This window comes from Coturnix japonica, chromosome Z (assembly GCF_001577835.2).
Source record: "Coturnix japonica isolate 7356 chromosome Z, Coturnix japonica 2.1, whole genome shotgun sequence".
Lineage (NCBI taxonomy): Eukaryota > Metazoa > Chordata > Aves > Galliformes > Phasianidae > Coturnix > Coturnix japonica.
In genome coordinates, this window is record NC_029547.1 from 65,124,791 (window position 1) to 65,196,879 (window position 72,089).

Genomic DNA, 72,089 nt, shown 5'->3' on the forward strand with positions numbered 1-72,089 from the left:
CTCTGCTCCATGAAGCATTAGATTCTCTCTGCCATCTCCATGGTAAAGGTGCTGGAGGGGAAAGCATGTAAAAATTTTGTCTGTATGCTTAAAAGAGAATTCCTTTTGTCAGCTGTTAACTTACTGAGCAACCAGCGTTCTATTAACTGAGTAGTTTAAGTAGCAAAGTTTCTCACCATCATTGTTTATTTCCCCACAGTCTAGCTAATCTTGATGCAGTAAGTTGCAGAGCCCTTGTAATACAGCTCTCTTCAAGCTAATGCTCTGATAGACAGAGGAATGATGACAGGCCCCTTCCTCATAGTGTCTTATGTGTCCATTGAGTGGATGCAAATCATGGTACGTTCTGTCTTTTCCTTCAGGATCTGGTCATGCTCTTATTGAGCAGTGGAATCCTGTTGGGTTAGTGGGAATCATCACAGCCTTTAACTTCCCTGTGGCAGTGTATGGGTGGAACAGTGCAATTGCAATGATCTGTGGAAACGCTTGTCTCTGGTAAGGCACAACTTCCCAGCATGCTATAACACTGTTATAAAATGGCAGAACTATTTTCTCAGGCATGCAATTGCTATCATATTTCACGTGTTTCCATATGTGTGGTTCTAATTCTTGTAGGATTAAATTCAGTTTATTTGTAAGGTATATGTACTCAAAAAGTGCAATTTTTTTTTCTGTAACCTTGTTAGTGTTTTTGAGTTATTGAAATCCAGACCCATTCAGGATTTAGTCAAATGGCCAATTAGTGGAAACGTAAATTGAGGTTTAGCAATGCTGATAGTCACAAAATATCAATGTTTTCAGAACTGTTAGGGATAAAATTAAGGATCTTAATAGAATTTGCTTTCTGCCCCTCTGCTCCTGCTTCTCTTCCATCTCTCTGCCTCACTGTGATATCTAGCACATCTCCAGTTCACACTGAGCTCATCGGATATAAATACTCATCACTGGACAGAACCACATGTGAGTTCTTGTCTTAACATGCACCTGAAAACCAGCTTACGCATACCACCGTGACATTCCGTAATAAATGCGTAATTCAACTATTTCTCATTAGAAGAATTGAAAACAGTAATAATAATTTATTTTTTTTCTTTTCCAGGAAAGGTGCTCCCACAACGTCTCTCACAAGTGTAGCTGTTACAAAGTAAGTTCTGGTTCCTTTGCTTTCTGTTTTCCTTTTAAAGCAAATTGTCTTCTGGGTGAGATAGTGCTTAGTGGTGTGAAGAACTGCTTTTCCCTTATAACAGATAAGGTGTCAGTATACAGTATATATTGCTTGTTACCTGTACTGTTGCCCCCCCCACTTTTTTTTTTCCTTTCTGGGACCAGTGCTGCGCTTCTGCTGAGGAACATCCAGATGTGGTGTTTGCCTTTCTATAGATGAAAAGCTCATAAAATTCCACTACCCTTAGTCATTCATATTCCTGAATCATCAGTTTATTTTGCAGTCAAAACCCAACATCAGCACTTGGTTATGGGTATTTTTTTTCATTTTTTGACGGTGGCAAATTCTTCTGGTTGGCTCTATAGACCTAACTCCTGAAGATATGTTCACACAGTCCTTATTATCTAGAACTAGTAACGTCATAGTGTGTCTTTTCAGGCTTCAGAACTCATCCCTGATAGGAGAATTCTGACAAATAAATGTCATAGTGACACTTGCTCTATATTTATTACTACTTTCCTTACTATGCTGGCATTTTAAGTGTGTATCTACTGCATAATGCAAAGAAGATTTATGCACAGTATAAACTGAGTCCTTTAAAATGATGTATTTCTTAGTATTGTAACTTTAATATGGACCTGAGAACATGGCTCTGGGCTACTTGCAAGTATTATATCTTGATGCTCTGTGGAGAAGGACCTATGTATTCTAGTGGACAGCAGAATGAGCCAGTAGCACACCTTTGTGGCTAAGAAGGTCAGTGGTATCCTGAGAAGGTAAAAAGGAGGGTGGGCAGCAGGTCTGGTGAGCTAATCCTTCTCTGCTCTGCCTTTGGTGAGGCCACATCTGGAGTACTGTGTCCAGTTACAGGCTTCTCAGCTCAAGAAAGATGGGGAACTACCAGAGCAATTGTGGTGGATAACCACAAAGTTGATTAGGGGCCAGGAACTTCTTCCCTGTGCAATAAGTCTGAGATGCCTGGGTCTGTTTAACTTGGAGAAAACCGAGAGAGGATCTTATCAGTACTTATGAATATGTTAAAGGTAGGAGCCAAGTGAATGGGAGCAGGCTTTTTTTGATGGTGCACGTTGACAGGATGAGGAGCAATGGGCTTAAACTGGAACAGAGGAAGTTACATCTGAAGCTGAGAAAAAATAGATCTTTACCATGGGGATGACAGAGCTCTGGAGAGATTGTGGAGCTTCATCCTCTCATGACATTCAAGACCCACCTGGACTCTTTCCTATGCAGCCTACTTTGGGGATCTTGGGCGTGGACTAGATAATCTCCAGAGGCTCCTTCCAGCTCCTGTGCTTCTATGATTTTTAAGTAACTTCTTAAAGTTATGTAAACATCTCTTTCTAATGGTGAAAGTTTGTAAGGATGAGTTTTTTATACACTGCTGCAATGCTTCTCTGTGCCAGTTATGTGGATGCAAAGGGAATGTATTGTCAAGTGTTTTTGTCCCTGAGCAGAGATTGTAATATAATAAGCTCATTGTTTATTATATGCACCTATTGGATAACTGAATTTTTTATGTGTTTGATTCTAGGATAATTGCCAAAGTCCTGGAAGATAACAAAATACCTGGAGCTGTCTGTTCTTTGGTCTGTGGTGGAGCAGACATTGGGTAGGTAACATCTCTTGTGTTTTGTGAGTATGTATCTACTTTAAACATATTATGAATTTTTATGTGCTGTTGTGAGATTAGCTACTAACAAGTAATTTACCAGACATTCCAGTGAAATGAAGAAATGATGAGGATCAGTTTTCATTCTACTGCATGTAGTTACACACAAAGGATATGGCCAACATAAAAATTTCACTCATCATACTCTTTTTTTTTTTTTTTTTTAAAGTCCATCAGTCTATTTGTAGAGAACTATGGCTCCCCATGTTCCATGCTTACACTAGGCTGTGCACCTGTGCGTAGATGTGTAACGTGGCTTGGAAGCTCTAAAATGTGTAAATTCCTACTACAGATTCATAGCTCAGTAATTCAAGAGGAGTGATGTCAAAGTAGATGAAAAGTATTAAAGTTGCAGGGGTGCTTATCTTAGGAAACAGAACAGTTGAAATTGATGTTGTTGTGTTCTTTGGCATGTATTTAATTGTACAGGTGATGCACTTCTTATTTTGCATGAAGCAGGGCAGGGAAGCAGTCTTGTCTCTCTTCTCTGAGTGATAAGAAGCTTTCCTGATGGCTTTTCAGTCATTTACCCGACGTTTGGTTTACGTGGGAGGTGTGAGCAGCTTTACCAGCTGTTTGCTCTTCCTGTAAATGTAGTGGCATGTCCTGTTGTGCAGGACAGCAATGGCGAGAGATGGGAGAATGGACCTGCTGTCTTTCACTGGCAGCACGGAGGTGGGCAAGCAGGTAGCGCTCATGGTTCAGGAGAGATTCGGTGAGTGGGAGTCTTTTATTTTTCTTTTTGTGGTTGGGAAAGGTAGGGTAACCTCATAGGATTTTAAAATACAACTTGTTTCACCTATCTCCTGTTTTAACATTTTTCATCTTGATGAAGGTAAGATGGGGAAACTGCTCAGATCTGGCTACTACTTTTTCTTCTATTTCAGTCACAATTCAGTTGTTGGTGGGTTTTGTTGTTGGTGTTTTTTTTTCCCCACAATGTCCACATATCCATTTTACTGCAATTAATTTTGAGTGAGTTCCTGTGACTGGCAAATGACAGTTTTTGGAAGATACATTAATGAAAAAAAAAAATATCCCTTCACCTCTGCTCCTTATAAATACAGGAGAAAATGCAGTGCCTTTGAGATATGTCTTCAAATATTTACAATAAAAATTGTATTGGTGTGAACCCATGCACAGTTGCAGGGTTCTAAGTTTTTAGTTTTGAAAGGAATATATTGTGGACAAGATCCTAAGTGCCAAAAAAATTCAGGATAGGTTGCAAAGCTTAATTCCTAAGTAGATGGTGATTCTTTCTTTTAGATTTCAGATAAAGCAGCTGTTAGGGAAATAATTAAGACTGCTGAAGTATTAACGTATTCATTTTTATATGCATAGCACCTCCTAATCTTCATCTGCCTTGTATTATTTATTCTGCAGCTCATTTTGTTTTCTTCTTTTCTTCTCTAGTGCTATTTTATTTCATTTTTTTAAAGCTTTTTTCTTCTCCAGCTGTTCTCCAGGTGTCATTCTTTGCACTGTGCTATAGGTTTGTTATTCAGTATAATTTACTGTGTTGGCTAGTGCAGTTTGTTGACAATGATGCCTTAAAATTTCTGTCTGGAAAGGAAAGTGGACTGATCTGATTACTTACTACCTTGCTGAAGTGCATACTGAATGTATATACAACTGATGTAATTCTTGTATGTCTTCATTAGGCCGAAGTCTGTTGGAACTGGGAGGAAACAATGCCATCATTGGTAATATGCAGTGTAGAAATTTAGACCCATAGACGTTATTGGAACCTTAGTATACATGTGTTTGTAACAAATTGTTCTTTTTATCTTCTTTCATTGGGGCTTAAAAAGTGCTTAGTATAATGTTTTTGTGTGTTTTTATAATCTTTTCCTGTCTTTTATGTTGCTGAGGGGCAGTGATTTAGGATAAAAATTAGAGTTCACCCTCATGTAGATAGTTTTGAATTGAATGGCATGGGGTTGTGAACAGTGCTGCTAATGAAATTTGACTTTAGGATCCAATCACTTGAACACAATTTTTAGCATTGCAGAATAAAAGTACATCTACATATACATAGACAGTCATATAAATGCCATCTATGACAATATTTGACCACTTAAGGTATTTGGAGGAAAAGCACATAGATATTCAGTTCACTAGCCTGTTTCACAGGTTTAAGTGACTCAGGTCACGTTCTGATTAACAGGTAAACTAAAATAAACACTGAGAAAAAGAACATTAGAAGGAGAAAAAATAGAAAGCAACTGAATACCAAATTTGCTGCCATATTATATTAAAGCCTTTTCCTTCACCTTTCTTGTGATATGAACTAAGGTAATTGCCTGTCTAGAATATTAAGCACTTTAATAAATCCAAATGGAGCAGTCTTTTTTTTTTTTCTTGCATAGAATGGCATGAACTTGCTATATAGTTAGAGAAGAATGTTCATTTTTTCACACATGAAAGTCCAGCTTTTTCTGAAATAGACTTTGGATGAATGCTTAAACTTTATTTGCTTAGACTGTGTCTCAGATTTGTTTCCCCCAAATTCTTTGGGTCTGGTCAAGCTGAGTGATATTTTGGGAATCTGCTGGGTCTTATGTTTACTTGTTCTACTTAAAATATTTCTATGTCTTCTAGCCACACAAATTTCTTCAGCTTATTTGCATTTTACGTTTACATCGGTTAGCTGTGTGTTTTAGCTGCTATTTTTCTGTGTGCCACCTGGGTGCTTTCCTCTTTATGCTACCAGACTTCTCATAGAGGGAAGATGCAGAAGGGCAAGAAATTGCTTGCGCCTCGTTGAATTAGAAAGAAGCTGAGGTTTTTGCAACCTTTGTTGTAAAAGGCTCTTTACAGTAGTTCAGAGATCTGTTTACATCCAATTGCACTTGTTTAATTCAGGTGTATAGGTATGGGAATTCTGAGGTGTTTTTGAACATAAAAGTCACTTTGAAAGCAATGCCTCTTATTTATGTCCATGGAGACTGTAACAAAATGCTCAGTAACACCATTTGATAGAGCACATTCTTAGGTATGAAGCACTCTTTTTCAACATAGTCATCACCATTACCTATGTGCTTTTGCCCGCAATGAACAAGAGCCTGCATACTGTGCTCATACAAATGTGCACCAGTGGAGGTGAGGCTCTGACAGCATCGTTGCTAGAAAATTATTGCTCATGCAGTTTCTTTCATCTGCCTAAATAAATGGAAGACAGAAGACATCAAATCCAGACTCTACAGTGAGAACATCTCACTGAGGGCTGCGTCTTGAATTTTGATGGGGAATTCATGTTTCACTATTTCATGGACTTCCATTTTGACTCTGGTTTGTAGTGATGACACCACATCTCATCTCTGGTAATGATGTAGTCCAGGAAGCTGTTACCGTCAGCTTTGCATTGGTTCAGTAGATCCTGACAAACTTGTATACTTTGTTCCTCCTTTTCCTGTCTTATTTGTGGGACTTACCTGGTGCAAACTTTGTGGTATTCCAACATTGCCACCATCATTTCCAACACACTGAAGCCATTTCTTCCAGCTGCCCCTCTACTGCCATGGCAATAAAATGTAGTGGCATAACAGTGCGCACATTCAAGCTCTGCTGCCATAGCACTGCTAACATGGGTCAACATGATGAAATAAGAGGCATTGCTTTCTGAGCAGCCTTTGTACTCTGCTATTATTCTTTGTGCTTCTTGAGCACCTTGCTAGAATTTATTGCATGCTGTTTGGTGTCTTAAATCTGGTAAATTTAGAGAGCCTTCATCTCTTAAACACCATTTTGCACCTTTTCTCTTTGCTTTATTGACATACTGTTCTTTAACTTCTGTTAAGTGTTTGAAGATGCAGACCTGAACCTAGTCATCCCATCTACACTCTTTGCTGCTGTGGGAACAGCGGGTCAGCGATGCACAACTGCCAGAAGACTGGTGTGTAAATCTAACTGAACTGGTTTGGATAGCTCTGACTTCAAAAATTAATTCCAAATTAGCTCAGAAAATTCGTATCATCATGGAAAATAAGAAATATTTGTTAGGCGTATTTTATTCCCTTTGATATCAATGTGATGTTAGGAAGAAGTGTAGAAGTATTATTATGTCAGCGTGCATCTCCTCAGTTTTTTCAGAACTGTTGATTAGATACGTTTTTGTCAAAAAAGATGTAGAGTTTTTGTTCCTTTAGTTCTTTTAAATCTTCACGATTTGCCTTCTTGGTGGTACTCCTGCTTTCAAACTTCCTACTGTATTCATTTACGCTCAGTATTAGCTAAATATGAGCAACACTACCTCTGCACTTCCTTTGGCGCTCTTCAGAGTGCAGTAGTACTTCAGGAGGAATGACATAGGCTTTGCTGGCTTACAGTCTTCTTACTATGTTTTGTTTAGTTCCTCCATGAAAGCATCCATGATGAGGTGGTGGAAAAGCTTGCGAAGGCCTATGCCCAGGTCCGCGTTGGTGATCCATGGGACCGTAAGTAGCAGTTCCAACTCATGGGTTTAGGATGTATTTCAGTTTGCATCTTTCTATTAAAATTCTGAAGTGATTGTAGGTCGAACATACCTAATTTTACCATGTACCTAAGTTTACCATGGAATGGTTTCATTCAGAACACAAGCCCTGAATGGGTGATAAAGAATCCTGTTATCACTGTTCATCTTGGGCAGATTAAATAGTTACTCATCAAATTTTGCAAGAATGTTACTGTAAGTTTACACTGTTCCTGAAATAATGTCTTTGGATTTTTCTTTAGCTGACACTCTGTATGGTCCCCTTCACACTAAAGAAGCAGTGAAAATGTTTCTTGATGCAGTACAACAAGCAAAACAACAAGGTGGCTCTGTGGTCTATGGTGGAAAGGTGACTTACTTTTATTCTCCCTTCTACAGTTAATTTCCTTTGGCAAAAAGTATGGTAGCATTGTGGCTTAAGCCAAGATTGTATTTCAGTTTATGTCACCAATTACAGAATGTCAGTCAGTCTCAAAATATCCAAATTGGAGTCCTGTGCTTACAGTAAAGATAGGTTTGTATAGAATGCCAAGAAATGGCTATGAACTTTCAGCAATTCCCTGCACTACTCTTCACTCTCAGAGGATGGTGAAGATATGGACAGCAATGTGAATGTGGGCTGTTGTGCACATAGCAAAGAAAAACTGCTGTTCTGTTCCTGGGTTCACTCTATCAAACTTTGAGAAATGCTGACAATTCAAAGAAGCTGCTAGCAGAAGAGCCTGCATGCAGCACCTGTAGAGGGAGGCATTACTTTCAGTGCAGCCTTCATGTGTGACGTTAATTTCTCCAGGACTTAACTGATGGTCTGAGAATCCTTGTTTTTATAGATACCTTCATTATTCCTACTGCCTCTAGATTTTTAGTTGGCTTACTGATCAGCTTTCAAGTGGGATAAAGTAACTGTTTATTTATTTTTTTTTTCAGCTGGTAGACTTGAGATTTAATTTCTTATTTAGCAAACAAAGTTATACTTCTATATATTAAACATGTAAATAAGTAAATTCCAGATTATCTACTCAGATGATCCGAACTTCAATTTCTGATTGGTACAACTACAGTAATAAAACTATGAAGGATTCCCTTCCTTCACTGGTACTAAGCAGGGTGCTAGTTTGTCTGAACTTACTCAGTTCTTTTCTTTTGTACTTTGAAGGTTATAAACCGCCCTGGAAACTATGTTGAACCAACCATTGTGACTGGCCTTGCCCATAATGCACCCATTGTTCACACAGAGACATTTGCTCCTATACTGTATGTGCTGAAATTTAAGGTAATATAGCAGAGTGAATTGTGCCTGGTGTCTGGGATGTCAGGAGAGCATATTCTGATGTATATATGCAGTTTTCCTGACAGTCTAAGATGCACTGTTCTGCACTGTAATGGCTTATTTCCTCACATAGCTACATTTGTGCATGTTCTATGAAGATACTGAGCTAAGTCTGTGCAGAAACAGATTTTTTTCATTTATGTCAGCCTGCTCTATAGTAAATTTTGTCTTTCTCTGCAGTGGTGGGGATATCCCATCCTTTATTTGTTACATATGTATTTGCAAAGTGGTATTCTGTTTATTTGCATTATGTCTGTAGTATACTGGAATTTTTCTTAACAGTGCTTCTTTTGAATTATTTTGAATGAATGTGGTTCAACTATTGACCTTCTTTCTTTCTAGGAGGAAGAAGAGGTTTTTGCCTGGAATAATGAAGTAAAACAAGGTCTTTCCAGCAGTATCTTTACCAGGGATTTGGGAAGGATTTTTCGCTGGCTTGGGTATAATTCAGAATATTTTTTTACATTCTTAAAAGTTAAGTTTACTGTATTTTGTTTTGTTTTTATACATACATGTGCTGCTAGAAGTATGTTGTTTAGCTCTTATATAACAGAAGTAGTCTTTACTGATCCTGATCAGTGGTTGTCTTACCTTTGTCCATAGGCCAAAGGGATCTGACTGTGGCATTGTGAATGTCAACATCCCAACAAGTGGGGCAGAGATTGGCGGTGCTTTTGGTATGTTACTTACAGCATATGCTTCTTATTTCTTTAAACAGTGAAATCTCTAGTGCTGGGTCTGGTGACTTGATATTGCTCCTGAGGTTTCATTTTTTTTAATGACCCTTCATTTATCCAATGATATTATTAGCTTTCCATGGAAAAAAAAAGGATGGAGACCAAACTAGAGCATTGAAATATTAGCTTAACTTGGATCTCCTCGTCTTATTTTTTCAAGGCTTTAATCAGTCTATCTAAATAATGAATCTGAGGAAAGGAATGAATTTAATATGAACTGAGAGAATTAGCTGTGAGTTGTATATACTGGTGACTTGGCAATTGGTTTCAGGCTTAGAACGAAGGATAGGGATGTTTATTCTGTGAGTTTTTATAGTTGATGAACCTCTTGGAGCTAAGCCAGGTTTCCATGCTCCAAAAAAAATTCCATGTTTCCATTTACAACCCTTTTCCTGCAGGTGGTGAAAAGCATACTGGTGGGGGAAGAGAATCTGGAAGTGATTCATGGAAGCTTTATATGAGACGGTCAACGTGGTAAGATACATTTTTCTTTTCAAACAAATGTAAAATTATGTAAAGGCTTGGTAAAGCCCAAAATAAACCCCTGACTATGGGAAGTTATCTTCACTAAATGTGAGATAATCATGTAAAAGTGCAGTTTGTCTTTCTCATCATTTAGGAAATTATGTTTGTGTTCCCAATAGAGAATGATTTCATTAAAGACGTTTCTTTATCCACTATTCCTTAAGATGAACATGTCCTTTTACAGAGCAGGATGGTTTCTAGGACCTGGAAACATAATTAATTCTTTTAATGTTGTTTTTGCTTTATAATTTTTTTTTCACCTCTTTCTTGATGTTAAAGTAAGCAAAAAATGAGATTAGTGAAACCTCAGGAAATAGCTGAATAGGAACCACAGAGAGAGGGGCCAGTTTTGCCTGTGTGTGGGTGATTAATTGAAGTGTTGGCTGTCTCCCCATGAAAGTTCTGAAGGGTATCTTCTAGCAGTCAGTCTTTGCTATTCCCTCTTGCTATCCCCTGCACTTTCCTGTGCTGACTTGCTTACTATGCAACTGGTCAGAAGATGTGTACATAGGAAGGAGGCTGCATAATCTGTCTAAATAATTGTTTCTCTTCCAGTACGATCAACTACAGCAAGGATTTACCTTTGGCGCAAGGAATCAAGTTTCAGTAGCAACCTTATGGATGGCTGTGCCAGGAACTCTCCTAGCATTTCAAAACGCTGTACCTTCTAAAACTCGTGGTGAGGAAACTGGTCTGAAATTCAGCTACTGCAATGCTGATTCTGTCAGAAAATCAGATACTCTAAAAAATTGTTTGACTTCTAATGTATGAAATCACTGCTTTAGTCTTCAGATATGAAATTCTGAAGACTGAATTCCTTGGGAAGAAGGGAAAGTGACTGGAGTTAATAAACTTGGATTGAGGTGGCCTAGATAATCTTCTGTTGCCTTATCACTGTCCTTCACTGTCTCTGTTTCTTGCCTCCCTACTATTTCCTGTTATTTTTCCATTTGGTAGGTCTGTGCTTCACACTACACATTGAGTTTCATACAGATGCCTGGTGCTGTGGGGATAGACAGTACAGACCTATTTTTCAATGCATAAATAAACTTACATTTTGTGAAATCTCTTGGGCTTCTAAGTTTATTTTTTTTGCTCATTGTTTTGGAGCAGGAGCGTTCAGCAGGCTGGCCATTTTCACACTGAGCTGACAGCTAGGAGAAATGTCATTGGGCTAAATGGACCACTTCAGTTTTCCTGTCTCTCCTTCAGAAAGGAAACTTCAACTCCGTATGTTGGGAGGTAACAGATAAGATCAAGAGGTGCTGCAGGCTTTTGTAAACATCTCTACAGCTAGGAGAATTCAGTGTTGGTTGTCAGGGTCCTTGCAACACCCTGGGGTCAAACAAGCTTAAGAACTGGTTATGCAATGAGGAGGGAGAACTCTTTGAGCAAGGATTCCCCAGGGAAATGTTTATATCCCACTTCAAATAAGTGGAATTTTCTCATGGAGGCTGAAGGCTGTAGCCATGGGGAATGCAGCTCAGAATGCAAGACGAAGAGAGGCATGGCACTACTAGGCTGCTTCTTTCCACTGAGTAACTTCAGAGATTGCTGTGACAGAGTATCTGTAAACAACAAAAAACATTTATTTTTGTCTCAGATTCTAGGATTTCTTTCTAATTTGGCTATAGTTATACCTTGATCCTAAGATCTGACAACAGCAACACCCAAAAAAGAAAAAGAAGTAGAACCTGTAGGTTGAGATAAAACTACTTACTAAGATAGAAAAAAGGAAAAGGATAGCAGCTAGGACTATATATGTGTGTGTATATGCCTACAGATGTAGATGTAGAAGTGATGCACAAGCAATTGACCACCACTCCCCAACTAGCTAGTGCTTGAGTAGCAGAAGTGAAGAACTCCCACCTCCTTCAGGACTCCTTCCACATGATGCTATGTGGTATGAAACATCCCTTTTTTGAAGGAATAGGGATTGTTCAGCCTGGAAATGCAAAGGCTGTAGGGAAACCTCATTGCAGCCTTCCAGTATTTAAAGGAGGTTTATAAGCATGAGAGAAATTCTTATTAGAACCACTTTTTGAGTAGCTCTGCAGAGGACTCCCAGCGTCTAATACTTTTCTAAGTACTCCTGCATATGATAAATAACCCCACTTTATGCAGACAGATAACAGATTCTCTCTGTGAGTAGGTTGTGATTTCAGACCGAGTTGTGCTGAGTGTACAAATCATGTTTCAATAGGCCATGATATCTGTATTGACATTTGATTTCTTCTACAGCATTGCTGCCGATAATGGTAACATTTATTCTGCTTTCCAAGCAATTCATGTCTTGGAGCCACTGGTGTATGCAACATAATGGAACTTGCAGTTATAATACAGATTCTCCCAGCGTCTTCCACGGTTGCAAAAATGTAATTACTTTTTAGTGTGTAACAGCCGTGAATAACAAGTGTTAAATGACACACGATCAATAATTCATTTATTAGCACAGTATTGCTTACCATGCAATGATATTGACAGGAACACTTGCAAGGAACATTTTTTTGGCTATATCACTTTTAACCCAGGAGGGCAGGGACTACTTTTACAATGCCTTGTATTCTGAAATATATTTCCTCCCACCTGAGGAAAGCATGCTGTAAATTGCTGTATATCTCATGTTTGTAAACAACTGGATTGACTGCAATCCTTCATAAACTTCCTTGACCACCAAAGTGCTTTTTTATGTGAAAGAATGCAATCCTGTTCTTCCACAGGTCTCTTATATTTCAGCACAACTGTAACCATTAATTCTTGGTCGGGAATTAAATCCACTTTATTCTGTAAATGGCTCAGGTGGTTGATGCAGTTCTTATACAACTCTTTAACTCTGAGAGACAAAAATAATACTGTTCCAGCCAAATACTGACCTCCAGGGGATAACAAATTATCCAAGGAATACATTGGTGGCTCTGAAAGTATTGCCTTCTATTTATTTCCATAGGAACTACAACAGATACAAAGAGTTTAGTAGTTTAATAGTCAGAGACGTGGAAGAAAGTCATTCAAAAAGCCCAGCCTCTCCTGTGGTTAAGGGCATGACTCACGTTACTGGCAGTAAAATCCTACGTTAGCAACTCCTGTCTTATTAGTGACCTCGTGAAAGAAACTGGCTGGTTGCATAAAACTCAGGGGAACCTGGAAATCCACCGATGCTGCAACAGAGGTATGAGTAGACACTTTTTGCTCATATTCATTCTATTACATGTGCCCTTACTAAGCCAACCAGACACGGTTAGTAAAATCTTTGCCTTTTTTTCCCCACCAATCAGCAGTATTGATAGGAGCATGCTGGCAGCAGGTTGCATAGTGCTGCTTCTCTGGTGTTGCAATTTGCTCTGCTGCCAAAAGCCAGAAGCCACAGTTGGCTCAGACCTCTGCTCCAATTCGTGCTTTAATTGCTCTGCTGTGTGTTATGTAATCATATGTGAAGCAAAGGGTGTGATCTCAGAGTCCAACCAAAGACTGTCACAATGGTCATCCTGACCATTCCTTGACTATAAAGAGATGAGACAGTCCAGACTGCTATTTACTTATTGCTGAGGTAGGTTTTCAATCTATTTCCTTGATAAGGATGCCAATTCTTTTTATTTCGAGACTGATGGCTATTTCAAGGCTATTTCAAATAATAAAAGATTGCTCAAATAGCATTCAAAACTTTTGCAGCACAGTTCACCTTTAGTCCTGGCAAGGTTTGTAGGAATACTGCAGTTCTCCATCATTAAGCATCAAGTATACGAGCTCATTTACCTAGGCAACTGATGAGCCTGGTTCAGTTTAAGGACAGGTCTCCTCTTTGAGGTTTCCTACCGATGGGACCAGTGTGGGATGAGCACTAATGAGTACCTTTGCTCACCTGTCATTTAATAGATGAAAGCACACTCTTGCTTAATCAGCACCTTGATTCTGTTCCAAGCCTTAATTCAGAAGGACTGGGATCCAGATAATGAATTGGAAGACTCTTTGGCTTGCTTATCTAATGTCAAAGCTGCTATTTAAAAAAAAATAATTTAAAAAAAGAGATTATGTAAATAAGTTGCCTTGAGTGATTATCAATTCTGTGAATGCTTTATATTAATTATATATAAGGTGATGAAAATGTTAGCAGTGATAAATTAAATATCCTGTAGAACACCAGGTACTTGTCTGTGTGGTTGTCATGTAAAACCACAGCCAGCTCTGAACACTCTGGTTTCTTTACTTCTAACCCAAATACAACAGCCTTGGTTTCATTAGTTAGACTTCAAACCACAAGTTGGTTTCATGGATGGAGCTACTGCAGTGGCCAAAGAAAGTACAGAAGCAGAAATGTGCCAAGGGACTTGGATGAGAAGCCTGGAAGATGTGTTTTCCACAATGAGGAATCTGGAGTTTTTCAGATGAGCAAATTGCAATTATCATTGACCAGAAAGAGCGTCTGTCCATCTCCAAGTCAGCCAACATCAATTCCTGCACATTAGTTGTATCACTTACTTAGAATCGTTTTATGGGAAAGCAAATAAAGGACCTATTATCTTCATTTGTGTATCATAAACCACTGTCATAAAACAATCATTATTCATGTGATTAATCTGTGCAAGAGGGTTCATGGTTCACTAGGTATGTTGTAGAAATAGCACAGGCTGACTTTTTTCTCACGTTGCTTCTGTGCCAGCATGCAGCCACGTACGCACATTGCCACACTAGGAAGCTGAAAGCCTGAGGAAGATTCAGAGCTACGTATTGCCCTGAGTGACAGGTCCAGCATGTAGGGTGATAACTAAGTTAATCATTACCTTTTCTTCTTCGAAGGACTTCTTCTTTGTTTATGTGTAGATAGGGCGAAGAGCTGGCTTTTGATCTTTTATTTGAGAGCACATATGTGTGATTTTCCTTTAATCTCTTGCTCAGTGCTGCTAAAATGTGGAAAATTACCTTCACAGTATCATTAAGTAAGAACAGCTGTTAATAGAGGCCTTTCTTGTATGGTGCCAAAGACTAACGAATCCTTGTTACTGAGCTCAGTATGGAACATCTCACTTTCAGAACAGGATGCTCTTCGTATATCATCACACATGAACTTGCTGTTTGTTAAATAATCATGGAAAAACGTACTTTTTCAACCATAAGAGCACAACACACTTCTAGGCACTGATGAAATTAAGTCAGTACAGAAACTGTTAAAGTGATTTTTGCAAAGCATGTGTCGCTTTAACAGTGGAGATCTGAAATATTACTCTAGTCTTTGTATCAGACAATCTAGTTCAGGGAAGGCTTTGCTAACATACAGCTGCCTTGAATTCCTTCCATAAGGCCAAGTGCCAGGAGCTGCAGTTGAATCACAGTAACACCAGGCAGTAGCAGAAGATTGGGGATGAATGGTTGGAAAACTGCTTTGTAGAAAGGGACCTGGGAATGCTGGCTGACAGCAGAGCACCCAAGGGCAGCCAGGACTGTGTCAGAAAAAACATGGCCGGGAGGATCAAGGAAAGAAATGTCACCTGGGACATGGAACTGGGTTGTCTGCATCCTTAAGGTGCACCAGGGGAGTTTTAGATCATGTATGAGGATGAATTTCTTCATGGAGAGGGTGGTCAGGCATTGGAAAGGGCTGCACTGGGAAATGGTGCAGCCCTCACCCCTGCTATCTACCCCTGTAGATATGGCACTTTGGGATATGGCTCATCGGTGAGTTTGAAATGTGCTTTATTGATGGGATTTGGTAGTGTTGGGTGATGGTCAGGCTTGATGATCTCAAGAGTCATTCCAACCTAAACAACTGTGTGATTCCATGCTTCTCATTGGAAACCTGAGGGTCAATAAAAGAAGGTCAAAATAGAAAAAAAGTATGTATTTATCCCTGAAAGGTCTGTATTTTGGGTGGGAATATTTATGATGATAGGCATATTAGCATTAATTTTTAGTGCATAAATAGCCAGCTTTTTCATCACATTCATTGCACGTCACACCTGCTCTGTCAAGGCAAAACCTCACGTATCCTTTGCCATAGCAGCCCACAGGCAGCTGCAGGTGAACCAGCTGAGACACCACCTTCAAAGGCCTGGAAAGCACCAGCCCAGAGGTTTATTTAGTGTTGATCAGCTGACTGTTAGCTTGTAAGTCTGGAAGCGAAAGTGCAGGTGTAAAAGGAAACTGGGAGCATCACTTCGTAACTGCATGCACAGTCAGCTGAAAGCAGTGACGGTACTGAAATCAATCACACACACATGAAACCATTTGTATTCTTTGCAAACGCTAATCAAGCTGCTGCCCTTTGTGTTCTGCTGTGAAGGGCCTCTAACATTGGCTTTCCTTGCAGAGCAAACTTCACATGTAGGAAAATAAGGAGTGAGGTTACAAACTGAAGAACTAAGGAAAGGCTGCCACATACAAAGACCTGGTGAGCTGAGATGACCAGACTCAAAAGCTCTAACTGCTGCTTCTTCCACTGGACTGCAGTTTGCTTCTTCCCCCTATGAGACACTGCTTGCACACCTTTGTCCAGACTCACCTCCCCTGGCATGCAGCCATACAGGCTGAAGGGCAGCCCCTACCTTGGATTACTCTTTCACCTCTACAATCATTCTGTTTGCTTACGGCTGGTGATAAGCCTGCCTACAGGCTTAGCCTGTCTGCTTTATGTAATACTCTCTCATTTTTTTATAGAGCAAAGCACGAGCAATAAGCTAATTCAGACCAGCTGATGGGTGTAATTAAATTACCTAAGCACTCCTTTGACAGAAGTGACTTGTGACCTCAATTTTCAGTGCACCATAAATAGAACCACAGCCTCTATGTTGAAACAGACAGAAGAGATCTTACAGATTTATAACCAGAGTTCTACACATACTTTGCACTGTGAAGAGTAAATCTACTCAGATCATGAGGATCATGTTAGACTAAAACTGATGGATGGAAGTAGCATGATACAAATCACAGAATCATGGAATGGCCTGGGTTGAAAAGGACTACAGTGCTCATCCAGTTCCAACCCCCTGCTATGTGCAGGGTCACCAACCACCAGCCCAGGCTGCCCAGAGCCACATCCAGCCTGGCCTTGAATGCCTGCAGGGATGGGGCATCCACAGCCTCCTTGGGCAACCTGTTCCAGTGCGTCACCACCTTGTGTGAAAAACTTCCTCCTAAGTCACAGCACTGAGTTGCTTGTTTCAAAAAAGTTTATTTAAACAAAGTAAGGTACATTTCACAGAAATGGTTATAAAATGCAGAGCATATATAAACAGTTATATTGCATATACAAGTGGTCGTTAACCTAAATATTGCTTTTTCAGATGAACCACCCTGCTCTGTGAATCAGAAAGCTAAAAAAAAATCCAAAAGAGTTATCCCATTAGGTAAGGTGAAAAAATACTGTGATATAACAAAGCAGACGTCCACCTTTTCTTTCAGTTTAACAACATGGCAATAAAAATAATTTCAGTAATTTCTATTATGTGGAAATATCTGTTCCATATCAGGACTAGACTTATATAAACCGGAATATGAAATATACTTTCTTAGCCAACCAAGACTCCATGCAGGTCTAAGGAAAGCTAGCTGAGATCTCCACACTGATAAATTAACTTAAAGGACAGAGACTTAATGAGCTGGCAGGAAAAACAGCTGGTTTTCCGGACAGACATGTCATGCCCATAATGTTATTCACAAGCAACTTAATGCTGAGTTGGCAAGTTCACACATATTTCAAGCTTGACTTTGATGTACGATGAATCCCCAGTAGAAATGGACTTTATGCTCAGCAGAGATACAGTGCCACAGAGCATGGAATTGAGCCTTTTTGCAGCACCTGAGAGCCCGAGCAGACATCAAACATTCAGCACTCCACAGAATCAAACCCAGAGGTGTTTGGTTTTAATCTTTGGGATGATAGGATAGAATGAAAAAAGCACAGCCCTGATCCATAGCCACGGTTGTGAGACACACCAGGTCATTCACACAACACGCCAGCATACGAATTGTGCCTGAATTTCTTATTTACAAGTACATGAAAAGAGGCAGAAAAGAAAGGCTGAGGTAAAAGGAGTTGCATCAGGTTTGCACTGGTGCAAGGAAAATCAAACAAACTGTAAAATCCATTAATTACTTCACACAGAACAAAGAAGGGAAACAAAACAAAACAAAAAAAAACCCCTTATTTTGAAAACATGCACACAAATGTAGCTGTTGAACAATAAAATGACTTTCTGTGTTGTGACATGAGCATCAGCAGTTTAACCTTGGCTTGGACTGAAAATAAAGAAGCTTGAACTCTGTCCAGCAGAGCTCCTTTGGATCTGTTTGTCAAGCGGGATGAATGAAGTCTGAAGCAGTCCAAGAGCACAAACATTTCATTCACCATCTTCAAGCAGTTTTTGTAAGTTATTCTGTATCTTAGAAAAAGAGACAAAAATGATTGGGAAACAGAAAGCGTTATCCTACATTCTTAAGAAAATCAAGACATTCTTCAGTATATTCTCTGTGTGCTTGTTAGTTCTGTCACAGCTATTTTTACCAGTGCTTTTTGTATTGAGAGTATTCATATTAAATGACAGGAGTCAAAGGAAGCATCTAGATATGATCAGTCAGCAGAATGCTTAGCTGAGCAACTGAAACCAAGCTGATATCGCTTACAGGTATCTCCTGCAACCTCCCATGGGTTCTCTTCTTCATCAGATAGGAGATAGGAGAACAAAACTAGAGCTAGAAAGAAATTTTCAATACATTCAAAATTTTGAACTCAATCAAAACACAGTACGAGGCTTTGGACATAGAAGTCACAGCTTCTAAGTTTCAGTCATTTGAATAGTTTTAGATCAGCTTCAGCTGCAGAGGCTTATGTATGCAGCAGAATAAGGTCTTCCAGTCACAAGCCCCTATGCCCATGCACTATTGATTATATTCCCTCAGATACACTGAAGGCAATTTAAAGCAGTCACATCTTCAGCATGATTGGCACAGCCCTGCTTTAAACAGCTGCTTTATCTGTTCTCCATCTTCTTAACAGTAGAGAGAGAGGAATGCAGCGGGACACATCCCCAGGCACGTGTGATCACAGTATCTTAGTAACTAGCAGGTTAGCAGCCACAGAAGCTTTAGCCACAGTGGAAAATTACCTTCCAAGACAGCTTTAGCATACTTTAGCACTGAACATTTACAAACTGGAAGTGTGATTTTTCATTTTTAACCTAGGTAGTTTCTGTGAAGTAGTTTATAATGCTGCAGCCCCACAAGAAGGGGGGAAGAGATGACTATTTGCACTGAAACTTTTGCATTAGTTTTGCTATTGAAGCCAGCTGAAGTCAATCACCAGCACTTCTCACCGAGCACAAAGCAGTTCAACAACTGCAGTAACTTGAGCATATGATTTAGTAGATTTCAGCCAGTTTTGCAGTAGAGCCAAACAATGTTCCAACTACCGGCTGCATCAGCTACATGCAGTACTCATTTAACTTGACTGAGAAGCAGTTGGCAGTCTGGACTGTTTTGCAGTGACAAGGGTTCAGTTCTGTAGACACTAAATGAAATAAGTGCATGACTTAAGACTCTAATTCAGGACCAAGAGTCACTTATCTGCGAACAGCTGAATGCTCCAGAATCCGGCTGCCTTTTGCTGTGTTTCCAGGTGGAGAATATGAATACACTAGCTAGCTTACAGCCCCCCAAAAAGTGCACCCTCCAGTAAAACATGCAAGACATTCAGGCAGAACCCAATGAGTGTTACCAGATTTTGCATCACATCCTACAAAGTTACCTTTTCCAATTTCATAAGATTAGCAGTTAACTCGTCACAGAAGGCATCAGCATTAATTTGCAGGTGAGACTCCAAACGTTGGTGCACTGGATGTCTGTCAAACAGAATGAAGAATTTCGTGAGGTGGAAATGAGAAAATGGAAAGCAGAGCTGAAAGACACATTCAGATACGAACAGTTTGAATGGTAACACTGTGAACTGTACTTGTTTACAGAAACAAAGCCCTGAGTCACTTCTGTACTTCTGGCTACATTCCTTACGTTGTTTCACTCCCCAGAAGCTTAGAGGAAATAGCTGTCAAGTTTTCCAGTTTGAAATAAGCTGAAGAGCTGCATAAGTTCTGTGTCTTGTGACTTAGAGAAAACCAAAAAGCGCAGCCCTTTGACACAATACAAGTGCACATCAGGTCATCCTGTATCCCTGCTTTAGGATCAGAACAACAGAAAACAGGATCTTTCTGTGCAAGAGTGCTTCAGATGATCCTGTTAATTGAAATAAGTAAAAAGTGGGGAAAATGGCTTTTAATATTGCCTACTATTAAGTAAGTTTACCCTTCTCCCCATTGTATTGGTAAAATACAGCTGCAAGCCTGTTTAAGATAAATCACCATTTCCTTTTCTTTCCTCTTAAGAGCCTGGCTTAGTCACGCATGCAACTCATGCTGCTTCCAGCTGTGTCCTGTGGAGCCTATGCAGCACAGTCATTGTTCAGGACAACAATACGACCAAGTCTGAAACACTCTGCAGAGAGCTCCATTCCACCTGGGTACAGCTGTCCCCTTTTTCAGGCAGTGCATCACTAACTGTGCTGTGTCACAGCAGAATTTGCAGAGAGGTTTCAAAATGATTATGTCATGTTTTCCAGGGGAGCTCAGAGAAATCAAGTCATAAGAGCGAGAGAAGAGTTAATCCAAATTTAATACTAAATAAACTCTTTGTACTTTCAGCATCCAGCTGAACTCCCTTCTGTCCTAAGTTCTCTGAGGACACCCATATGACCCGCTCAAAGAAGCTCAAAGCTCCATAAAACACCCTAAAAGTAAGTCAGAAGCAGATTGCAAAATACCACCTGTCATTGTAGGTTAATGAAGTGACACTAAGACCAAAGTCATAGCTTTCTCACAGAATCATTATCTGGAAAGAAGCTCATTTCAGCAGTTTACATTACTGCTATTATCAGAGTTATCTGAAATATCCGGAAAGCAATATTACACCATGCAACATGCTTGCATTAAAAGTCTTGAAAGGAAACCTGTGAGATGAGGCTTGTGCAGACAAAAAGAACTACATTAAGTTTCATGAGGGCACAGCAGTAACATAGAAGTTTCTGAAAAGACTGGATTATTATGAGATACTGGAGAAGTAATTTCTTTTTTTCTTAATTGAAAGGGTTATAGAGTCCATCTTACTCCTTAACATGTGAATCAAAAGATGCAATGGAGATAAGACGTTCTTCCAGGACATTGATTTTATATCTCATGTAGAAGGTAGAAAATATTAAAACACAGACACTGTAAGAGGAAGAAAAAAAAAAAAGATATATCAGCTATGTTTATATGGATGTGGGAATATCAGACATACCTCACAAATGCAACACTAAAAGACATTTAAATCATCATGCTGCACAGGTACTGGTGGCATTCAGATAGTTCTGAAAGTCTGAACCTTGAGTGTGGCTCTGCTAAGTGCAAGCAGTTAAACTCTTCAACAACTCCTGAACCAAAAAACCCTTTGCTTTTAGAAGTAAAAGGCCTGTTAAATAGGTCTGTCCTGGCATTTCTAGTTCTGAAAAGATATAAAGGCCAAAATTCTAATCAATTTCCACTTTTTCAAGCAAAGCTGAGATAATATTAATCTACATTTAAAAAGTCTGAGAATCTCAAGAATCTTGATATCAATTGGTTACTTACAGAACTGCATAAAATATAAGTATGTGGTTCAGAGATAAGAGCTTCTGGAACTTAACTTTGTGGAAGAATCCGAAAGGTTCAGAATGACCTGCTAGGGAAAGAACACGTGTTATTTTGATCAGGAAACACCAGACACAATGGCATTTTGAAGCATGCAACAGATAATATAAACTGAGAGACAGACAAGAAAGAAATCTTCCATATTATGTCAACTGACATAACTACATGAATTTGTCCCAACTAACTTCAGCTGAGGATCTGCCCTTAATTTCCTACCATTTCGAATGCAGTTTCTGGCTTTCCCTTCAGGCACCCATTTACTGCGTGCATCAGAGCGGACAGACTTTGTTTCAGTCTTTGAAACTTTCAAGTGAGTCTGTGTCTCAACAACATGATAATCTGTCAAAAGAAAGATTTTTAATAAAGCTGAAATATGGGGTCAAAGGAAAACATTTGTAGCTTGAGTTAGTCTAACAATTAAAAACATACACACACAGTAAATATCAAATTAAACAACCCCAAACCATACCACTAAACAAAAGAGACATATGAGAAATGAAGAGTTAACTAAAACTAGGCTTACTGAAAATTGTTATATATATTTTGTATCTGTAATCTTTCATTTCAAAGTAAAGGTTTCTCATTGTTCAAGGTCAGTGTTCAGACAGAACCAGAAAAATAACAGAACAGCAACATATGAATACGTTAATATATAGTAACTGCATAGCAGACTAACACCCTAGAATACTTTAAATAACCTACATAGATACCCTTCATAAAATGAGTCTCGCCATATTTATCAACTTATGTGCACTGTGTTTCCACACAGTGTTCCTGCTAACAAGGTGAAAAACTTGAAGAGTATGATACTACAAATAGTAGAGTTAAGAATGAACAGATGACCAGAAAGAATAGAATTAAGGTTTATAAACCAGAAACACAAAGTCATGTTAAGAAATAGTCTTGATTACTAAAATCCAGCACAGTACAAACATTTACTTGCGCCGATTAGAAGACATTTCTTTATAACTTGAGCTATTTTACAATAGTTTATTTATTTATTTATTTATTTATAATTAAAAATGAAAAAGAAGGGGGAAGGAGAAGGATCAGGGAAGGGGAAAGAAGAAGAGGAAGGAAACATGAACATTTGCTCAGCTATATCTTTGACAGCACAATTGATAAGTACATGAAATAGATGGTGAATGCAGTTGGAGTCAGTAGAGATAAATCAAGCCTGATGCTGAAAAGGCATTGTTTAATTCTGGACTGCAAAGCAATATAACAAGGGAAATTCAGCTTTGGCAACTTGGAGGAAGACCAAACGTAACCAGCCTGCAGGATTGTGGAGAACACAGATCTACCTCTACAGCAGAAGGAATTACAGAAGCAAAACTGAGAGCTAATCTGTTCGCATCCTCTTGGAGCTCCACGACCCCACTCACCTTGGAAGCGTTCTAGCTCCGGGGTCTGTGAGCCTGTGCTGCTGGACTCCTCCATCTCTTGTCTCTGCTCCTGTACTATTCCATCCAGATCAGAATAGTCTTCGTTGAAATCCTGATGGGGAAACAGTCACAGCAAGTCTAATTAACCTTATTTCCTCTGAATTCCCTGTAGAAACTGAACTAATAATTACATGTTTAAAACTGGGACCAGAAATAACCTTTGATATCAAGATGTTGAGACTGGGTTAGCAAAATAAGCAAACCACTTGCAACCACCTGAATTTAAGACTCATTCCCTGCCTTAGTTTAAGTGAAGACATTAACTATGCCTGTAAAAGGAAGACTGCTAAACAAACAGTCCTGAAAAGTCATTTCTAGAGTTAGAATCTGGTCATCACATGTGGAGAAACAGCTCTTTCGGCTGCTTGAATTGGCTCACAGTGCAAGGATTGTAACAAGAAACACTGAAAATAGTTAATGTCAGAGGAAGCAACCAACTGCTAAGTACAGAGAACTGTGAAATCTCACAGCAAAAGAAATATGTAGGGCATACATACCTTGTAATGTATATAAGACATACATTGTATATATCTACTTAGATCAAACTATACCTATGCTAACCATACTCACTGCTTCTTAATGTTAAGAAGTTCATGGAATTTTTCCTAACAGATATCATGATTTTCTTTGGTCTCCTTCCTTCAGACATTATAGGTAGGATTGGCAATGCACAGAGCAGCGCAACAAAAGAGCAAATATTGAAGCTGTTTACCAGGGACAGAGTTGTAGGACGATCAGACCTGAAGCTGTTTTCAACAGAAGATGGATTGGGACTGTTGCCCATACTTGTATCCTGAAAAAATAATGCAGTACCTTTAACAAGAAACACTCCTAGCAATTGCCCAGCACTTAGAAGTGGGAAAACAGTAACGATGAACATAAAGCTGCATTTCTTCATTCCCATTCGTACTTACCTCAAGATGTCTACATATAGATTTTAGTAGCTTGTAGGTTGTATCTCTGGAGAGTAAGGAGACGAACATATACTGAAAAACAAAAGTTCCAAAATCATCTGAGAAAAGACACACAGTACAAGCTTCCTTTCACCTCACTAAAACTGACAGTGATCTGATCAGCAAAACCTCCTACTTTCCAGAACCTTCATGTAGCAAGGAAAACCTCCCCTCCTTCTGAGGCTGAGACCTGAGGTTAATCACAGGGAACACAGAACAGGCACATAAAATTACAACATGGTCCAGATCTATTATGTTTATTTGTTGGTTTGTTTGTCTTAAAAACTCTCCATGGTAAAATAATAAATTAGTTGCCCAAATCCAAAAAACATTTCTGCAGAGAAAAGGGGTTTCTTCTAAAGCTGCTCTTGGCATAATCACATTTTCTAATGATTGATGCAATTACTACTGAGACTGTAGGGCGAAACTGCATTTTGCTGCATCTACGGTATTGCTGATAAGAGACCCAAGAAAAGGTCAGAACATTGTAAAGAGCTGCCAGCAAGGCAGATAACCCTCCCTGCATGCACTTCCAGACCCATTTGTTTCTGATCCATAAGTGCCACTACACAGAAGTCTTGAAGAATGAGGAATGATAGTTTACAGGCAACACCTAGTAACAAGAGGTTCCATTTCTTATTTTCTCATCAAGTTCTACATAGCCCTTGTTTGACACCTGAGGAGGCAGAAGTAGCTCAAATTATCTGGTAAGAAACCAGACCCACTGGGATCCCAAATCTAAACGACTACATGTGACCAATTCCTCTACCTACTTAAATAACCACCTTCAAGAATCTCTCATGATATGAGTGCCAGTAAGTAGAGAGGACAAAAGATGTTGAAAAATGAAAAAGAAAGCAGGCAGGGTACAACAGCATTGTGCTCTGTGTACTTACTCTGTCTGTGACTGTTGCTATGATCAGAGCATTTGGCACAAGAAGGGCAGTCTTGGTTTTCTTCAGAAGTGTCACTGAGAGCACAGGTATGCTGATCTACAACAAGACCATTGCAGTATTAGTCCCAGTACATGCATACAAATCTGCATGCTGTTTCATAATCAGCCAGCCTACCAACTGTAATAAGCCATACTTTCAGTGCTCTCCACGTGAGGATTTCTCCTCTATGTCCCTGCTTGCTAACAATTCATATTGAACAGGTACTTTTTCAGATTAATACTATTTCTTAATTATTTTTAGTTCTGTTTTCATCAGATGTACTTAAAAGACCAGAAGCTTTGTTCACTGTAGATCTGCAGAAGAAAGTATTCTTCAAGCTAGGCATTTTGCTTAGGAACAAAAATCAGACAACAGCGTACTGAAGAATAAACATATAGCTCTTTTCGCCACCTATAGATCCTTTCATTTGCATGGAACAGCCGAGTAAAACAGCTTGTCGACCAGTATCACTGAAAGATCCAATACCCACATGCTTTCTGACTCACTTATACTGATTCCTGTGTCTGCCATCTAAACTACCTACATTTACATTGAAAAGTTCCCAAATTTCCATCCTGCTTTGTGCTTTTATCCAACTCCATTGGTAATATGTGCGGTGCTATGCCATATTCAGAGTATTTCAGTTATAATATTCTGCATGGGATCTTTCTGTAAATCTTGTATTACAAAGGACTGAATGGCTGGTTTGACTTGCAGTTGAAAAGCTTACAAAGTTAGGCAAATAAAATTATACAAGATACACATGGATAGGCTACAGCTTCTGCTGCGGATACCTTTGTCTCGATAGCCTGAGAAATTCAGAACTAAAAGTGACCATAGATTGAGTGCTGAGTGATCAGAGCACGGAACTAAAAACACATTAATGCAGGAGAGTAAAGACTCCCTGTGCAAGTTCATAAAACTTTATTAATGTTTGTTCAGAATAATAAATGCAAAGCAATACCAAGCCATTAAATGAAAATATATATATATATATGTTTTTTGGCTTCATCTGAAATGTGTTTCATCTGGATGCAAGATAATCAGCCACTGTTTAAGCATGGCGAGCCATTCCTCTGTCATCCGCAGGCCAGAAAAAAGAGAAAAAAGCCAACCACAACAAAAGCCAACACCTGTAACATTATATTATTCATAGGCCTAAGCCTGTGTCTAAGAATCTGCAAATCTGGACTCATTTTTTTCTGCTGATTATTCTATTTTCTATTGATTATTTATTCTGTTTGCTCAGCTTTAGAGGTCAAGTCTTTTGAAAATAGGTTAATTAAGTAGATCCTCTACTGTACTTTTCCTGAACTGAATGTTTTCTTGATCCAGAAAGATTTTATAACACTTCTGTTCAAAAAAGGCTGCTTCTTGAGTGGAAAGAAGGGAGGAGATATGATGCTTGTTTGACAGGAAGACAAAACCAAACAAAACAAAGCAGAACTGTCATGTAGTCAGAATACAATTTGCATTGCTGAGAGAAACCAACAACAACCGTAACAACCATTGCCACCACCAAAATAAATGACAGCACCAAAATAAATGAAACCTACCACTCCCAAAGATTTTTCAGCAGAAATCCTGCAAATTGCAAATGTGGCTTAGAGGTTTTCTAATTGGTTCAGCCCACCTCAAAGAACTTCAAGTAAGAGATGTTAATGGCATTCTGCTGCATGCAATTTTGATGGATAACATTACTGTAATCAAGACTAAAGAATACTTAAGTGGGATTAAGTACTTGCTTGCTGCACTCTTACCTAAGCATTAGATTAAAATGGGAAAATCACTGCAAGTGTTCTATTTCTATCTATCTGGAGTAATAATTATTTCAGGAAACAAGTTCATATGCAGGCATCTTGAAAAGCAACTAGGATGATGAAGAAAAGACTGCAGGTCAACACATATAACCAAAATAGAACAACCTGGAAGGACTGCAAAGTCTTTCAAAGCCTGCTAAGTCCTGCAGAAGGATTCTTTTATTTCTGAACACACAGAGTGTTTACATTGCATATTCAAATCTCCTTCCATGACTATTTCACCCACCAAAGGCCTCAATAGAAAAAAATCTGTGTGTAGAAGAACTTGGCATGATAAACTTAATAGAATATGTAGACCTGCTACTTCTCTCAGCAGTTGGGTTATGACTAAATTTGAATTGTTTCAAAGCCTGTGTCAGGCCTGATTTTCTCCTCCACTATTACATGAGTCTTCATTATATGCCCAGTTTCTCTGTTGTTTCATTGATGATATGTCTAAAAATCTATGTCTGCTATATGTGACTGAATCAAGCATTAAATATTTGAAAGCTGTCCCACAGTTTGGAGTAGGCCCATGCACATTCATTTGTGCTGCACAGGACACAGACAGTAACTTCAATTTTATTGAGACTACCTGATGGGACAGATGCTATGAACTTAAATGATGGTATCCAATCCTTCATTAATTTTTATTTATTTGGCTTTCACTGACATGCACACCAACACCATATGTATTAACATACTACCAATACTTTATTAATATAATCCATCATCTAGGAAACAATAGTCCAGTTCCTTGGCCTAATATGTAGCAAGTTACAGAGCCAGTCTTAGTAATGTGTGGCTAATAATATTAATCATTTTTTTTTTAAACATACTCTACATTCTTAAGGTCCCTGTCGAAGATACATTGTGCTCCATCACAACAGCTGTCAGCAAAGAAATAAGATAATGTGAACTCTCTAAAGCGGTTTCAGCATCTGATTCACTGAGAAGGGGTCTTAATCTAACAAGCAATTAACTCAATGAAATACTACAGAAAGAAGCCAAACAAATCCTTACCACATATCATGCTTTTTCACAGTAACAGGTCAAAGACAGAGAAGAGTTTATTTTGACAAAGACCCCAAAACTTCCAAATCAACAAAAATAGATCATGCATATTTTTGGGCCCAGTGTAATTTTATCTACATGCAAATTATTCATCAGCAGGGGATACAACCTTATGCAGGTCATGTCTGTACTAAGAAAAGAGTAATTAGGACCGCCCCAGCTGTTCATGTCCCATTTCTGTTCTTTACACTAGGTTCACAAGTGTAAACCTAGCAGAGTTTCTCTGTTCATGTAGAACAGAAGGAAGAGATAGAAGAATCCCCTCAGGCATGCAGCTCCACTCTGAAGAAAGTTGGAGGTTTTTTATTTAACTGACTGTTAATGAGTGTGCTCGATCCTTCCCACCCTTTCCCCAACTAGTCCTTATACTTTTCATCCTGCCACCTTCCCCTCTTTTCCAAAGGTAACCCAAGAGAGCCACTTTTGTACAGTTACTGCTGTGTGGGTTTGGCAGCCTTTGTAATTCCATGTCAAGTTCTTAAATATTTTTTTTTCTTCAGACAGGAAATCATTAAAGCAAAGACTGGGCCTTTAACAGAAATAGCACTTCTGTTCTAGAGAGACTTTTGGACATAGTCATTCTATTCAGTAACACTTGAAGGTATTAGAAGTTTTCTAGCCTTGCATAATAAAGCAAATTTCAAGTGATGACTAGATTTCTAAGGAACGGCACTACTATTAAGTAGAAATGATTGCACTAACCTTAGTGTCTTTACCAAAAACCTTGGAATGGAAGCAAATCCAGTTTTCAGAAAGGAAGAGCTTTCCTTGGTAAAGAATTTCTTTCTGGAGAGCACAGGTAAAACCTGGGATAAAGTGATATTCTGTAATTTTACACACAACACACATTCACATTTCTTTTGCTTTTTGGGTTTTTTTTTCTTTTCTTTTCTTTTCTTTTTTCTTTTTTTTTTTTTTTTTTTTTTCCCATTACCTGTTTGGATAGATACCATTTGATAAACACTGTCAAATCATCCCTGATCATTGCAGGGCATTTGAACTAGGTGACCTTTAATGGTCCCTCCCAACTCACATGATCCTGTGACTCTACACCTTGATATCCTGAAAAAGTTTTACAAGTACAGAGAAGATTTCACAAGCTTTACTTTAAATCAAAATATATGAAGAATAAAGACTGAAAAGTGTAATATGCAGCAGAGTCCCAGAAGCCAAAACTCTTTGGACAGAGTACCACCTAGATTCCTGCGAAGTTTTAGACAAGCTACAGAAACACTGAACTAGGTTGCTTTGTTAAGAAATACAAAGTGAGCTATAATACCAAAAGATGCTAAATGCATGAAGAATAAAGAAATGTAAGTTTTACAAGACTGTAGCAGAAACACCCCTGCATGCAAACAAAGGCCTTGCAGCTCCAGGCAGCTGGAGTTAAAGCTTTATAAAATTTGGGTACTGCTTTATATATGCTGCCAGAGTTGGCAGATGTTAACAGTATTTTGACCCACAGTCAGCAACAACAAGAGTCTTTATACTTACTTTGTTTTAGTGGTTCATCAATGGAAACATCCAGAAACAGCTTATGAAAGTGTGCATTTGCCTTCAGCTAAAAAACAAAAAGGCCCACCGCCAAAGACACATGCCTTGTTAGATATTCTTACAATACTCATACCACTTCCTGCACTCCCGTTTTCTTCTCCTTTTACCCATTTGTCTTACAGTAAATTGTCATTTTTGTTATATGCCTGTTAAGTTGTTGTCTTGATCTAAGATGAATAAAGGAACCTACATCCTTATCCAACCAGGAATTAGAATACTAGTAAACAAGGGTGTTCTTCCAGTTCTGTATTTGCTCTTATCACTCATCAACAAAAAAAAGTCCATCTTCTCCATACCTGATTTGAGATATGTTTTTTCCTTTCAATCTTGGAATCATTCTTGCTTTCCACTGTCAGAAGTGGACCTTCTGTACTGCTCTTTGTCCTGAAAATAATAAAAAAACAGCACAACAAAACAAAACATGCCACGTAAGATGCTTAACCTCTGTTATCAACAGGACATATTTTTCTGTGAAACACATTAATCTTTCAATAATAACTATCTGATTTTTCAAATACTAAATAGCAATGCATAGGAGTCTGTCTCAGTCTTGAATTAGGCCAGTCCTCCATAATGGCCTATTTTTAACTTATGAGGAATACTTTAAACCACTAGTTGTAAGGGAAATAAAGTTCTAAGCATTTTTATCGGTTTAAGGGATTATCATAGTGCCTAGCTCCATGTTTGTTTGTTTCCAGGCAATGTAAGAAACACTACGCACTTTACTTGTGGCTGCAAACACTGTAGTGCATGGAAATCAATGAGGCAGACAGCAATTCTGGAAGTGAAGTTTTCAATAAATGAAAAAGAACGATAAGTGCCTGTTTTAAAGGAAGTTGTTGTACCTGTTACACCCTTAGCAATTTAAGCTGAAAGAAAAGAACAACAACAACAAAAAAAAACCAAACAACCAAATGCATAAGAAAAACCAAACAATTCTGAATTAGAAAGAGTACAGAGGAAAATCCCTGAGGATGACTAGGAAAATAAATTCTATGACTAGGAAATGAAATTCTGAAGTGTCAAAATGTAAGTTTTACATAACAAGTTATTACGTATTTCTTCAAAGACGTCTCAAAAAAATTAAGTGCTGCTTTGCAATTACCTGCCCTGTGACCAAAACCACATTGCCAGGTTGACTTTTGCACTGTCTGCCCAGTTGAAAGTGAAAGGAATGCATAATTTGTCCTTCACGTGTTTTGTTTTCTTTTTTAATTACTACTTCAGTTTCTATAACAAATTGAACCTGACAGTGCAGGCTCTGGATGTAGGCTCTGCTCTCCTCTTACTTGCTTAGGGTGCAAGTTAACCCACAACTGAGTCATCCAATAAATCTCATTTCTCAATGATTTCTCAATTTCTTGAGTGGATTGTTAACCATTCTGAATTTTTTTTCATTAGCAGAAACCTATCAATGTTCCTGACCATTACCTTGCAAAATCAACTTTCTTCCCATCATCAAAATGCTCCACTTCATTGTTAGCGGTCTGCAGCAAACCAGCAGGTGATTTTCCTGGCTTTCTTCTTTCACTTGTTCCATTTTCTCCGTCAGAACTGCAGGGGGGAAAAAAGAAAGAAAGCAATGTGTACTGCAGGATCCATAACAACGCCAAATGCCACTTAACATATTGTCACTATTGAACAAAATGGAAAAAAAAAAAGTTATGACATCTTAAACACTGAGGTCCTGAAAAGTCTGTATCTATCGACTTGGCGGTGTTATGCCAGGACTTTATATTCATTAGAAAGATGTTGAAGTGTTTATAGGAAGAAAAGTTTTACTCAGAGGGTGGTTAGGCCCTGGAATAGGCTGCCCAGAGAAGTTGTGGACACCCCATCCCTGGAAGCATTCAAAGCCAGGTTGGAGGGGTGCTCTATTGTATGACAACACCGCTCAAGACAACTGGGTTGGCAACAGGTGGTTTTATGGTCCCTTCCAACTGAAGCCATTCTATGGTTTTATGATTATACAATTTCAACAGTTAACAGCACTGGAATTTCAGTCACGAGGAGAGGCAGACTGAAATCTTGCCATGGATATTACAGTGCTCATGACATTTGCAGCTCTGGTTTCCTTTTCAAAAGCAAAGCCTCATTTAGGAAAAATGCACTTCATTTTTAGAACTTGGATCTGATGACTAATGGAAATTACTTTAATTGGCAGGTTGGGAGATAAACATCCTGCATGACAACACCTAACTCTTAACAGAGCATTTTGTGCTTCAGCATTCAAAGAGGACGCTGGATTGTATTTTGCCTCACTTATCTCTTCCACGAGACTTGATCTGCACAAAATTAACAAATGAAGGGCCCACTCAATGTGTGGGCTATTTTTTTCTGACAAAATCTGAACTCTCACAGTGCACTGTCCTTTCATAGCACATAGCACTGTTCCAGGAATGCATACTAAGAAAACAGAGTCAGCAATAAGTGATATAGTAAAGCCCTTCCCTCATCATTTTCTTATCTTAGAAAACATAGAGGAAAAAGCTATCACTAATAGCAAGGTCTGAAGAATGGCAGTACACTAAAATAAGACATGACATATAGATTCACACATCTACACACACCCTCTTAGGGAAGACTAAAGCTCCGTCATGAAAGAAAAGTAAACTATGCTGCCTGTAATCTAAATGCCTGAAGACAAATGAGTGCATTTGCACACACTTTTCATCACAATGTTTATATACACAATACATATATTATATAAATATTTGCATATATATATATATATATATATATATATATACAACTCTATGATGACAACACAGACACTGCCATCAAGCAACACTGCTGTATCAATAGGGATTTTATATTTCCTACTAAGATAACACTTCTGCTGACAAAGATTCCCAGACCAATTCCATTTGCTTTTAGTTAGAGCATAAGATTTTCAGCTTCAACTACGCTTTGGTAAAGAAGATCAGAAGATGTACCTCACAATGTCTTACAGGAGATGTAATGAATTCAGTAGTATCCTACTTCACTGCTAAATTAGGGTTAAAGCCATGGAGTTTTGCCTTGCTGATTCTGAGATTTGTTCTCAAAGAGCCTTATGCTTCCATACAGCAATTATCCCCCATTCTAATCCTTCCCACCACTTAACACCCCACACCACAGGGGCACTAAGTTGACACTTGCTAAGTCAGTTCACATTTATCAAAGGGTCACAGCATTAAAAAAGTTTATGAGGAAAAAATAAATTGTTTCCACGTTGTTTTATTCTTGGATTGGCCCTGCCTGACCACAAGACATCAGAGCTTTTAATTTCAGCCAACATACATTAGAATTAAATAGTCTGATTTAGCTGGAGTTCAATCTTTGAATGAAAAACCCGAATGAGCAACTTTATGTTGTTTAACATCCTATGAGGATAAAACTGTCAAACTAAGGTGCTCTCCACAGTCATAAGACAGCCTGTATCCTCATAGCTCGCAAATCCTGCAAGTATGAGGCCTGGAAAGCCTGCTTATTCTGACAAGGCAATACTCCTGGCAGATCAAAGCGGTGACTGTGTCACCAACCACACTACAAAAAGCTTGTTTTGAGAAAGAACATATGCCCTGGGGTTTGGTGTTCACTTACACCCATCAACATAGTAAGATGTTTTGTTACTCCCAAATACATTATCACTTACCATTCATAATCTCTTAACCCACCCCCCCTTCTCCCAGACAGGTAATAATTGGCTCCAAAACAACTCAATAGAGAGGAGATGCCCTCATAAGTGCATTCTGCTGAAAGCAGTAATAGGGTATGCTCCTCCCAGCCATCAGTCTTGCTATACTTATCCTTCACCCTCTTCACATTGACCTTTCACATAATGAAACAGTACATGAGAATTTGTCCTTGTATTTCTGGTATTTGTAGCTCTATATAGTGGCTAATTTCCTAATAATTATGTTTGAGACTTCAAAAGGAATCTTATTTTAGTTGACTTTCTGAAGAAGGAAAGAACACTGCATGACCTAAAAACATCTTTTGCCAAGTCCCAAGATCCAACCTGGCCTTGAATGTCTCCATTGACAGGGCATCCACAGCTTCTACAGGCAACCTGTGCCTCACCACCCTCTGAGTAAAGAATTTCTTCTTAACATCTAACCTAAATCTCCCCTCTTTTAAAGTCATTCCCCCTTGTCCTATCACTATCAGACCATGTAAAAACTCACTTCCTCTCCTATTGAAGTACTGGAATGCTGCAGTGATGTTTCCTTGGAATCTCTCTTCTCCAGGCTGAACAAGCCCAGCTCCCTCAAACAGTAACTTCTTTACTGTCCACAAGTTGGCTTGGTATAACATATATGGAAATATTTATCACAGATGTAATGACATCTTGTATCTTTCAGCTCATTTAAGTAGTTATTGCATTTACTGGGCAGCTGCAAGCTGATCAAAGGGATTTGTCAAAGAAATTGAACCATAAGGCCAAAACATTAACAGATAGTGTTACCTAAGCTATTCTTACTTGCAGACATGAGTAAATTCGGATTAACTGTTTATTCTTTCAGAAGCTAAAAATGAAATGGAGAGGCTCAAAACATAGCAGAGACAGTCTTGAGGCAAAGATGACTGTAAGGCTGTATGATGAAATACGCTAATGTTTGAAAGGACATTCTGCAAAGTGTGCTGAAGTCATAGGCCACCTCCTCAGCACAGATATCCCTGGGTTTACCATTCCCCTATGGTGAGTTCTCAGCATTCCTTTCACTTAGCCTAAAATTGCCTGAGTTGTAAATCTTCTTTCAGAAGCTATGTCCTGTCATTACATTAAAACTCTTTTCTACCCCAAGCCAGCCTGAACAAACCTTTTTTGGTCATGTAATTGGAGTCTGAAGTGTTTCATCTCATAGCTTTGCATTCATACCTTATATAGTTGAATTATTTCACCCCAGGACTGAAGAAGAATATATATATATTGTAAACTGTCCTGCTCTCCTCTTCATAGCGTATTAGAGTGGTACTGGATAAACCATCAACAGTGCTCAAGGATTTTAGAGCTGTATGTTTGGTCACTTGGGGGCAAAATGCCCACACAGACTCCAGTATCTGCGCAGCCACAGTACAGCACTATGTGGTAAAAACACTGTTTACGGGGGAAAGCACATCTCCTGAAGTAATATGCCACTGAATGCTGTTATGTTCTTACCTTTTCCTAAGACCAAGTATCACTTCTACTGTGCAACTAGAAAGACAAGCATTGATTGTGTTTGAAACTCCTAAACTATCAAAACAGGCAGAAAAAGAATTATAGTTCCCCTAATCACAAAGCAGCAGTGACCTGATTAACAGCTGCTATAATAGATGTTAAGAACAGAAATCATGTATCCCAGCAGAATACTGGGATATATAGATACATCTGATATTTCTGTATTTTGACATACTTAGTACACACCCTATACTTAAAGCTGAAAAGTAAATGGGTAAAACCATGGGTGTCCAGACTCTTGGCTTGCCCAGGACGTGTTGGGTCAGTAGAGATCATCTTGGGTTGCATATACGTGGGTAGTTCCAAAAGAAATATTTAAGTAACAAAGCTTATTTTAATGTCTAATGCTTTTCATTAAAACCAAACAAAACAAGGAAGGCAACCAGCTCATAAAACTAATGGGATATATGACCTTTCTTCTGTGAAACTGCCTCAGTGGTTGTGGCCACAGTTCTTAGAGAGTTCTCAGAGTGTTCATCAGATATTTATGACAAAACTTTACTCTTCCTGTACTTCATCCTTGAAAACAGTTGTGCATGAATGTGCACACTACCAAAAAGCAACAACATGAATAAGGTGTGATTGTGAAGTGAGGGATATTTTTCTTCTCTAAGAGAGGTCTTATAAAGGCATGGTAAAGACACATGATCAATTTTTTTTGGGGGGGGGGGGGGTTAAATACCTGGTTGCAACTCTGTACATTCCATATCCGCGGGTAATTTATTTATGTTAACTGAAGATGGAGTTGCAAATTGTCAAAAAAGATCTTTTGTTTTTTATATCTTGAAACCAGTTCTCAAGTTCCTCTATCAGAAAATAAAGCAAGGATGCATATTTTTTCCCTATTCACAGGACTGTGTTTAGGCAATGCAGGCCATGGGATGGACATGCCTGGTGTAAACCCAGCTGAGTTTCAACTACTTCAAGTTGTTCAAGGAGCAGGCTAATTTTCTTCTTAACAAACCACAGTCAAATATGAAATACTGGAGACATTATATAGTGGTATGCAAACTGAATATCATACAGACATCGATGGGTGCATAACAACATATGCCATGTGTTACTCTAGGCATATCTTTGATGAATACATCTATAGGCATAAGTGGGAACCTGATATCAGTTAAAACTGATTATTAGTAGCCAAACACATTTTTATAGTGTTATTTTATATGTCAAGGTAATTCATTTCAGATTTATTTAATGTGCTGCATTGCACAGCTATCTCTAGGAACACAAATACACATGAGTGCTTCATGTGTCTTTATCCCAACGTATTTATTAAAAGGATGAATGAAATTCATGACTTAGTATTGAAAAGAAACCCCTCCAACTTTGTTAAGAGCAGAAGTCAGGGTTTTTTTCTTTTTTCTCAGCTGAATAGACATTCCACATAATAACCAGATCAACTTTCACACTTGGACATCAGAAAGATCACTGTGACACCACAGACGTCATCAGCAAGTATGTAAATTCTCTGCTCCAAATACCATCTATTATTAACTGGCAGTATTCTCTGTCTAATCAAAACCAGACTGCTATCAAGTTCCACAGGGAGGAAAAAAGAAGAAGAAAAAGAAACAACACAGAAGAATTCCCTGTGCTCTGAAACGTGAAACACTATAACAAGATATTTTATTAGGTTAACATTAGAACAGGAACATAAGCCATTTAGCTTTCTGGTCTTGTCAAAGAGTTTCCATTTCAGGTATGCACTTTGAAAAGAAAAAGCCCTCTTGTACGTGTATTTGCTCAGCTCCACAATATTTCTGAGATGCAGTTTTCAAAGAAGTCACAGCAGGGTGCACAACAACTATTCATCTGGATAAAGACATGGCCAAGACCAACACATGACACAGATCTTCCTGATAGGCGTATTTATGAGTTAAAAAATAAAGGAAAAAAAAAAGAAAAAAGAAAAAAGAAAAAGCCCTTAAAGCAGACATGTACAACGTGTGGACCAGCACTGAAGATATAATGCATCCAAACCAAACAAAAAACAGGTTTGAATCATCATCAGTTCCAGGAGTTTCTTAAGTATGTTCCAGAACTTGAAGATTGAAAATGGATCACAGATTTAGCATTTTTGGTGGATTTGGCTGCTCCTTAAAGTGAATCAAATGTGAATCTTCAAAGTGAAAATCAGCTTAGCTATACCACATTTCAAACCACGGCAGTGTTTGAAGTTAAATTACAGCAAGCTTAAGTTACAGCAAATAATTTTATGCGTTTTGATGTGCTGGCTAGACAAAGCCCTGTGCGTTTAGTGAGAAACATGCACCCATGCTTTCCATTCTGATAAAGGAATACGAGGATAGCTTTGAAGATGGCCAAAAAAAAAATAATCGATTTTTAGGTACACTTGTGACTCCATTTTCAGTTGACATAAATATTTGACTAGCAAATTCCCAAATGGAATGTAAAGAGTTGCAATTAGACATACATGTGAGGGGAAAGTTTGATCATATCTCTTTACTGGACTTTCATAAGACCTATATTATGAGAAAAGAATAAAAATTCCTTGTTTCACAGCAACATTTTATTCATGTAACTTCTTTTTGGCCGTATGTATGTTTGTGAGCAACTGTTTTCAAGGATGAAGCACATATTATATATAATTATATATTTTATATGCAGCCCAAGACAATTCCTCTTCACTCAGTGCAGCCCAGGAAAGCAGAAAGTTTGGACACTCATGCCTTAGGGGAAGATGTTCCTTCATATTTGGATTGGAGCATGCATTCTTTTAATTCCCCCCCCGGCTGGCAGCCTTTATGCGGAAAGTTTTGAGAAGATCTGAGACTTGGCTGCCAGCATTAACTGCGTTTTTGAGAAAAGAAAATGCATGTAGTTATGCTGGACTGCATCAGGATTTAAATAAACAAATAATCAAGGAAACAAAAACCCAGCCACAAGCAATTATATTAGTGACTGCTATTAAGAAAGCAAAAGTGTTACAGATTGTAGAAGTTTGGAAGCAAACCTTCATACACCTTATTTCCTTCCACTGTTCTCATAGTGATAAACTAAATCTGCCAGGAATCACTTGATCCATTCCTTTTCTCTTTTTTCATAATAACTCTATAAGCTGCACGCAAACTGTTTTAATAGATGACAAAATGCATGGCAAAAAATATAAATAAATAAACAGCAAAAGAAAAAAGGTTCTTTTCAATTCAATTTTTTTTTCAATCAGGATATTCCTGAATAGGAGTATGATGAGGTTTTATCATGTAGCAGTTTCTTTGATTCCAGGTGTTGACAACAGTTAATCTACAAGTGTTAATGAGGTTTCTCTGCACAAAAGGCAACAATTTGTGCACAAAAAAACCACCTTAAAGGAGTTAGTTAAAAGAGTGCCCAACAACATTTGGTTTTGTAGGTTTTCCAACAAGAAAAGTACACAACGAAGCCTAAAGCCCCATTGAAATGAAAATAATTATCTAATTGCGCCCATCTACCCTGTTTCATCACACTTCACATTAAGGATGAAAACCAACTGAAGTGAAGTAACTACTAGAGGCTCCCTGCTGTCCAAAGGTCTAAAAATTCAAATTTTCCCGTAATTCTCTCTGTAATCTATAATTTATGTATTTACAGACCTGCTTATGTATTCATAGAAAAGAACAATATAAATTTCCCTTATACAAAAGTTATTGTTTCACAGTAAAAAATGCTGTTACACTCAACAATGGTTCTAACCAGCATTAATCACAGCAGTGCCTCTGACTGTAACACAGCATATAAAGAATCATTTTTCTTCCATAGTCTTGAAAAATATATTATTAGAATCAGATGTAACAAATGGTGACCAGATCTCTTGTGCTCAGGCTGTCATTCTATTTCCTGCATCACAGGACACTGAGTCTGAATGCTCTGTAAATCTCCGTTTTACTGAGTATTTCCATGGTCTACATGCCATTTTGCATAGCAACAATCATTCCTTCCTATGCTGGCCTTAGCAATTATACACATACTATAAGATTTCCAAAGATCTAATGGGCAAATATACAATTATTTTACACATTAGACTTCTGTACTACAGCATTGCTTCTTGTCCAGAAGAGGGCCAAACAAAACTTTGGCAAGAGCAAGTGGTAATTACAAAACTGTCCTCAAGAATATAGGTGATTTGTGTTTAGATAGGCTAAACTCCAGAAAAATAACAAGAAGTAAGGAGAAGGAGTGCATTAGTAAGCTAGCAAGGAAGAGGGAAGCAAGCTAGGCCTCTAATCAAGCCTAGTGAGGCACACATTAATGGCTTGCACTATTGCTTCACAGTGAAATATCCAAAAGTTTTCTACCAGAGAGGAGGAGCACTTCATTCTGTTTCTACATCCAGTGTCCTGCTGAGTTTCTCTGCTGCCTGCAACTTGCACATTATTTCCTGCTAGCTTTTCACTAACCTTCCTCACCTTAGTGTGCTATTTTTCAGGGATGGAGCCTGAAGACTGTCTGTGCCAGGTATACTTTTTATTTGAGGGCTAAAGGTTATGTCGCCTGCTTCAAGACACAGTGAAAACACAGACTAGCTCTAACACTGCAAGTTAATTTCTTTTGTCCCAGTCTAGCTGAGATGATGTGGGTATAAGCTTTCCAGTTAACCCGTGTAGTATATGGACGTGGCAACAACCATGTACAGAACATGGAGCTACTGGTCACAGTAGTGGTATCAGTAAGCATGGTATCACCTGTCAAACACCAGCAATCAATCCCAGGGCCTAACGCTTATCTGCAAAGAGTATTACGTGGCCAAGAAGCAGTTCTCATAGACCACAAATGAAGAGTAAAGGCAGCACAACTGGGAGTGTTTCAGGCTAATCAGTGATGCGCTTTAGTACAAAGAAAAGACCAGTTCAGATTCATGAGATACATATGCTTTTACATATGACACAAGTTTGCTGGTTTTCTTTTAAAGAAATGTTGCCTCGTTACTTAAGCATGTATATACATGAACAAAATAAGAATAATAGGAAGAAAAATAAAAAGGAGGAATTCAAAACCAATTATAATGAACAAATAAAAGTTGTCCAGGCCAGAAAACTCTATTATGTCACACCTCAAAGTGAAATGTTTCACTTTACAATCATAATCTTAGTTTCAGGTCACACGGTACAAACAACACTATAAAGAATAAGGAAGAACTAACAGGCAAGAATTAAAAAACACAATGCATTGTGCTTTCTAGTATGAATGCTCTCTAGTATGTAGGCACACACCTACGTTGCCCTGCAATACTTGAAAAACAAACAACCAATAACAGAAATAATAATAACAATAATAAAAGGCCTTACATAACACGCAGTAGGAGTTTAGCTGCTGGAAAGGATCTGGATCAGAGCTTAAAATTTCTAATGAGTAGTAAATAATCACCACTTATCTCTGTCATTTTTTATACTTCTCTCAAGTAAAGTAATTAAAGACAAAAGATAATAAGTTGTATTTATGCACAGGTCAGACAATTAATAATCTCCTCACTTATCAACTGGCAAACAGTTTTGAGGTAACATCTGTTACTGCAGCACAACACAGAGTAAAGCACCATAAAAATCACATTCTCTCTTTTCTCATTAGTACATACTTAGAGTGCAAGCATTTCCTGCTGCTTTCAGCAGTACAGCTTCCCCAGGACCTACACACTATTCTGTTCAAAGGGAAAAAAAAAAAAGGAAAAGTTTCCAAATCTTTCAGTGTTGTAAGTCTCAGCTCCTCATTTGTTTAAGTTAAACTCGGTAGCTGGATGCTACCTTGAGCCTGCAACGTCGCTCCATTTACTGTTAGCAACACCTTACTATTCAGTAATTCAACACACTGCCCTAAACTCGGACAGATTTAATGGTCTCAGGACAAACATTACTTGTGGAAACCAGAAATTTCTGTCCTGACACAACATAATCAAACACGTGTGGAAAGAGAAAGATGCTGACACTGAATACGTACTGCATGTTACTACATCTCTGCCATTTCTCCTTAATGCACAGCACTGTTTCCTGTGATACAACTTCTGTTTCAGCAGCAGTCCTTACAGTGAGGCTTCCAACTTCTTAAAGCAACATCACAAGCGTCCCAAAAACACACCCAAACTGCAAGTCAGAGAAATCAACGTCTGCTCTGTACAATGCAACAGTTAATTTCTTTCTGGTGCTGTACCACACACCAGCTATCCATGCTAGGATACAGCAGTCACTGATGATCATTTGGAAGTGTTTTATGCCCAGGAACTTCCAGTGTTCCACTTAATCTCCACTTAGCAGTGAAGTTTTGGCACAACACTCCTTTGTGTGTGCATAATAACAACATGCATCTTCTGCCCAGTGAAACCACTGTGGTGTTTTGTTCTGTAAATGTCATGCAAGCTTTGTAGAGGTCATGTGCCTATTACTGAATACGCCAGAGAATCCAATTTCCTAAATCAGTAGGAACATGTTTAAATTTTCCAGTGCAAAGATTCCTGAATCACGGAGCAGATAAATATAATCTCAGATCAAATCTTTAAATCAATCAACTAAAACAAACGCTTCTGCAGCTTCAACCTATCAGAAACACCTACCCCCCTGTGAAACCACTATGGCTGCAGATGCATTTTGAGCTACAAAGTCCATCTCTATATAGAATAGTATTTTAAGCATACGAGGGTATGTACAGCATGTGAGGAAGCATACAAGGAAGTACAGATAACCACACACATATATATCTCCCCCTTATGCTTTGAAAAATGTTAAGATTCCATAGACCTCTGCAACTCTGGTGGTATTTTTTCTACTAGAAGCCAGCACAAGCCCTGTTGGTAGCACACTGTTCCCTGGCAGCACATGAAATGAAAGAACACCCCCTCCATCCCAACATGCACATGCTTATTTATGACTTTTTCAGCTCTGAAAGAATCAAAACCAAGATGCTGCCTTTGTTCTTCAGCTGAAAGCCTCCTTGCAGTTGCACTTCAGTCAAACCAATGTTACTTTCCCTTAGACATTAACTCTGGGCCAACTTAACACAGCACTTCTTTGGGGATCCACTTATCAGTTAAAATTGGCAAATACATTCCAACTTCATTTCCAGCTATTACATACTAACACAATTTCCTCATCTAACATTTCAACATTTTCTACTACCCCAATACTTTCATTCTCCTGTTGCTCAGACCAGCACTACTGAGTACTCTGTAGCCTGCAGAACAAAAAACCAAGAAGCTGTCCCAAATGATATCCACATTCTAGGTGTAGGTACAAAAACTGATGGCTGGGAACCACAAAATTGCAGGGGTTGGAAGGGAGCTCAATAGACCATTGAATCCAACCCCCTGCTAAAGCAGGTTCCCTACAACAGCTTGCACTGTTGGGTGTTCAGAGAGCTCTTAAATATCTCCATAGAAGGAGACTTCACAACCTCTCTGGGTGGCCCGTCCCAGTGCTGCATCACACTTAGTGTAAAAAAGCTCTTCTGCATGTTAGTATGGAAAACCCTATGTTCAAGTTTTAGGCCACTGTTCCTTGTCCTGTTGGTAAGGCCTCATCCTTTTGTCTCCCACCTCCCTTCAGATATTTATAAACATTTATCGGATGCCCTCAAGTCTTCTTTTCCCCAGGCTGAGCATGCCCAGGTTACTCAACCTTTCCTCACATTGGAGATGCTAAAAAGGAGTTTCCAACATTTACCATGCTGGTTAAGACTTCTAAAACCACACTAGATTCACCTCTCAAACATGGGACAAAACAAAGCATCATCTAGTAACTCCAACATTACATTTATTTCTACGCTGTCTGGTGCTCCTGGCCCTAAGTGCAGAATCAGACACAAGTTCTGAACACCTGAATAACCTCATATTATTCATGAATAACGAGGTTGCCATATTTCCATGTAGAGATGAGGACACAAGGCTGGAAGTCAAAATGTTCTAGAGGTCACAGAGCTATGTCTCCCTTGTTATGTCAAGTTGCTGACATGGCTGTACCACGCAGGACATTGGACACTTAGAATAAGCTCTGACTATTGCTGCTCTCTAACAGGCGCGTTATTTCTGGCAACTGTGATATAAACTTTGGGAATACACCTTCTTGAAGACTGGGGATGACTATTGACAAACAAACAAACAAACAAAAAAAACCCAACAAAAACACAGAACTCTGCAGACTTTCCCTCTAGGAAGGGAACTGGTTGCTGGCAACTTGTTCTCCTTTTCCTTTTTTTTCCTTTCTTTTCTCCCAGAGATTACATCTGTTTGAAGAAAAATACTTGGAGGAGAAGAATTATCCCACATTAGGAGCAAGTAATGATTTCTTCTCTCTCTCTTTCTTCCTCTTCTATGAAACAGCATTTCCAGTATCACCTTTCCCAGGTGCTCCGTCCAAGCAGAGCCGCTGGGACAGCTCGCTCCCTGCTGAACCGGCAGCCGGGGAAGGAAGTTGCCATCTACTCGGTCTGAGCACGGTCATCGCCTGGCGGTCACTCCCTGTCCGAAGAACCGTCCGAGCCACCCAAGGCTTCCTCGGAAGGAGAAGATCCACCCGGGAGCCGCTCGGTCTCGGTGCCCTTTGACAACCATCCAGTTCTCCTTCCCCACGGTGCATTTTCGCTGCGTTCCAGCCCAGCCCCGCTCTCCACGAGCACTTTTTGGCTGAGTTTCGGGCTTCCGGAGGAGCGGAGCACAACTCTGCAATCAGCCGGAAACCGCCGGGGATGGCGGATAAGCTTCGGCGTGACGCTCCTCGACACTTTATCCCTAACTTCTTCGCACAGCCAATGCGCACCGACCCCCATAACCACGGAACCCAACAGCCCCGCTCCGCGTTCCTCGCCCTACTCACAGATGCAGGGCGTTCCTGTGCTCCCTCCGGCCGCCCTGCCGCCCAGCTTTACACTCCTCCGCATCGCAGCGCTGCTCCGTCATCAGCACCATCAGCCCCGCACTGCGCGACCCTCCGCCGTCGCGGCGGGACGGGACGGACCGAGCCGCTGTTGCTCCCTCCCCGGGGCGGGACCCGCCGCCGTGGAGCCGGGGGCGGAGCGCTCAGGAAGCCTTGCTTGAAACGGTTCCCCCTTCGCCCGAGTGCTGAGGCTGGTGGTGGAGTAGTTGAGCTCTTTGTTGTACCCACCCTGCCACGCCAGCCATCCCTATCCCACGGGGGCTTTGCTGGCCGTCCATCCTCCTCCATCCACTTTGGAGGATGCTCTTTCTCTTCAGCACCACCCCAGGCGGGTTGGTCAGCAGTGGGAAACTGGGCAAAAGTAGAAGAAATAGAAAAGAAAAATAGAACCTAGAAGAAGGTTCCTGCACTCGGTGCTTGTCAGGTTGTAGGGGAATCTTTCACACAGCCACAGCTGCCAAAGCATTCTGGTGCAAACCATTTTTACACGACGAGCACAAAATGTGAGTATACACACGTGGCAAGTGCTCTCATTACCTGATTAAGGGCTGAGTGACTGTTCAGTGTATGGAGATATTAGTTTCACAAAACACCATCTTGCAGGAAGAGTCTGTGGCTTTAAGTAGGTGACCTGAGAAAAGGCCAGTCTTGGCACAGAAGCTCTAAGGAAGGGTCAGTTCTAATGGCTTAACATCTTAGGATATATCTGTGAATTAATCATAATGTTTTCTTCATAGCTATTAGGCTCTTCACTGAGCTTCATGGGCAAAATACATACATGGGAGTGTTCTCAGTGGATATTAGGAAAATATAGACACAAATATACCTATGGGTGGCACCACTAAGATTCATAGATTTCTTGATGCTTGTGCAGGGTAAAAGAGGAAGAGCCTGGTGTTAGGAAATGTTGCATTATATCTGGGAACTCACTAAGGGGAAAGAAGAGCTAAAGGGTAAAAAGTTCAGGGCTGCCACAGCTGGTTGGGTGCACAGAGCCTGCAGAAAATGAGAAATTGCTCTGCATTTTAGGAAGAATATTTTCTGGGATAAAACATTAACTAATATTTTTTTTTTGCATTATTTAGTGTAAAAACCAAGGCCCATATGGAAAACAAGGACCTGTGGATTATAGGAAACATCATCCACACCTGTTATGTCCCAGACCTGTGAAACTCCTTTGCCTCACGCTCTCATACTCAGTACACGAGCAGATTTAGCACTGCCTGCAGAGCTTCACTCCCCACCTTACACAGACTGTGGCTGTATAGCTGAGTCCCATTCATGGAAAGGATAACAGAATAGGTCTGACTTCAGCCATTTGGGCTACAAATAGAGCAGGAGCCTACTTATGAACAGGCCTGTCTTCCCACATCTGCTTGGACCCAGGCTCCTTTGCTTGGGTGCAGCATTTTATGTGAGGTTTTGGGTTCCCTAGGAATGGTTCTTGCTATCTTTGTGTGCTACTGTGGTGTGCATAGTATGTCTGGAATCAGTAGGAATAGTGACTGCCTGCCCTCTGCCTTGTTTTTGAAGGCTTTTCATTACTGGGATGCACTAAAAATGCATCAGTTGCTATTTCGGTCCCCTTGTGTTGCTCTGCTCCCTCCAGCAGAATAATGCTGAATGAGAATCTGACATCTAAATATTTGAACAAATAAAATCAGTCACCTTCTGAGTGCTTTGATTTTCAATCTCTGACAGATCTAACTACGTGAGAGAAATGCTGCTCCTGCCTGTATTGCTCACTCCTCTCCAGAGGTTCATTCCTCAACCACAGTACATGAGAAAAGGAAGAAGTCTCTTGTCTCCTGGAGCTTCATCTCTGTTCTAGTTTTGACCAGCTCTGTTATTGAGGTATGCAAAGCATTCTGTATTGAATAGCCAAGGCATTTGCTGTAAAAAGAAAGTTACATTGAAATAAATGGATGCTTGCTGCCTAGGCATTAAAAGTGAATAATGCTTGATAGCATATGGTTATGTCTTTACTCTTGTCAGAGCCTTGGTTGTGGCAAAGTTTCAATTCTTTAGTGTTTCTTTCCTATTACATTCTGTTAATGCCAGTGGAAGTAGTAAGGGTTGCTCTAGCTTGTTCTTTCTGGAGGGTATGAAAAAGAAACAGAGTCTACACTTCATCAAAATCTGTGTGGTGCAGCAGCTTCAGAGCAAAATAATGCATTCTAGAGCGAGAAAATTCTGAATAACAGTATTCTGAATGTGTTACATTAAACTCTTAAATAATGTGCAGCTGCTCATGTGGGTGGAATATGATCAAGAACTTTGTTTTTATTTAGTAAGTCACAGTGAATCTTATAGATGCAAAAACAAACAAACAGAGTGCAAAGGATCTTTTACTGTTCCTGCCCTGAAAAAATCTACATTAAAGGGTGAAACAAGGATGAAAAGGGTAAAACAACAAAAGGATGAAAAAAGTAGAATTGAAGCAGTATGAAAAACAGAAATAATTTAAGTTACATGGGAAAAGACAGAGAAACAAAATTGCAGCACTCTGTCTGGATCGCCATTCACAAGGAATCAATTACAATGTTTTCTTTTTCCATGGGTGCCCAACCTTTGGGTTTGCCGGGGCCACATTGTATAGAGGGAATTCATAGCGGGTTGCATATACAAAGGTCGCTCCAAAAGTAATGCCTTGTATTTACGTCCACGGAAATGAAATCAGCTACAAAGAGCGAATTCTCGGGAAGAAGACACTGTTTTCCCCCCACATAGTCAACGTTAGCTATGCATTTTCACCAGCACTGAACAAAAGCCTCCATGCCATGCTGATAAAAATCTGCACCAGTGGAGCTGATCGACTGTCAGTGTCACTGCTGCTGAAATGCCCAACCTGTGCTCACATCCATTGCTTGCTCTTTATAACTATTCAGCAAGCATTGTAAAATGACAATAGATGCAATTTTGTTCTATGTGGAGGAATTCTATGACACACTTTTATTTCACCCATACTTCTATGTTGGACACCATTTTGCCAGGCCACCCCTTTGTGTTGTATGGCAACAGAATGTAAGAGAATATTGGTGGGAAGGTTCACCCTTGGATGCCTTACCACCAACATCCTCTTCTAAAATCATAGTCCATTATAATAAAATGGGAGGCATTACTTTCATTAAAAAATGTAATTAACATATATGTATAACAAAAATTATTTTAATATTTAATATTTTTAATCAAAACAAGCAAACAAATAGAAGGCAACAAACCCATAAAACTAGTAGAATGTATGACCTTGCTTTCATGAAACTAATGTATCAGTCTGGTTTGATGGTAGTGGTTGCAGTTCCTAGTTGCTACTCAGAGTAATCAGATATTTATGATGACATTTTACTTTTCTTGTACAGGTTTCACTTCATATTTTTGGTAGAATTGCATCTACTTATAGGTTTCTGCCGTTGCTGTTGAAAGAAGCCTAGCTTACTGCAGAGGTTGTATTGCCCTTTAGACATGGAGGTAGATGTGTAAGGCATGTAAAGGAGACTGCTGGATGGAGAATTTCTCACCACAGACTGTGAGGAGTGCTGAGACTGTTTGTTGTGGCTGAATTCTGAAGCAAGTGAATGCAACAGACTACACTGCAATTATACGCTGTAGCACCCAGAAAGAAAAGCAGAGAGATTCACAAAATTTATGGAGTGCTAATGATGTGGTGTCAGCCTCCCTCACAGTGAATGTGTGACACATTGTATGTGTACCCTATCAACACATTTACTTCCATTTTGATATCCATGCTCTTCACACAACAGATCAAAGAGCTGCAGAATATACACTGCATACTTACACAGTGCAAGAATAGAAAATGTATTAAGTGTATCATGGAGGTTGCTCTTCCCCAGTTAGCAGCCTGGCCTGGCCCCAGGCGTGCACCCATTGCTCAGCAACAGTCACATCAGTGTGTGACTGGTATGGCTTGAAATCAGGACATGGGGATGGTGCAATGCAATGATAAATTAATTTATGGCAACTGTGCATTCTGATAAATATCCTAAACACAGCCCTGTAAACAGAGAAAAGTATTTAGTCTTGCTCTTTGTTTTGGCAAAGGAATTTGAACATAAGCCTCAAGGTTGCTATACATATATACATATATATATGTGTGTGTGTATTGTATACTTGTGACTCCATTTTCAGTCAACACAAATACCTTACCTGTGATGGAATGCAAATAATTGCTATCAGATATTGAACTCAAGATTTGGTTGTGTGTCTTTACCATAACTTTATAAGACCTCTCTTAGAGAAGAGCAATATCCCTCACTTCACAGTCACATCTTATTTGTACCATTGCTTTTTGGCAACATATGCACGTCTGAACACCAGTTCTCAAGGATGAAGTACAGGAAGAGCAAAATTTCATCAAAAATCTCTACTGATCACATTGAGAACTTGGTCAGAATTGGAGAAGCAATGTTGGGGACATTTTGGCATCCATTTCCATCACTGTGCCCCTAGAAATCTTAGCTTTTCCATGCAACACTTTTTTATTTCCTTTAATTATTTTTCAGTGCTGCCACTTGACAGTGCTCACAGAACTTTTGGTCTGTAGTTCTGATAAAACTGATTAAAAAATCACATTTTCCCGTATTCAGTGTGTTTGTTTTGTTTAAGGATCATTCTGAAGATTGGTCAACTCTTGAAGATTTTTAAGAATGTAGAAGGTCTGAATGCAGGATATTGGCTTGCACTATAGAGATCGGTTCCAATGGCTGAGATTTTTCTTTCTTTTTTTATATTGGTCAGTGTTTTGTCCTGAAACACTGGAAAATCTTTTGTTCAGATGGGAGAGCAACTCAGTGTATTCCTAGTGATAAAATGCTTCACATGTGTGTCCAAATCTCTAAACAATTATGCATGGATGACACCTCAGCTACAGTTCCAGAGTCTTAATTTGCTTTTGAAATCGGTTCTTCTTGGTGTCAGGAATAACATGCTGCCATGGTGATAAGCTGTGAGCTTCCCTGTCTGAAAATGTTAATAACTTCCTGAATTCTGGCGAATTCATGTTCATCTGTGTGGTGCCAATTACAGTGAAGTGCAAAGAGAAGTGTGTAAAAACTTGGCTGTTTAGTCAGTTTTAGGCCTCAGGCATGAATAATTAGGATGAACAGGAGCAATCATTAATACAAAAAATTGTCTCTGTGGATACATCTTAATTTATGGCAAGTATCTTCTCAGTGAGTAGGATTGTATTGAAAATACCAACTGAAAACCCAAACTTCTTTTTCTAAAGAATAGTTTCCCTGATTTTTCATGCGCCCTGTCTTGGATAAGCAAATTATGACTGTGACAAGCACATGAAATGCAAGTTCAGTGAGAGCTCCATAGAGCTATTGAACTCACAGTGTGCAGTGCAATGATGCATGTTTCTTATTGGATTGTCTTGTATTTACATCCTGTTATTCTGTATTCGCTACTGTTGGAAGTACAGTTTCACACCAGGTTTTGTGACCCCAAATATTCCTTCTTACAGCAGCAATGACTGAATAAACTGGATATCTAGAAGGTCTGAACCCAGCCACTTTCTACTTAGCAGAGAGGTTGATTATTGAGAAACAGAAGTAAAATAACTCTGCTCTTTTTATGGATTCATCACATTGCTATCAGGGTACATGTAACTTTTTATGTGTCAGTTATCCGTGGTAAATAAGAAGTGGGCAAGTGTCTGCTTGGAGTTCCATGCTGGAGAGAGGAAAGAGTGTAAACTTCTTATTGCCTGAATTGCAAACAGGTAAATATCACCAATGTGTGTTGAACTTTCCCTCCAACACTGTATGTCCTTTTGTTTGATGCCTAATTACAAGTTGAATCTAGAGAGGCACAAGAAGAGCCATGTGGATGTTGTTTCAAAAAGCAGGCTTTAAGTAATTAATTCTAGGTAAAAGCCCTCAAAACATCCAATTGAAACTCAATTTCTGGCTACTCATTCTTTGTGCAGGCTGATGGACAGTTAAGTTGGAAAGGAAAACATACAGTTAGAGTCTTAAAAAGCTGTCAGAACATTTCACAAGACGAAAAAATGAGGCTAACAGACTTATTTATACTTGTTACCCAATTAGTAACATGAGCTGTCATGTTGCCACAAAGGAATATAATTTAAGACAGACAATATGTAGAGGTGATCCCTGCAGATCACATAGACACGTGCTAGTGATACTTTGACACTGCATTTCCTCACTTTTCTATGCTGTCAAAAATATGCATGATTTGCCCAGAAATCTTCCAGCAGTGGAGCTGTAAGCCCACAATCGAGCATCTCTACACCTCAAAGAAAAGAGATTTCATCTTGAAATTATTTTTGTGATTATTTTTGTGATTGTTCTGTCATAACCCCCTGTAGCAATCTCAGCGTACATGAGCTATAGGCCAAAACACACACGAAAATATTTTCTCAAGTTGTGTTCTAACCTAGTTTAAATTTGCTTTATACAGAGATCCACTCAAATATCAGAGACAGTATTTGATGACCCCGTAGAGGTCATTTTAAGACTCGAGTATATTAGTGTACTGTACACATTCAAACCCCTAAATAAGTGTAGTAGTTACACAAAGAGAAAACAACACTCTCCTTTCCTTTCTTACAAATATCCCATTTACACTCACTATTACTCTCCTTTTTCCAGTGCAGTCAGTAATGACAAATTGTTTGATCATCTCTGTGTACATTGCCTTCAAAAAATTAAGAGGTATTTTTGGCCATTGTGCTTTTCTCTTTGTCCCAGAGCCCTCCTGTGCTGCTGCACTCTCCATCCCAGCATCAAGTATGTACAGAGTACTCAAAAACCTCCTTATTTACCTTAGAAATACTGATCCAGAACTCTCTGTAGGGCTGGCTGGAGGGATGCTGCTCGACTTTCGGAAGCTGCTCTGACCATCAGAAATGGAATTATCCAAAGAATTCCCCTTTCTCTTCATTTTAATGGAGCCAACTGATGAGTTAGACAACTTCTGGTTGGTCTGTAGTGATCCTTCAAATGCGCAGCCTTTCACTGCAGTGGGAAATGCACTTCTGGTCTGATCACTGCACTGGCTGGTTTTTTAAATCAGTTAATAAGTGACAAATTCATGTGACACGATAAGCTAGTTTTCTCTTTTATCTGGAGCACTTCATAAGTTTACTTTGTAATAAATCTCATCAAGGCTGGGGGTAGCGTGTCAGCATTAACAGCAATAAATTGTTTTGATGAATTAATATAAGGAATATAACACAACTTCTGATTCAGTTGATGGCTCATCGACAAACTTTTACCAGAAGTGTTAACGTTGTCTCAAGAATTCTGCTCTAATTATCCAACTTTAAACAATGTAACAGTATATCTTTCAAAAGTGACTGTATCCACCTATTCTGACATGTCAAAATTACTAGAGTGCATTCCTGCTGTGATTTGTTTTGCAAATGCCTGCATGTAGACGCCATAAAATAAAGTCAATGTTATTAATCTTAAATGCAGATAAGCTTTTAAACCTGAATGCACGAAACACCTACTGGACAAAACCAGATTGCTCAGAGTCAAACATTAACTGAAAATTTGCATGTGTAGCTATTTGTAGAAGATGGTTATAAATGATGAAGTTATTCGAAGAAATGATAAGCAAGGCATAATGTCAAGTTAACATTGCAAGGACTCCGAACTTGTGCTAATCTTCATTTCAGATCTGCACGGCAATAAGCATTTGCAGTGAGACTGAACAAACACGTGGATTGTAGCTCTCACTGTTCGCAGCCCTCTCTTTCTTTTTCAGCATCTATAAAGAAATGGTGGGGCAGTATGTTTGTGTTTGGAATGTTCTCATGTTTTATTGGTGAGCTGAAGGAAATCTTGTCAAACTCTGATGTCAACATGGATATTTTTCTCTCTCTCTCTCTCTTTTAATATAGATTTTATCTTGTGATCATTATTAAGCAAATCATAATGAAATCTACACATGGCAGAAGCAAGAGGAACAGAAAGTCTAAAAGACAGAAATAGTGTTAGAGTCAAGTAGCACACATAAGCATCAAACAGTCATCTTATCCAAACTGAACATTCCGAATATATGACTTTCTTTTCTTGGAAGGAAAAAAGGGAAAGAAAAGAGTGAAATACATACTCTGTATCCTTTCAGATGTCTTCTGGAGCAAATCAAGCCACTTGTATTTAGGAGCAGTGCTCAAGCTGCTTAAAATTTTCCTGAATGTCTTCCTCTTTCAGTGGCTGTGCTATGTGTATTTGGGTCCTGCCATCTGGGCCTTTCTGTGATTCTGGTTCTACCTGATGCTGCTGATTACAAATTGCAGAAACAGCGCTGGTGAGCCATGCAATAATTATTTATTCCTATATATTCCTGCTCTATACTACAAGTGCTATAAACTTCAACAAATCTATCAAAGGAAACTCTGGTCACAAGGAGAATCAGCCTTGGCTCCACTGTTGTGCTGACATCCTTCCACTTCTGATAAAAAGTCCTTTTTAAAGAAACAAACGTCATTGTAACTGATTGGAAAGCTGAAGTGATATAGTGAGCTTGTAAATCATTAGTGAGAAATATTTATATTTGAAAACTAACTGTGTGTGAAAGTGTAACGAAAACCTTCCATAGAAGGTCAGAAAGACAACTGTGCTCCCTCTGGGCATTAAAAAGCAAGCACAGAAAAAGCACAATTGTTTTTTTCTATGTCTAGAATAACTGCAGGATTTTTTTCAGCAAGGATCCGCTGTGGTTTTATTTCCTTTCCTTTAAGTTTATGTATCCATGCTGCTGTCCACAGAATGGATAAGTTCTCTTACAAAGCACCCTGACTCTTTCAAAACTGCTGTGTTCTGTCATGTGCATAGGTTGTGCCATACATAGGTATGTGCACATAGGTTAAATGTGTGCTTTCCAGCCTTCAATAACATGATCACATTGAATAGGTTTACTGAATCACTGAACAGTAGCATGATTTGGGTAGGAAAAGATGTTAAAGCCTATTTACTTCCAGGCCCCTGCCATAAGCAGAACTGCCAGCATCAGACGCCATCATGCCCAGGGTGTCGTCCAACCTTGCCTTGAACACCTCCAGGGATGGGACATCCACAGCTTCCCTGGGCTGTTCCAAATCCACACCATCCCTTCTGTAAAGAATTTCCTCCTCTGTTTGTACTAAAGGGATTCCAGGTTTCCCTGTGCTGGTGCCATTCCAGATTGATCACATGCTTGGCTGCTGGGATAAATGTTCCTGTGGCTACACTTGTGGTATTATCTGACTACATGGACTTTGTTGCAGAAACACAGGCATTATGTACAGCCATGAGAAACGAAACGAATGTGTGGGATAGTACCCTCCACATTGCAGCTGATGAGTATTAAGAGGGGTCACGTTAAGGAATCATAGAATGGTTTGGGTTGGAAGAGAAATTTAATATCATGTAGTTCCAAACCCCTTCTATAGGCAGGAGCACATCCCACTACACCAGGTTGCTCACAGCCCCATCCAGCCTGGCCTTGAATGTTTCCAGGCAAGGGACATTCACATCCTCACTGGGCAAAACATGTGGCTGTTTGTAGCAGTAGTTGCCTTAATTCATGGAAAGAAGGAGGCAGGCAGGAAAGATTTGTGGTGGTATTAGTGGTGGTACAATGTTGGTATGATGCTATTATAAGCCTAAGACTCAGTCAGAGAGTTCCTCTCCTTACAATCAGGCTCAAATGAACTGAATTTACTGTGGCATTCTAGTGCCTCTGTGAGCATGTTTTTAGGAGATTGTTTTGGAGCTGGAAAAGAAGATGGTGGATTGAAGTTAGGAGTTCACAAAGCTGTGCATGAGATGAAACCTGAATTCATGCTGTTTTTATTGGAAGGGTGTATAAAGAAGAGATGTAGAGCTGAATTCCTCCATGGGGAAAAAAATTCACCTACTGTTATTCACTGATGCTTGTTGAGCACTTATGGAGACCAAACAAGGGATGTCAGCACATTGAGGTGGGTGGTGCCTTTCAGCAGTGGAAGCAGTGACAGTGTCACTTCCAGTGGTGCAGATTTTTATGAGCGTGGCATGCAGGCTCTTACTCATCACTGGCAAAAACATATAGCTAATGGTGATGACTGTGTTGAAAAATAGTGTTTTGTAGCTGAGAATTTGCTCTTTGAAGTCGTATTATTGGATTCCTTGTATCTGTTGTAGTTTCCATGATAGGACTCGGTAAGTAGCATACATACACAGGCATGTGGCAAAGACAGTACTTCTTTGAGCTGTTTCTTTCAGATCTCTTAGCAGTAGTTAATGGGCACAGTTTTTGCCAGTGTATCTTTCTTTTTTTCTGCAGTGATGGATCCAGTCTAGTAAGAAGTTGATAAGTTGATATCACCAATGGTGCAGCTATCTCTTTATTTATTTATTTTTCTTCCTCTAATCTACTACTTCTTTTTCAACACTTTCCCTTGCCCAGCATATGTACATTTTTCTCAGTCACAGAACTATATCCTTTAATTTTGACCTTTGCCACTGACACTCAGTACTGCTCTCTTACTAGATTGTATGCTGTGGAGTCCAGTGCTGTTGCAATTACTTCTGATAGGCAGACAGGAAAAAAATAAGTCACTAGTGTCCTTGAACCTCATACAGTTTTATCCTGTCTGCGCAGACAACACTGAAAGATTACATTTTCTCCTGAAAAATGTACAGTTCTCTTTTATTTTCTATCATCTTCATGCTGGGAACTTTTTTTCAAAGTAAGTTAATCCGGTAGCAGAGATGGTGGTTTATTTTTGCTTTCTCAGTTCCCAAAGTATTTTTTTTCTGGGTAAAGACATACCATGAAATATATTAGCAACTGTAATTGTGTTACGTTTATTGTAAGTCACTGTATGATGATGGAATAATCTCATGTTATCAGATAGAAGGAAAATAAATGTGGTGAAACCTGCATATTCTGAGTGAGGTTTTTGTTTATGTTGAAAACGAGAAAACTGATAAAGTGACTAAAAATTACAGGTCAAAGTGATGGTAAAAGAAGACTTCATTAGAAAAACAAAGAAACAGAGATGTCTGAAACTCCATTCTGAAGAAAACACTCAATCTTTCTACTATCCAAGAATAAATTAGAACAAGAAACCAGCTGTTGTGTTTGTGGCAGGATGTCATACTAGCAGTCTGAGATGGTAGTAAATGCTTTTATGTACAACTTTAAGATAGTTTATGTCTTGGCTGGAGCGTAGCAACAAAACTTTATAGATTTTACAATAAAGAGCAGGTGAATTGATGAGGGGATGTCTTATCAGCTTGTCCTAAATCTTAGAATTTGCAGGCCATAAGTGTGGAGTATCCTGGTGCATAATTAGTCTGTTTTGATCCATAGAATCATGGGGGTCAGTGGAAGGGTGCACGGAACCGATTTATCTAATGGTGTTGGCTTTGCACAAAGCTGTGCAAAAGCTAGCAATTTTTCTCTGATTTTTACATTAAAAAGTGCACCTTTCTTTTTATTCTTTATATGGTGACTGTGAGGATTACAGCCTTCAGTAAAATGCTGCTGAGAACTGAGAAGGGGCTTTATCTCACCAGGCTGGCAACTGCTGAGGTGAATGACATAAGCTCAATGAAACACCAAAAATTTCATCCTCCCCATAGGATTGTCATTGTATCTAAGGTATGAGCATAGTTTATGCTGGCTGTCTTCCATTTAGATTCTGCTTTATGGAACACTGCAATCTGTAAATGAGGTACTGGTCTGCACAGCATGCAGTGCTGTCATTGCCTGTGCACTGGCACCCTCTATTAAGGGCTATATGTCTCAACAAAATAGTGAATAAAATACCAGAATTCCAGCAGTGTTTATCCAGTGTAGCAGCACCAGGATGGTGCATGAGCAAATAATAACACGTGAGGCACATAATGAGATAGCAGCTGTTAATATAGCTGTCAGGAAAAGAGCAACAAGTTCATAACAGGAACAAAACTCTAGCAAGGCCAGTTCTAGAATGCCAATAGAGCAAACTGCTAAAATGAAGTGAGATGTTGAGGCATTTCATAGAACTCCACTGAGGTGTACAAAAACTTTACGTATTTCATCAGGCTTGTAGTCAGACCACTGTCAGATAATCCTCTGTTGCAACAGTGAGACTAATAGAAGGAATGGAAAGGACTCAACTGATAGGAAATTTCCCACAGTCTGAGTAAATCATATATTTATTTGCTCAGATTCTCTCAGAAAATGATTAGACTTGTTCATGAGAAAAATAAAGATCCAGGAAACATGCAGGATATTGAAACCTGTTTTTCTGCTCCATCAGAAAGATGGCAGCTTACTACTCTGATGCCTGGCTGTTGTGTTTTAATATGATCCCCACTGTTAAATTTCCATACAACCTCTACTGTGTATTTTTATTATGCCTAACACAAGCACAAGAAGAATTAGGAAGTCTGACTTAATCTTACATGATTGTACAGTAGACTGTTTTCTAAATTCAAAACAAAATTGCATCTGAAAAAACAAAAGAATCATTTTCCTCTTCAGTATCTTTTCAGAAACAAATTTCAGCCCCTACATAAGTGAAGAGCTACTTTAACCTGCTGTCTCTCTTTGTGCAGATTTGTTAAAGGCAATACATGTTGTTCTTTTTCTATGCTAAGATAATTAGAAGAAAACTTATTGCAGCAAAAGAGGAAACAAGATTGAGGTGTGGCTCTTTTCCCTTGAAGATTGTATTATATTTAGCTATGCACAGGATTTAAATTACTTTGCCCATTGTCTTTCCTTCTTGGGAGCAAAGATAACCTTAGAAAGTGTACTGTCGTGAAGAGAACTATTTCAGAAACAGACACTTGACCTGTGTGTTCAATACAAACCTGTATTGAACACAGGATTTTTGTTTTGTTTGGAGTAAACTGCATATTTAGATCTCTGGGGTCATTTCCATTCTATTATGTGGATAAGGCAGTGCTGTACCTGTGGAGGGTTCTGCTGGAAGGACTGGGTTGAGGGGCTGGAGCCCACCACACTGTTGGCAGAGCCCCCTGGGCAGCAGCTCAAGCTGTGTGATGAGGCTGTAGGCAGCTGCACTCTGTTGCTACTAGGTGAGATATTTACCAGCTGTGTTTAGATTTCCTTTTTTCAGCATAATGGAAAGAATTTCTGTGCCACCTGACCATAGAAACTGACTATTATACCAGTATATCACATAGAAGGATTTGCCCCATTTTGTCTGCATGTAAAGAAGTTGGAATTGTGCAGCGATAGGTTATAGCAATAGTCCCTCATTAGTCAAAAATACCTCTGTGGATGTTCTAATGAGAAGCTTAAAACATTGTACAAACACAAGCTAATGAAGTTAACACCACATTTGAGAGCTGAATAACAGTACACCTGCTGTTACAATTACACTAAGTGAAATTTGAAGATGTGTAGGTATTTGCCAAAGGCTAAGGGAACTCAGCTGATTTTATCTAGTCTCTGTTACCAATTAATGGTGAGTGTTTGAGAAGTCTGTTCGAACTGCTTGTGTCTCTCACCTAAGTAAGGTGGAGAAGGTCTTAAAATTTCTTCTTTGCAGTTTGTCCAACAGGGCACACTGTTATTCTGTATTTGTCTACTATAGTGAATGAAACTCTAGCTATCTATCTAGAAAGCCAATAGCATAAAAAATGGTATAAAAACCCTATAATCTTAAAAGTATGTTTTTTCGCTATTTTATACATGCATTTTAAATTGTGATCGTAACCTGTAATTTTTCTTCAGCAGATTGCTTTCTGCTTACAGAAAAGCACTAGAACTGTTCTTCACTAATATTGTCCTGGTTTCAGTTGGGAGAGAGTTGTTTTTCTTCATAGTGTCCAGTATGATGCTACGTCTCAGCTTTAGGAAAAAATATCAAACAACAACACAGTGCTGATAAGACACCCATGTTTTAGTTGTTGCTGAGCAGTGCTGTACAGAGCCAATGACATTTCACTTTCTCATCTTGTACTGTCCCACCAGAGATAGACCTGGGGAACACAAGGAGCTGGGAGGAGATAGAACCAGGACAGCTGATCTAAACTGGCCAAAGGGATATTCCATATCATATCACACCATATGACATCAAAAAATATTAAACTGTGGGGAGTTGGCCAAGCTGGGGGCAGCTGCTGCTCAGGGACTGGCTGGGCATTTGTTGGCTGGTGGTGAAAAGTTGCTTTGTGCATTTAGTAAATATTATTATCATTACTGTTATTTCTGTCTTCTTTTCAGTCTCAGAAAATAGTTGTTATCTCAGCCCACAGATTCTGCTTTTATTTTTCTGATTCTCTCCCCCGTCCCAGCAGGATAGAAGGGAGGGACCGAAAGGCTTTGTGGTGTTTAGCTGGTCACCATATTAAACCATACCTTGTATATTCAATCTAACTTCAGGGTTTATCTTTCTTTCTAAGCTTTCTGTTAGAAGCATATAAGTCTAATGGAGTTGAGCTGACTGGAAGATGTTTAACTGACTTAATTTCCTTGTATGGCAATGTTATCCATCCAGTTAACAAAAGCCAGTTGATGCAGTCCTCTTGGATTTCAAGAAAACTTTCAATACTGTTTCTGGCAGCATCCTTCTGGATAAAATGTCCAGCCTACAAGCCAGACAAAAACACAGTGTAATATGTGAATAATTGGCTAATTGTTCAGGCTCATAGGGTTATAGTAAAGGGGGTTATATCAGGCTGGCAACCAGTCACTAACAAGATTCTGCAAGGCCCAATTACAGGAACAGCCTTCTACAGTGTTTTCAACTACAACTTTCACACTAGGCTTCAAGGTATACTGAGTAAGTTTGTATATGTCCCGAAGTTGAGCTGTCCAGAGAAGCCTTACAGAGGTCCCTCTGTTTGCTCAGCCCAGAGGGGAGGCCTCATGTTGGCTGCAGCTTCCTCATAGAGAGTGATGGGGCAGTGCTGAGCTCTGCGCCCTGTGATAGTGACAGGGCCAAGTTTCATGGAGCTGTGTCAGGTGAGGGCTGGGTGATAGGAAGAGGTTCTTCACCAGAGAGCAGTGGGCACAGTATAGGCTCCCCAGGGCAGGGTCATGGCCCCAAGCTGCCAGAGCTCAAGGAACAATTGAATGGTGCTCTCAGATATGGGGAGTTTTTGGTCATCCTGTGTGGAGGTAGGAATAGGATTTGATTCTTTCAGGTCCCTTCTGACTTTGGTTATTGTACTAACTAGAAAAAAAAAAAAAAGATGGTAATCTGCTCATCCGCATCTTCACTGGCCATCTGCAAATGCTGTCTTGAATTCTCCTCTAACACCATGTAGCCCTTCATCAATAGAACCTATTTTCTAAATCCTGTTCAAAGCAAAGTTCATTAAATCTCCACCGTTCTGTTCTTATGGATCTTCTCTGTTGCTCTACTGGCTCAGAATTTCCCACACTTTTCTCCCCATCACCCTTCAGAAAACTTACCCATTGTACCTCATAAACCCATAAGTGTTTAACATTTTCTTCTGTACAGAACTACCAACTAGCATTTACACTAAATTCTTCTGAAAATGCTGTTTTGATTTTATTATTCCTCTGTTTTCTCTATCCGGCTAAGACATCACCTGCCTGTTCTGATTAGTGACTCCTTGTCCTCCTAGTATTCCCTCAAGGTTTATGGGCAGACACAGACTATTAATTGGAAGTGCAGTCAAAATACAACAGGCTGCCTTGGAAAACAAAGGAAAAGTCTCACCAGTGCAGCTGTGATATCTATCAGTGTATAATTTTCTTACCCCACTTTCTCAAGTAAAGAAGTGACGCAGCCAGCAATCACGGAGGTAATCAGGTGGCAGCTGATACAACTTTCCTCTGGAACTTCACCCTCTTTTCTTGACAGTGAAAATTAAAATAATGCAAACGACCTCCTCAAACCCTCAGAGAATGTTTTTCCATTTTCTCAGTGTATTTTTTTCTCTCTTCTCTCCTTCAAGTAGGAACCCCGAGCTCCTGGATTTCTGATAGAACAGCACCACCTGGCGGATCTTGTCACGGTTGGGGCTGGAGGGGGCCGTTCCCATTTGCTGCAGCCCTTCCATTACCAGAGACCGTACCTAATAACGATGACTAATTGTAGGTTCCGAGTCAGCTTGAAGTAGTCCTGATTATTATTATTATTGTTTGCTACTTCTGAGGGAGAATCGAGAATCTAGCACACTTACTTACTATTCCATTTATTGCTGTAGAGCTATTATGTTGACATTTCAATTAAAAAGCATCGTCTACAAATGTTGCCCATCTGTCAATGCGCTGATCTAGAAGGAGCTCTTTGGTTATTGCTACAGTGCACTTAGGAACAGCTAGTCTGGCTCCTTAGCAGTGATCTAAGTAATTTATTTTCCAGGACGATCAGTCCTTCTGATTTTCACAAAATGAAGTTTAACTGCAGTTTGTTTTTGTAAGAAGATAAATCTAAAGGTTTTTGAAGAGATTGAGCTAAGAATGCTGGAACAAATGAGGGAATTGTGATCTGGGAATACACAGAAAATTCTTGCTTATTTGCTGTTTTTAACAGAAAATGACACAACATAGGTCATTTACAAACTGAAATCAGATATATTTTCTCTATGGAAGAGCATGTTCTGCTTTTAATTCAGCACCATTTGCACTCTGACAGTATTGAATTTTTACACCTAGGATTACTGAATAATAGAGTTGGACTTATCCACATTATGTAATTACTAGTGAGGTCCTACTGCCTCAGCCGTCACTCATTTGTGATGTGGAGGTATGTGATTTGTTAATTGCAAGGGAAGATATAAAAGTTATTGCAAATAAATCAAGAGTGACTGTGATGAATAATAACTAGCTTTTATGAATTAATATTCTGAGCCTACAGAAAAAAATGAAGAGGAAAAAGAGGGGAGGGGCTGCGTGTGTTGTGTGTAATTCTGAGAAAGCTCATTAGTGATAAAACTGCTGAGTCTCTGCTCTGCATTTGCTTCATCAAATTTCAACATCTAATGTCTTTTTTCTTTTCTCCATAGACCTCCAGGAGGATATTTCTCAGCACCCTATTGACTTGCAAGAACATTAAAGTAACAGATCTTTGGTATACGAAGTCATACATCTGAAATGAATTACAGAGAATGATAAATAACTAATGGACTTTAATACATACAAAACTCTTCCTTCAGCTAGCTGTCCATCACAATGCAGGCATTTGTTTCCTATTAGAAAACTGGTCTTTCTTTTCACCCCAACCCAAGGAAAACAATCCAAAGCATGCAGGTGGTGATATGTGATCTCTTAGGTCTGTCATAAAGCCAGATGAAAATAGCTGAGCATACCTGTGCTTGTTTCTTCTCAAAGGGGACTCAGTTGGCTGTTAAATTCCCAACCCTTTGTTTTCCTTCCAGGTTTTAGGCTACCCAGTGCATAGAACTGGAAGAGGTTGTTAATGAAATGTGAAAAGATTGCAGCCACTGAAGGAAACGCCATTCTGACCTGCAGTGCCTTTACTGAAGGTACATAATGAAGGCTGTATTGGATCCTGGGCTGCTTTTGCGGTTGCAGCACAGGCATGCTTGTCTTCCACTTGTGCCTTCAGCTTTTGTTGCTAACAAGTGGTTCAGTCTCTGTACATCTCTTTAGGTTCCTTTGAGGAAAAGGTTCTTGCAGCATTTCTCAGACTAATTATCTTTGCAGAGGATAGCTTCAAATGACACTCTAAAGATTAAAAAAACTAAATGAACAATGATGAGTTGAGAATTATTTGGAGCTTCTTTTACACAGGATTGCAAAATGTCAAACAAAATAAAACTGAAGCCTGACATATGAACAGACAGTGATTTTATTCGAGCTTTTAAAATCATCTCCGCATTTTATAGGCAATAATAATAGCTCAGTCTCTAGGTGTAGTGCCAGGATCTCTGTAAATGACACAAGTCACTGTTATGCTCAGCTGATAAGCCTATGAGGGCACAGAACAAGGCTGAGCAGGTTAATGGGGTAATTGGGTGCAGCTAATGTTTATTGAGGTGAAAACTGTCAGAGTAACACCCACATGAAGCAGCTTCTGGAGACTGCTAAGGAATTTGTTTATCTGGCTCATTCAGTCTGAAAACAGTGAGAGCTCTTTATCACAGTATAATGTGGTCCATGGGAAAAGACAGAGGCAAAATGAATTAGTACATGGAATGGGGGCCATTTTTTTCCATCTGGGGTTATTTGTCTCTATCCACCTTTTCTGCATCTTGACCCATTGTGAAGAGTCCTTGGAACTGTCATTGGGCTGAGGAGTTGGTTGATAGCACTAGGACTTCACTATGTATGAAACTGATTATTCAGTGCTGGCATTTAATACACTGGTCACTTCAGACTTCTGTTTACTTCCATGGAAACTACAACAGACACATCTTTACCTGTGGGATGGAAGAACCTTTTATCAGCATGTACATTTGTAAACCTCCATAGGTTTTTCCCAACAAGAAGTATCATGGACTTCAGTGTATCTGTCATAACGTCTTTTTGTGAGTGTAGCAGGCCACTCCTGAGAAGCATGCAGTATTGCACAATGCATCTAGATGTGAACCTAGAGTGGATGGTAAGATGTGGTTGCTCTGTGTTTGCTTGGTTGTTATAAATAAAGCTATAAATTGCTTGGTGCTCTGAAAGAAGAGAACAGTGGTTTTAACAATGCTGAGGGCTGCCATTATTCCACTGACAAAAAGCAGAGAAGTTTACTTGATTTCAGAAAACAATTCTGTAGCTTGTGAGGTAAGCAGGACTAGACTTATTATAAGCAAATAAGAAATCAGGACAAATGTTATGTGAGGTGACACTGAGAAAGGAATACACACTCTTTTAGAGACAGCCCTTGTAAGCCAGAGCCTCAAAATAGCTTCCTGTTATAAGAGAGGAACTCAGACATGGTAGCTGTAGAAATAGAAATAAAAATACAATAACTAAAAAGATCTGTATGTTCTTTATATGTTCCTAAGAAAATACATTATTAGATCAAGCATCTAAGCTAAAAAATACAAGGTAATAGAAGGTGTGGATGCAAACTTGTCAAAATTCTAAAGAAGAAATGAGTGAGATAAGAGAGCATAATAATAAATGTTCATTGTATTATTGTATGCTATTATTTTTTATTCTTGTGTGTGAGAGGAGGTTTTACACAGTATACTTCAGTTGTGAAGCATTTTCTGCAAATCAGCTCATTTTGGTTATAAACTAAAGTAATTCCCCTTTAGATGAAACCTGATTTCTTCTGAGTGTGAAAACAGAGTTGTCAAGGTCTGAAGAGTCTCATGCTACCAACTCATGTTGAAATTTTTCCCCCTGGAAGCAGTAATATTGTTCTTTTTGAGTATGCTCTCAAATCAAAGGCATGTTGCTCGGCATCTCAAACAGTCTGAGCATTACCGATGATTTTAACAGGTTTGGTTACATGCATTTGAAATCATTTTGGGCTGGAGCAGAAATGCTGGGGAAACATTTCTCTTTGTACTTTGCAGTGTGTAGTATGGAGGCTTATGCTATAAAGTGTAGGGGTAGGTTGGGCTGTTCTCAAGCACACTAAAAGACTGTTTCAGGAATAATATACCAAAGCATATCACATCCCCATGTATGGGTAAGCAAGGACAGGCTCCTACAGGCTGCACTTCCTACTGCATCTTGCACAGCTTTTTAGACAGTTTGTTTTGGTATATTGAACACTTGCACTGTACACTGAAGGGTAACTGTGCTGGTGAAAAAGTGATAAGGATTTTGGGTTTACTTTCCAAACCTCCAGGGGTCTGTGGAGCCTGAATCATATGCAGACAGGGGCATTTAATGACTAAAGAGAAGCAAAGAGGTCTTAAATACTAAGGCCACTGAAACTTGTCCTTGAGAATTTCATTTCCTTTGCACAGACTTTTTGGAATCATGGTAGGCCACTGAAATCATACTCCTAAAAACAAGCTGTATCTTACTGAATCACAAGGATTGTACTATGTTCATTTGAATAAGCTGTCATCCTTGTGTTAACTTTGATGTCAATGCTTTAGTTTCTCATTGGTAAAGAATTCTCAATATCCTTTCACTTTAGGAAGCATCTGCGACAGCATAATGAGTTGCATCTCCCCCTCATCTCCCTTGCACCTTTCTTAAAGAGCTTATATTGTTCCATTACTACTCTTGAGCCATGAGAGCCAACTCTACATCACTGAAGACAAAATGTAACAGAACATTGCCAGGACGGTTCAGCTTCTACTGCCACTCCACCAGCATCTGCCTCTGATTCCGTGGGCCAACATAATAAAATAGGAAGCAATAGTCTCAGAGCAGCCCTTGTATCAGCATGTATGGCTATATGCTCTCATATTTTTGTTACTAATTTTCTTTCAGATTTCATGTGGCTTTTGCCATAGCAATTAGGTCTGTAAAGAGCTTTTTGTTGTCCTAGGGACCGAGGGAAAAGAAATCTTAACATGCTGAATAAGACAAAATGAGTTTTGAACTCCTGGTAGTTTAGAAAAGCAGTAAGGAAAGTTAATTAAGCTCAGAAAATAGGCAGCAAGATAATTAAGATTAGGACTAATTCTGCTCAGCAAGCATGCTGTGCTGTTTTTTAAGAGACTGAAGGGACATGGAGTAAAGAAACTCCAGGCTTTCAGTCAGACTCTGGAAAGTCTGATTAAACAGTGAGACAGACTGAAGTGATGGGGTAAATATTTGCTTTTACCTTTCTTTAAGAGCAAAAATTGTGCCATAAATGTAAACAAGGTCTAAACAGGCAGTTTATTATCTCTGGCAGTGAGATACATAATTGAATCTGTTGATGAAAAATGATGGACACTGGTTTTGTAGCAATTTCCTCCACCAGATTAAAGTGTACCATGCTGTTCTGAAGTTGTTATGTTCTAGAAAATTACTGAAAAAGATCTTTTGTTCAAATTAGACCCACAGTATTCATTTTTCCTAGCATTGTAGATCTCCAGTGTACCCCATATATTACATTGTACTACTAGCTTTCTAGGACTATTAAGAAAAAGAAGATCCATGCAGAGGCTGACATGAAATACACTTGTCCTCTTACCTACATTAAAATTTTTATGAGATACACAAGAAATCTCTACAAGGAAAACGATACCTTTGAAAACAGTTATATATAAATAACTGCACTCCCATTTGGAGATGTGATAGCTCAGTAAGAGATCGTCAAGCATGTAGTTCTGCACATAATTAAAATACAGACCCTCACGTGGATTCTGACTCTGTGTGCTTATTTGCTATGTGCACTGGGCACGCACCCCACTAACGATAACACTTTCATCTGGAGGTCAATAAACACTTTCTAATATGTTACATTATGTCATCAAATATTTATTTGATTTCAACCCTGAAACTGAATATTGGAAAGAACACCACTGCTATCATTTTTTCTTTTCTTTTATGACTGTATTTTTAAATCTTCAAGCAAAAATATGGAAATTAGAAAAATGTTTAAAAAAATTTAAAATCTAGAGCAAAAATATATGTGCTTTTGCTTAGCGTTTCACACATTGCAGTTCTTTGCTACTGATCTGTTATGCAATATTCAGACCTCTGGTCAATAAAACTCATGCTCTTTTTCAGTCATCTTTGTTCTGATACATAGAGTTATTGTCTGTGGAAGATTAGCTCTGTGTAAGTGGGGGCTATTTATTAGGATGGCAGAGTACAGTGTTGGAGTTACATCACTGGTAGCATTTAACATCATGAGTTTCTGGAGAAGTTATTTCTGAACGATGCAATATCAAACAATCATCATGGGATTTCTGTACTGAAATATTTGCATCACAGTTTATCTTTTTAAAACACCTTCAGTTTGTAGCTCTTATTTCTACTATATAAAAATATAACCAAGTGTGCATTTTCTCTGAAATGTGTGCGTGAATTGCACTAGAATTCAGTGAATATATGATGAATTATTTCCCACTGTGCTGAATTTTTATTAAATTGTGGAATTAATTGTTCAATTGCAAACAAATGTCATTCCATTAGAATAATAATTAAGATCCAAAATCAGTATTCTCATCAGAGATGGATGATTTCTTCTCTTAAAGTCTAATTAAGATCATCGATTTTTTTCTCTTCTTGTTGGCACTTAGCCTTGAATCCCATTCAGAAAGGATAACATTTACTACTTGTATGTGTGTGTATGTGTGTGCATTTGCCTGTTTTGCTATCACCTGAGTATATTATAGCATTTATATGGGTCTATAATTTAGATTAGATTTTCATCCTGAGCACAATCATACTTATGTGCATTATGATATCCATCAGTAGTTGGACTAAACAAGATTACTTGTCTGTGGCAGACTGGGTACATGTGTCAATGCTTAGAGTATTAGTCCCTTAATGTTCTGTGTAACACTGTTCTAGTTCAGTAGAACTCAACTGTGTGTAACAGAGTTTGCACTTAAAATAATTCTGAACCGAATGTGTTTAGAGTAATTTGCTGATGCTCTGTAATTAACAGGAATTTCTGAATAGACCCTTGGTGAAAACAGGGGATTTCTTCCATAAATGCCTATTCTGAAGTCCTTTTTTGGAGAGAAAATCTTTTATGACGTTTTCATCCAGGTTGGATTTAGTAGGCTGCTCAGAAGCCTCATTGTCTAGGGACCTTTTAATTGTGCAGGCTAATACTACAGGATCCAATATATTCACACCCTAAAGATAAGGGTATCTCAATTATATTTAAGTTGGTGCTGGTAAGACTGCAGTGGCCGCAAAGCAGAATTGGCTGCCCTGTTTCTTCCTCTTGTATGAGCTTAATCTGTGTGCCATCAGATCAGCCCTTGTACTATTTCTCATCTCTGCACTAGGGAAATTTCCCGGGTTCTGATATCTCCATGAATATCAAGTGTATTTCTTTTGCCAAATAGTACAACAAATCAGTTTAGAGCTACACATCTATTTTTCCTTCCTCCTGTGAAGTTAAGAGACAGATGAGTTTTTCCTTCTATACTTCTTAGGAATGCATTTCAGATTCCTCAAGGACTGAAAAGGAGCTGTGAGTAGCTACAATAACAGCACTCCACATTTATGTTTCAGCTCATGAAGCTCTTGCATTTACTGATTTTAGTGTTGTTTGCTGGACAAACGGTAGCAATCATTGATTATAATCACATTTTTTCAAGTGTTTGCATGAAATGCTGTGTATCCAGTGTTGCTCCACCCTGCTTCTCCCTTCCACGATTTCCTAATTATTTACACAGTTTAAGTGATTCTGTCTCTCTTCCTGGCCATTCTTCAATGAGATGCTAGCATCCTCTGTTGCTTTCTATAGATAAGAGTAAATAGAGCCCACTAATGACTGCTGTAATGACTAGCTACATTCTCAACAGTTTGTTTTACCTAAGATGAGGAAGGATACTCTTACTCACTGTTGAGCAGTATCAAAATCCTGATGTAAAACATAGAATCATAGACTGGCCTGGGTAGAAAAGGACCACAATGATCATCAAGTTTCAACCCTCCTGCTATGTGCAGGGTCTCCAACCACCAGCCCAGGCTGCCCAGAGCTACATCCACCCAGGCCTTGAATGCCTGCAGGGATGGGGCATCCACAGCCTCCTTGGGCAACCGGTTCCAGTGTGTCACAACCCTCTGGGTGAAAACATGTTCCTAAGATCCAACCTAAACCTCCCCTGTCTCGGTTTAAAACCATTCCCCCCTTGTCCTATCACTGTCCACCCTCATACACAGCCATTCCCCCTCCTGTTTATATGCTCCCTTCAAGTAGTGAAAGGCCACAGTGAGGTCTCACTGGAGCTTTCTCTTCTCCAAGCTAAACAAGCCCAGTTCCCTCAACCTTTCCTCATAGGAGAGCTGCTCCAGCCCTCTGATCATCAATTCTTTATAAATACATCATTTGCTAATGCAAAAACTCCACTTCAGAAAAGTAGAATGCTAACTGATTTCATTTCAGGCTTGCATAAACAGTGATATTTTGGATATGACATATTTCAGTTCTATCTTTGACAGATAGGACAATAAACATATACTGTCTCAAGTGAAGCTTTTGCATATATAACATTTACTGTGTTCTTTATTATTTTTCAGTGAAGTGGTTTATGTTATCCACTGAAAGCAAAATGATATTTTGCATATTTGCTTTTGCATCTTGTTACAGAGAAGGAAATTGATACTGTGATACAGTATGCAGATGAGGTTCTGTCATTAATTCTAATTCACAGCTGTATCTTCAGCTGCTTTGTGGCAGAAAAAACAAAACCAAAAATCTCTGGAACTTTCTAAGATTCTCTGTAATCTTAAAGAATAGAAAGTTTGGGCAAGGGCAAGGTTGATTTTTATTTATTTTTTTATAATTAGAGGAGTCAAGAAAATTTTGTGGCAAAAAGCATGCTTTCTCAGACATGTTTTTCTCATAGCTTCTGATGCCAGAAATGTGAGATATAGGAAAATACATTTTGACAGAGCAATAGTTCTTATTTCAGGAATACTTTGACTGTTCCAATGAAAACTGATTTTTCTTTGGGTGTGCTATGAACTTACTTCCCCATGGAAGCCTCAGCAGTCTGATTTATAAAAAAGACTTTAGCATCCATAAGGACAAAGTAAAATGCTAGGAGATGCTGGATACTGAACTCTGAAATCTGACCACAGTTGAAAATGGGTACCTAAGAAGTGCAGCTTTTCAATTACAAATGATGTCTTATAGCTACACTCTGTCACTGGCATCAAGGTATATCCTGAGGATGGTACTTTCAATTGGCCCTAAAATGACTGTCATCATTTCACTACAACACTTGCTTTGCACAGGACATAATTTTTGTCATAGTAAAGCACAACCTACTCAAACATAAAAGCCCAGTGATGGGCTCTTTATAATCATAAAAAACCTGTACAAAAATCAACAAGAGAACTGCATAATGTTTCCAGCAATCAGGATGCTTCTTTCTATGATTACATTTAGTTAAAAGGCAGTCACTGGTAGATATGCATTCATTTGAATGGATGCAGCATTTCTATTGGGATGAAACATACATAAAATGACAAATGCAGGTCACTTTTGAATGTAGCAAATACAGCATGTTCCTGGGAGACTGGAAGTCTTAACAAGAGGAAATGGTTTGCAGATGAGAACAGGGAAGATCTAGAGTTGATGTAAGGAAAATACTTTTTACAATAAGGGTAATGAAGCACTGAAATGGTTTGCTCCAGAGAGCTGATGGATGGCACATGTTTGGAGACACTCAGTCAAGCTAGATATGGCTCTGAACACCTGCGCAAGCTGGAGATGTCCCTGCTCATTGCAAGGGAGCTGTGCTAAGTGAGCATTCAGGGTTGCTTTCAACTTGAGTGACTGTACGATTCTGATTCTGTTTGTTGTGTGCACACCAGCAATGGTTTGATGTCTTCTGGAGAATTGAATGATTGAAAAAAAAACAACCTGCCACAGGCTTGCTTTCTTTTCTTTCTTTCTTTCTTTCTTTCTTTCTTTCTTTCTTTCTTTCTTTCTTTCTTTCTTTCTTTCTTTCTTTCTTTCTTTCTTTCTTATCTCTGTCTTCTCTCTCGTCTTCTTTCTACTACCTTCTTGTCTCTACCTTTCCTTTCTCTCTTTCTTTCTCTCTTTTTTCTCTTCTTTCTTTCTTGCTCTCTTCTTTCTTTCTTTCTTTCTCTCTTTCCTCTTTCACTCTTTCATCCTCTTTCTCTCTCATTCTTTCGTTCTTTTCTTCTTTCTTTACTTCTTTCTTCTTTCATTTCTTCTGTCTTTGCTTTCTTTTTTCTGTTCTTTCTTTCCTTCTATCTTCTCTCTCTATTTGCTCTCTCTTCATTCTCTCTTTTCTCTCTCTCCTCTCTTTCTTTCTCTCTCTCCCTCTCTTTCTTTCTCTCTCTACTCTCTTTCTTTCTCTCTTTCTTTCTTTCTTTCTTTCTTTCTTTCTTTCTTTCTTTCTTTCTTTCTTTCTTTCTGCATAATTAATTCTTCAACTGGAAGAAATTACTTTGGCAATGAAATCCATTCACTGATAAAACAAGAGGGAAATAACTTCATTGTGAAAATGCAGTAGGGAAGAAATCACTCAACAAATTCACCCAAGGGGTAATTACACTAGCTCTGACTCTAGATCTTTTACACTAATGAATTAAGTGGAATCAATAGAAAAAGATCTATATTGCTCCAGCCTTAGTGTCAGTATAGTATTCTTTGTTTTTAACAGGAAGGTGCACTAAAAGAAAAGAAAGCTGTTAGAAAATGTGTCTGTATGACATTCATGACTCTAATGTAGTGCATTAAGGTCCTGCTATAATAGAAAATTCATTTCGGATGAGCTTGCTGTTCCTTAATTCACAGTCACTTTGCCTTTCAAGTGCTGCCTGGACTCAGGTATTAATGGAAATATGATGCCTCTATTACACCTCTGTTTTCCAGCCTTAACCTTCAAAGGAATGGGAAAACTTCCAACCCAGGAAAGTACAATCATGAATAGAAAAGATTCAGTGAGCTTTCAAAATTAAATTATTAGGCCACGATGTATGCATTCAAAAATTTAGCAGGTATATCACTATGAAATTGAGTGAATGACTGCGAAGTTATCAGCTACCTGTCAAGTTAAAACACAGCAGTAGGAAATGTTTGTTCTTAGCTTTAAATAAAGAAGAAACATCACTCTTTCTGTTTTATTAGCATTCTTCTAGAGATGCGTCATTGAATGGAAAAAAAAAGATCTCTGACATACCTTCCTGGCAACGAAAGACAATTGGATCTCTGACATACCTTCCTGGCAATTGGAAAGACAAGGAGCTGAACCTAGCTTTCCTGACTAATCAGCCCTGCTGATTCAAAGAGATGTGGTTTAATATAGCTTATTAATTCAATTGAATGGATCAACATATTTCTGTTCTATTGGATGTACTAGTGCAGTGCTGTCATTCTTTTAATGAAGCCACGTATTTTGAATCATCTGTTGTGCACTATGGATGAATAATTCCAAACAATTCCAGAGGCTCAGACCACATTGCAGTTAGGATACAGCTGACCTCCCTTAGTGAGGATCACCACCAGTGTATAATGGTTGCATACACTCAGGCAAGCCAGCATCCTATCTCTCATTCCTGTTTGAACGCATCATACCATTACTTGTTTTAATTTCTCTTCTGAAGCATGATTAAAAATATCTCTGCTCTCAGATCAGAAAAGCCATGTTATGGTGGAATATTTCATCTTTTTTTTTCTTTTCTTCCTATTCCATATCAATGGTTACCTGAATGAACATTTTAAACAACCTGCACGAGGTTAAAAAAAAATAGTTTATCCTTTCGTCTTGCTCAGTACAATGAAACAGCATGACCATTTTTCTTGCAACAAAAAACACAGTAGCAACAAGGAATGTCTTATATTTATATAGATCCTTAAGATATACCTTCAGTTCTGATTCTGGTACATGGATTGCCTGTTGTGGTAGACGGAGAGGTCATCTCGGCCTCATCAAATGTCGACTCGCTAATAATGAGGCTCTGGAAAGGAGACAGAAGGTCTGAATAAACAGGGGTGTTTTCTACCTAGGCTTAAGATAAACCCTCTGCAGATTATGAAGACTTGTTATGGAATTTGCTTGCTTTCTAGCCTAAGGATTGTTAGTGGAAATGTACTGAATGCTTGTGTTAGAATATAAAAGGTTTGCTTAGAAGAATAGGCATGAATACACAACATAATGATCACGATCATCACAGCAATAAAGAAATCTTCCTGGCATGAGAACTCTGTGTCGTACTGCTAAGTCACAACTGCCTGTAACTCTGGCTGTTCTGATTCATCTTTGTTTTATTGAAGGCACATTTAAGGTCAACAGCCACTACAAATGCTGTTAAATATTGATTTAACAATTTGAATTAATGCAATTTTCAGTTGTTCCTCCCTACTTAATGTACAACAGCACTTCAGTGACTCCGTCAATAAAATCAATAGTGCTTGTGAAGTTCATGCTATGGCTATTGCTGACTTGCTCTGCTCTTAACCTTTCACTGCTCACCCAGGGTCAGACATGTTTCAGTTAATGCACAGTCTGTGTTACTGCTGATAGGCTGTGAGACTTCTGTAGCTAGATGTACTCTGTGCACACCAATTACTTCTGAAGTAGAGTGTTTGGTGCCTCATACTGGTTTGCTTTTTTGGTTTGTTTTGTTATGCTGCCTTTTCTTCTCTTACAAGAAAGGAGATGTAACAATAAAGGCATCTTTTCTGCTTTGCTTTAAGCTTTCTGTAAGACTGTACAGAAAAGTTAATGACTCTTTATACAAGAAAAAGTGACTAATTGGTTAAGTTATAAATATCATGTCCTTGATAATGCTTGCTAAGTAGCATGTCAGTGTCTCAACTGCAGCAAGATCTTTGAAGACTTTGAAACATTAGGGTTCTAGGTGTTGTGCAGGCATAGGGGCATGGGAAGGAAGCTTTTATTTCATCTCCAAACTGCGGAACTGAAAGGCCAATATGGAAGATATGAAAGTATCTGTCCAAGTTAGGCATGTGCTTTAAGAATCCGGTTAAATTTACAGGCTTTGTGAACTAATGGTTTGGAGAACTGTGCCTTCATAGGACTGAAAACATCTGGGTCCAAACATGAATCACTCAGTCAAAATAAGAATGAAAATACAATCTGCCTTAGTATTAGATAGATAAGTAAGTACATGTGGTTACTCTTATTTCATGACTGTACCATCTGTG

At 39.0% G+C, this 72,089-nt stretch overlaps 2 protein-coding genes across 6 annotated transcripts in view; one reads left to right on the plus strand and one right to left on the minus strand.

Moving 5' to 3' along the window:
* Positions 1 to 10,990, plus strand: part of ALDH7A1 (aldehyde dehydrogenase 7 family member A1) — a 15,379-nt gene extending 4,389 nt beyond the window's left edge. The window contains exons 6-18 of the mRNA XM_015850024.2: positions 363 to 495; positions 1,100 to 1,144; positions 2,718 to 2,795; positions 3,473 to 3,570; positions 4,517 to 4,558; positions 6,656 to 6,750; positions 7,207 to 7,291; positions 7,572 to 7,678; positions 8,486 to 8,602; positions 9,002 to 9,099; positions 9,263 to 9,336; positions 9,795 to 9,870; positions 10,477 to 10,990. Coding sequence (XP_015705510.1) covers positions 363 to 495; positions 1,100 to 1,144; positions 2,718 to 2,795; positions 3,473 to 3,570; positions 4,517 to 4,558; positions 6,656 to 6,750; positions 7,207 to 7,291; positions 7,572 to 7,678; positions 8,486 to 8,602; positions 9,002 to 9,099; positions 9,263 to 9,336; positions 9,795 to 9,870; positions 10,477 to 10,531 — 1,103 coding nt within the window. The 3' untranslated portion in view covers positions 10,532 to 10,990. The remainder of the gene's footprint in view (positions 1 to 362; positions 496 to 1,099; positions 1,145 to 2,717; positions 2,796 to 3,472; positions 3,571 to 4,516; positions 4,559 to 6,655; positions 6,751 to 7,206; positions 7,292 to 7,571; positions 7,679 to 8,485; positions 8,603 to 9,001; positions 9,100 to 9,262; positions 9,337 to 9,794; positions 9,871 to 10,476) is intronic.
* Positions 10,991 to 17,063: 6,073 nt separating this feature from the next.
* On the minus strand, positions 17,064 to 50,440 carry GRAMD2B (GRAM domain containing 2B). Of its 5 annotated transcripts, none has more exons than XM_015850030.1 (14): positions 50,259 to 50,440; positions 30,815 to 30,937; positions 29,680 to 29,767; positions 29,324 to 29,390; positions 28,532 to 28,635; positions 24,918 to 25,013; positions 23,983 to 24,054; positions 23,781 to 23,861; positions 23,009 to 23,120; positions 21,840 to 21,962; positions 21,564 to 21,651; positions 21,063 to 21,164; positions 19,655 to 19,748; positions 17,064 to 18,287 (listed from the first exon to the last, which is right to left on the minus strand). In XM_015850030.1, the coding sequence occupies exons 1-14, from the start codon at positions 50,375 to 50,377 to the stop codon at positions 18,252 to 18,254; spliced, it is 1,305 nt and encodes a 434-aa protein (XP_015705516.1). In that variant the 5' UTR covers positions 50,378 to 50,440; the 3' UTR covers positions 17,064 to 18,251. The 5 variants fall into 5 exon arrangements, with proteins under 5 accessions (XP_015705516.1, XP_015705515.1, XP_015705514.1 ...); XM_015850029.1 differs by having other exon boundaries at positions 21,564 to 21,654; positions 50,259 to 50,439; XM_015850028.1 differs by having other exon boundaries at positions 17,064 to 18,293; positions 50,259 to 50,438.
* Between the last annotated feature and the right edge of the window lie 21,649 nt (positions 50,441 to 72,089).

Bases quoted from the DNA above. Each gene is read 5' to 3' on its own strand.
- GRAMD2B (XM_015850027.1), bottom strand. From the start codon at position 50,377: ATGAAGAGAAAGGGGAATTCTTTGGATAATTCCATTTCTGATGGTCAG. The intron at 30,938-50,258 runs GTAAATAAGGAG...TCCCCCCTGCAG, and splicing joins TCTGGATCAGTATTTCTAAG to TTCTGACGGAGAAAATGGAA. The intron at 23,121-23,780 runs GTAAACAGCTTC...TTTCCCCATCAG, and splicing joins GTCCTACAACTCTGTCCCTG to GATTTCAACGAAGACTATTC.